This window comes from Aythya fuligula, chromosome 11, assembly GCF_009819795.1.
Source record: "Aythya fuligula isolate bAytFul2 chromosome 11, bAytFul2.pri, whole genome shotgun sequence".
NCBI lineage: Eukaryota > Metazoa > Chordata > Aves > Anseriformes > Anatidae > Aythya > Aythya fuligula.
The window spans coordinates 20,926,241-20,987,188 of record NC_045569.1 but is presented as its reverse complement, the minus strand read 5'-3'; the positions used below and the strand labels follow the sequence as shown (position 1 = coordinate 20,987,188).

Sequence of the window (60,948 nt, the reverse complement as noted above, 5' to 3'; positions counted from 1 at the left end):
AAGTCCCTCCCCTCTCCCCGCCTCCCCATTGGCCACAGCGCCCGCGCGGGTGGGTCCCGATTGGCCGCGACGCCCTGGGGGGGCGGGGCGAAGGGGTAGGGGTGGTGCGGCGGGGGGCGGGGGGGGCGCGATCCTGTCCCGGCCGCGGCGGCGGCGGCGGGGGGGGGGGGGCAGGAGCCGGGACCGGGGCTGGGGGCGCGGAGCGGGGCCGGGGGTCGCCGCCCGCCGGGGGCCTCGCCATGAAGAGCCTCAAGTCCCGGCTGAGGAAGCACGAGGCCGTCATCGCGGGCAGCACGGTGCGTGGGGGCACCCAGCGGGGCGGGGGGGGCACGGGCTGCGAGCGGGGCTGGCGATTTGCTTTAGATTTTCTCTATTTTATTTCATTTCCCCCTATTTTATTTATTTTACCCCTTATTTTATTTAATTTCCCCCTATTTTATTTATTTTACCCCCTATTTTATTTAATTTTCCCCTATTGTATTTATTTTACCTCTTATTTTATTTAATTTCCCCCTATTTTATTTAATTTACCCCCTATTTTATTAATTTCCCCCCATTTTATTTCATTTCTCACCTATTTTATTTAATTTCCCCCCCTTTTATTTCATTTCTCCCCCTTTTATTTCATTTCCTTCCCCCTTACTATTCAATTTCCCCCCCATTTCATTTAATTTCCCCCCTTTACTATTTAACTTTCCCCTTTATCGTTTCCTTTTCCCCCATTTTTTTTTATTTCTCCCCACGGCCATACCCTATATGCAGGCTCTGCCCGGTGCAGGGCACCCTCAGCCCCCTGCCCCCCCCCCATGTGCCTGCACCTCCCCAAACCCCATTTGGGGTCATCCCACCCCATGCCCTGCCTGTGCCTGGCTCATCCCTTCAGGTGCCCTCAATTTTGGGGTGCCCACCTCGTGCCCCTTCACCCACTGGGTACCCCCCCATGCATCGTGACCCCCCCCTTGTTGCTGCCTGGGCCCTGTCCCCAGCCCGCTGCTGGGCAGGGGGGGTGGCGTGAGGGCTCCTTGGGATGCTGGCAGTCCCCAAAATGCTGCTTCTCTGAGTTTGTCTCAGTTTGTCGGCGTGACTGGGAAACACCAGCCTGCCTGGGCACCTATGGGTGCTGGGGGGGTAACCTGTGGGTGCTGGGGGGGACCTGGCGGCTCCGACAGCTCTGCGTCCAGGAATCTGGCTGTGCCGGGGGTGATTCAGGAGTCTGTGATGATAATTGGCGATGCGTGGGCTGCCCCTGGTTCCTGCTGCTCGTTAGTGCTTCAGGACTGCTTGGTAGCTCGGAGTAAGCCCACGGTAATTAGGCGGCAGCAGCCCCCGCGGAGGTGATGCAGGATCACCTGAAATAGGTGCGGAGATGCTTCACCTCGTGGGTGAGGGCTCCACAGGCCTCCGTTTCACAGCGGGTTTGGTCAGGCTCAGCTCCTCCGAGATCTGAAATTATTCCCCAATGTGTCATCGGAAGCTGCTTTCACCGAGGTCCTTGAGGAGCTGCGTTCTGTACCCACGATGTACTGCACTTATCTATCTGGGACGTGTTTTGGCTGCACAGCTATCCACCAGGCACTCGGGATGGGAAAATAATTCCCATCCCGATGTGTGGGTGCTGGAGGGGGTGTGTGGATAGACCCCGGCCCTGCTGCTGGCACTGGGAGGGGGTGGGAGCGCTGCTGGGTGGGTGGGAACTGCTGGAAGTTTCTGGGGAAAGAATTGTCCGTTTTGGGAACTTCATCCCTCTCTGTCCCCACCCAGGGCTGTTTCCTGGGGATGTAGGGAGAAGCTCAGTCCCTTCATCACGCTTCTGAGCGCTTCCTTCCAGGTTAAGGTAACAATTCCTTGCCCTGCGGTTTTCTGATGGTGATCTTTTGGGAGAGGCTCTGTGTCCTGCCTCGTGATGGAGGAAAGCCATGAAAAGCGGCAGGGAAATTGCCGGTCCCACCGTTATCCAGGCTGAAAGAGGAATTACCTGGTTTTGCCAGCTCCAGTTTGGCTGATGGTGCCTGGGAGATGATCAGAGCAGCCTGCTCAGTGCTCTGCATGGTGAGACAGATGCTGCTGGTCCCTGGCACCACTGTGGGCTGGGAGCTTTATGGCAGATCCCATATAAAGCCCACAAAGGCCTGAGGGCACGGTCCTTGCTCGTGGTCGGGGGTAATGCTGCATTCACCGGTAGCTACATGTGCAAGGAGCGTGCTGGAAATGCCTGCAGCTGGGCACTCCTGGAGGTTTCCTGGGGAAGGTGCCTGGGGAAGGACGTGTTTATTGTTCGGGGCAGCCCCTGCTGCCCCACACCTTCACTGCTCAGCTTTCCCTGGCGAGTTCCAGTCGCTGGGCGCTGCGGAGGAGGGTTGCCTGCTTCTTTCTTTGAAGTTTTTCTTGTTAAACCCACTTAGGAAGCAGCCACAAAGGGCTTCTGCTGGGCTCTGCGGGTGGCTGCGGAGCTGAATCCACACCACGAGCAGCTCCCCTGGGAGTGCTGCGCTCGGACACGGCGTGAGGCGGGTGCCTGGGATGCACCTCGGGTAGTGTCAGTGCTGCATGGAGCCCTGCACGTGATGAGAACGAGCAGATTAAAACCATGCGGAAACTCCTATCAGTCCTTTCTCCTCCAGGAGAAGCGATTTATTTATTTTTTTTTTAAATATATCCATAAAAGCTGAAGGTAGCGTGTAATTAGTGGAAGCTGTTTTGGAAAAAAAAAAAAAAAATGAGGTAGGCTTCTGAGCGCCTGTCTGGTGTGATGATGTCTGATGGTTAAATTAACGCCTGGCCAGCTCGTGTGGTTACAGCTGGACTTGTGTCAGTGCCTTGGTGCCCGTGGAGCTGCTGGGCTGGTAAATGGGTGATGTCCTTTGTGTCGAGGGGGCTCCTGCTCTGCCCCCAGGGGGTGAGGTCCCACCGCCTGCCCTCCTATGGGTGATATCCTCTGTGGTGGAACTGCAGCTCACCTCAGCTTCCCGATTAATTGGCAGCACTCCGTGTGTACAGCAGAAAATATTTGTTAAAAACAGCTTGTAGCACCGAAGTGCTGGAGAATGCACATTCTGAAGGACTGAAGGGAAAAATTGGGGTGTTAAAGGACCTGTTTTTAACCCAAGCCCAGATGACTTCTCTGTTCAGCTTGTTACCTGAAATAAAGGCAGCTGCTGCTGCTGGCACACATTGGCCTGAAAACGAATGAGACTGATGGCTTTGTGTCACTGCTCTGCCCCGTGCACAGACTGAGCAGCTCTCACCAGCCACGCTGGTGACAGTGCTGGGGCTGGTCAGCAGAATTTTTCCAGCGTGGCTGCTGCTGGCCAGAGCAAAGTTATTCCTCCCTGCTGCCCTGACCCCTGCGTGCAGCCTCGCATGGCTTTACAGTGCCGTCCTCGGGCAACGCGGCCAAGAATCAGCAGCGTTGTAATATTCAAATGTCAGCTCCTAGGCTGAATGCGGTTATTCTGTAGGGGATGTTTGGGTTCCGGGAAGCTTTATTAAGGCTCGTGCTAACGTGTGCATTCCTTGGAAAAACTTTGTGCTTCATTTGCATTTAGTTAAATAGAGCCATGTGCTCGCCTCTGTGATGTTTGCGGTCGGCGTGGAGAAACGCGAGCAGGGGGAGGAATGGCAATTTGTGGTTCAGCAAAAGCTGTGTGCTGCAGCCTGCGTACAGGTGCATTGTCATTTTCAGGCTGCTTTAGAAAGGAGTGTTCGTCAGTGCTTTATCACTTTGGAATGCAGTAATTAAAAAGAAAAGCTAAAAAACTGGATGCTCAGGGAGTTCCTGCATGAATGTCCTCGTCTGACCTGCAGACAAAATTCCTCAAACAAGGCCGAGGTCACCTTTTGACGAATCCATTTCGAGTTCATCTGACCTGCTGCTCAGATAGATATCATTAAATATTGATATTTTTTAGCAGGCTGATGGCACCTGATTGACCGGTACCATCCCAGCCTTCCATCACTGGGTGGTGACCGAACAGGGCCGAGTCAGTGGCGTGGTGTTCTTGGTGTTGTCTGATGCTTTGTTACAGGTGGGATTGTGCTCTCAAACCAGGGCTTTGCCACGAGTCCCGAGGAGAGCAGTGCCCAGCTGGCCTCCGACCTGGCCTCTGCCGTTTCGGAAGGGACGACCCCGCTCCCCAGCCTCCTGTGACCCAGGCCACCAGGGCTCCCCGGCTCCCGTCCCCTTTGTGGGGACAGCTTTGGTGCTCTCCTTGGCCCCGGGGAGCAGCTCCTGGATGTAAGTGCAGGAGGCAGGGCCCTGTTGTGCTGTGAGCTGCTCTTACCAGGCTGTTTTGAGATGCAGCTGCTGAACCCCTGGCTTTTCTGGTTGCTTTTAGCAGTGCCCAAGCTGCTCTGTATCTCGGGGTGCAGAGATTGAGGGTGTATTATTGACAAAGTTATGTTAGGGTATGTGTTGTGGGCAATGAGACGCCAGGAAGTTGCATTATTTAAAAAAATATATATATATTTATTTTATTGTTATTTTAGCAGACTTAGCATCCTTCTGGAGTTGTGTGCAGAGTCCTTTGATGCTTCCACTGCAGCTCGCGTGCTGCTGTGCTCGATGCTGGTGGTTTTTCCCCCTACCCCAGAAGCCTCATGGAAAGGAGAGAAGGTGGTTCTGCTGTTAGGGACCTAGTACCTGGCACAGCTTTAGAGCCCTTACAGCGTTTTTGAGAAGAGTTTTTGACATGTTGCATGTCTTGGTAGAAGTAGGTTCAAATAATTGCTTGACCTGGGACATGTGAACTTGTAGTGGGAATGAAAATGCCTTCAGAATTGGGTAAAATGTTTACGTTAAGGTTTTAGATAGCCACTATTTGTTTTCCATTAAGCTGCTCTGTTAGATGACTTTGCTACCTTAATTACAGGATGCAGTTATATTTAAACAAGTCATAAAACAACACAGCTGTTAATAAAAGATCTCAACATGAGCATTTTGAGGGAAGCGTGCAAACGGAGCGGTACTGGGAATGCTGTTGGGTTTGATCGCTATTTAGGCTAAGCCTCACCCATTTTGTAGCACTCAATAATTCTTCCATAGATGGAGAAATTGCAGCAAACGAGGTGATAACATAACGTGCTGCGTGTGGGAACCTGCTGGGTGAGACGAGCTCCGTGCTCAGGCTGGGTCCGTTCCTCCCCTCATGCAGACTGAACAGCACATCTTCCTCCCGCAGTCCTAAACTCCAGAAGGCTTTTATATGAAAACACACGTGCTGATAAGCAAGATGGGCTTATAAAGTGCCGTGTTTTCCATTTTCCATTCCAGCTACACCTGGTGAACGTCCCCCTCAAAGGCAGAGGGGAAGGTTAGGCTGTTAAAACTATTTTTAGGCTCTGTGGTTTTCAAATAAATCAACTTACTTCAAAGGCAATAGTCCTTTTGTGCCATGTGAAATCACAGGGCGTGTCTGTCTCAATGTTAATTTTAATCACAAATGTACTCTGACCTCTGTAAAATGAGCAGGAAGATGAAGTGTGCGTGCTGATAGGCGTGCTGTGCCAGCCCTGCTCTCCTCTCTGACGGGTGTGCATCTTCCGAGTAACTCTCCTGTATCAGCGGGCGCCTTCCTTTCCCTGCAGGAAAACTGCCTAGAGCCTCGACTGGGGAAGTGATTCTCTTGTGACAGAGGGCCCTAAAACTGATCATTTTTAGGTTATTATTATTTTTTTTAATTTCTTGTAATTGCTATTTCTAAACAGTCTTCAGAGACATCAAAAATTGCAGTTTTAGTTTCATAACTATTCGTGTAAAAGTATGATCTCTGTATTTTCTCTAGGGAGCTTATGGGAACGTTCGTGTACGTGTGACCACTGGCTGTAAATAGTGGTGGCCGTGTTTTTGCCAGAGCTCTTTGCTCCTCGGGGCGTTATGCGCTTAAGTCAAGCGCTAATGGCATTAGAGGATGTGCTCCCTCCCTATTTTTTTTTTTTCGTTAATAGGATTATCTGCCTAGCTCGGTGGTGACGGGAAGCTGTGTTCGCTTTCATAGGTTTATGTCAGCTTTCAGGCTGAAAGGTTTAAGAAGGGCTGTGAATTACAGCTGGTGTTTCGGAAGCAGTTATGTGGCTGCTGCGCAGTCTGCGTGCTGTCTTTAAATGAGCTGTGCATTTACACAGTCGGTTTGTGCAGCTCCATGGGCAGAGGAGACTCAGGATGAGCAATTCCCGTTCCAGGTGGAAGTTTCCTGAGCAGTACTGCTGTCTCAGCAGCCAGTTAACTTGTCGTGCATCTGTTAGCTTTGTGGTAAGACTGTAATGTGCTGTGATGCACAAAGGGAAGGGAGCAGTATTGCATCTGCCTCGCTTTCCAGCAGCTCACAGTTGGGACTTCTCATTTTGTTAGCATGCTGCCATCACCTATGTTCTTGAATGCTGTGAATGGTTTTTAAACAAGGGCTTGAACAGATCAGGGCTTTCATGGCCTGGCCTAGCTGATCAAAGGCTGCTAAAGGAAGCAAATTAAATCTTTCTCCTCCCGGCTTCGAGGTCCTAATGGTTTCCTTGTGCTGGGATGAGACATGATCAGCTCTGCTCCTGCCCACCCAGCCCAGTAATTCTGCGTTTTTCCTATTTAAAAAAAAAAAAAAAAAAGCCCACCACCACAACAGGAAAAAACAAACAAACAAAAAAACAACCAATATTTACTTCACACGGTTAAGGTGAGTGAAATGCAGTCTTAGTGTTTTTAAGTTGGTGGTGGCAACTGGCTGTCTTAGTGGTCTTACACACTCATAAATGTTTGTTATGCTATCATTAATCTACTATCTAAATAATTGAAAAAGTGAAAAATGCATGCTGTGGTCTTTGAGGGTCTATGGTCTTATTCCTTGACCTTTCTATAGGGGGGAAATAACCCCAGTAAGAGTATGGCCAGAGAACAAGCCAGCTGCCAGCGTTGTGTGCTCAAATATTTTTTAGCCTCTTTCAGACCCAATTCAGTTTTCAGCTCAAGTTGTGTGGGGCTGGTTGTAATGTTGGTCTGCGATGGGGCAGCACTGTTGGTAATCTTGCTCGAGGTTTAGTTGGGGAAGGGACTGTTGGCCTTGTGCTAACATCACACGCAGGATGGGGATGGAGGGGACAAGCAGTGAAGTTTAGATGGATGCTGTTAGTTATTTCATAGCGTAGCAAAACATTTCACTACAGAGAAGCTTTTTTAAAGGTATCTAAAAGATGATATTGGGGAAGCTTAGAAGTACGATCTCATTTACATGCACGGAATAATTAGGGTGCTGCAGCTGTGCAAGGTGCCTGTAGCCCAGTGTTGCTCTCTCCTCTTGTGTATCAGGATCGCTAACAAAGCAATTTCTTTGCTCCAGATTCCTCAGTGGGGTTGCTTGGGTAACAGTGGGTGAAGTAATAGCGTGCATCAGGGCCTCTTCCTGCTTTTTTTCCTTTTTTTTTCCTTTTTTTTTTTTTTTTTTTTTTAAGAGGGAGATGTCCAGTATCAGCAAGCTCATATTTGCTAAGTATTCTGCTATTTATGTAACGATAAATATAGATTCTATTACAATTAACAGTTCTTAAATATTAGCTTTGCTGGTCGACAGCCGTGTACAAATATATATATATATATTTTAGCCTATCACTGCTGATAGTACCCTGTGCCCTTTCCTCTACCCTCGTTAGCATGGGAAGGCCAGCGTGGCTTCACGCAGACCCAACCTGGGGTGCCCGAGCACAAGTCCCTTTAGTGGCTGTTGTTCAGGCTCTCGCTGCTTTCTCGTGTTTAAATGCTTAATTGCAATGACAGGGCGAGGAACAGGCTCGTTTCTGAAGGCTGCGATCTCACAGCCTCACAGACTTTGGCTCTGTGCTGTGCCTTGTGCACTGTGTCATAAATAGTGGAGATGGGCGATGCTCGGGCTGGGGCTCTGCGGTGTGCCATGCGGGGTGGTGCTGTGGGATGCTCCAGGTACTGCAGGACAAGGGCTGTGGAGAGGGAAAGTGGCTGGGTTTGTGAGCTGCTGAATGTCCCGTGAGATAAGGGACATTATTAGCTAGGCCCCGGTGGTGCGTCGGGCAGCTCGGCACCTCTGGAGCCCTGTGCTGGTGGTGTCTGGTGGGGCAAAACCGGGTCTGCCTTACCACACGTTGGTCACACTGACAGCACAATGTGAGTGCTTGTTAAGTGATGATTTAGTCTTTCTTTGCAATTAGCAGCATTGTCGCTTTAATAGATGCTTGTTTGCTGTATAAGCTCTTCAGGAATGAAAAGCAAAAAATTCCTGTGTCGAACTGCCACTGATAAAAGGCGAGCGAGGAAGCAAAGCCAGTGAGTGTTTTGGGAATCAGTCCCTGCTCAGCACAAATCTTCACGAAAACTAAGAGCTTTAAGTGTGGTGTGTGTGGGGGTTTGTAGTCTCTGACCCCACGCTTGGATTTTCATTATTTTGCACCGTTCAAGCTCTCTGAGATGGAGCTGCCTCGGACAAAAATCCTGTCAGCATGGGTCTGGAGCCGGACTGGTTGCTGGGCCTGCTCGGTGCTGGTGGTGTGGTGGAAGTGAGTGGCACTTCCCCAGAGCAGGATGTGCTTCGACAATCCTGGGTGGTGTGGACGAGGCCCTGGTGGGACGATCTTCAGCATCAAGGGGCCACAGGACAGGCACAGCCCTCAGGTCACCGGGAATGGCTGCAGGCAGGCAGAGAAACCTTTGGCTTGGGTACACCTGAGACAAGAGGTTCACCTGGGAGGCGCAGTCCTCCGTGTGGTTTCTCACCACACTCTGACTTCAGATTTTATTTTTATTTTTTGCTATTGCTGTCAGTTGTAAAGTGTGTGTATTTTTTTCCCCAAGATGCTGCTTTTAGGCGAGGAGACAGACTTGGTTCTGGTCAGAAGACAACTTGTGAGAGGATGTGGTCATTGTGATGGTCACTCAGTATTTTTGGAGCACTTTTATCACACAGACACCAATTGCAGAGAAGTCTTGGGATGCTCTCATGAAACACATCAGAGTGATAAGGCAAAGGGCCATTGCTCACAGCAAATAACATAGAATAGCTTAAACATTGCTGGGAGGGGGTGAATTTGTGCAAATACGAATAGATGTGACTTACCTGTAACAGCTTTTCTCAGAAGAGTCATTTATTTTAAGTTGCTTGCAGTCTTTCAAGCGTCCTACAGGGTGTGTGTGTGCGTGCGGTTTTTCTCGCTGTGCACCGTGTTTGTCTCCTGCAGACTAAACAGTGCATCGCTTGTAATGCTGACCTAGTCCTCTAAAAACGGCACTTGGGAGATCTCCTTTTAAATTTAAAACTTGTGAAAGGAGACTCGACATCTTCCCCGCTGTTAATCATGATGCTGTCTATTTAATGTTTTGACAGCCTCTGTGACTCTTCTCGTTTAACAAGTCGGGAGACAGGCTGGCAGCAGCAGTAAGCCGAAACCAGGTCCTGTTCAGAATGGTTCCATCGCTGTAAAAGGAGATTTTCTTTAAAGCACAGGCATGTGTGTTTTCTAATTTAAAATCGGTTACATTTCTGTCAAAATAGGATCACGCATTCCATCTGCTCCGCAGTTGTAGCTGTCTGAAGTCTGATCGCGGCTCTGGTTTTGGCGTTGTGGTGGAATGGGAAAAAATTACTCCTGCTAGTATTTCAGTCCTTCTGTGTTATTAGCGGGGGATAAGTATGGCTTTCCTTGATGTCAGTTGACGGTTAATTTGACTAACGTGTTTGTTATTTTAAAGTGAGTGTTTGTGTGTCTGCGAGCATAACACAGTAGTGAGCTCCGTGCGTGCTTGTCTCGTTTGTTAGCGTTGAACCCAACACGCATTACTCACGGCACGAGCACGCGGAGAATGTATTAATAGCGATTGCTTTCTATCGCCCGGCTATCAAGTAGTGGATTATCAGAAAATAGATCTGGGCTGATGAGACTGGCTGCGTATCGCTTACAAGATATTCCGGAGCCGGGCAGTATTTACTGGTGAGCCTTGCGGCCGGTGGAGCGCTGCGGGCTTGCTGGCAGGCGGCGGGACGCGCGTCCTCCTGAGGGATGAAGGCTGAGGAGGATCCTGAAGACGGAGAAAACATGCTGGGGGACCCAAGCTAAGAGAAGGATGACGGAACAAAATGAGCTCGGGGCGGCGGAGAGAATCCGTTCCTGAAAGTGGGAACCCGCTTGGCTCGCTGCTTTGAGCTGCGGCAGTTTGTAACTCGATGCGAGATAAATCGGTTGCTTTTGGCAGCAAGGAGCCGCGAGGTCTATGATGACTTGTTGGTTTTCTTGTGCAGCTAAAGACACGGTAGGTTTCTTAGGTTTCATATCACCGGCCGTGGTTTACAGCTGCAGAAATGCAGAAGCCTGAATTTTGTAGCCAGTCCTTTTTAATTAATATGTCTTTAACAACACTAACTGCGGGGAAATTTCCTGAAATACAAAGTGCCCAGCTGGTACTCTTTGACTTTGTCAGGTTCCTATGATGTTATTTAGATGTTATAATGAAAGAAAAAGTGTTTCTATTGAGATGATAGTAATTTAAAAACAAAACAACAAAAAAAAGTCTTGTTAATCAGAAGACTCATGAAATGGGAAGAAAGAATTTATGGTAAGGGGTTGTGTGTACATCTGAGTGAGCTTGTGCTAGCGGGCATGAGCTGTAAGTCTGCAGCTCGGAAATCTAAACCCAGCTGCAGACATGCAAGGCATCATCACTTTCCTCTGAGGATGTGAAATTGTATAGTTTAAGGTATTTAAATAAAACATATAAAGTGGATAATAAAGTAGCTTATAGAGGAAACCTTGTCAGGCCTCTGAGGACAACTGCTCTGCCCCCTGGCAGTGCCTGTGGCTTTTACCCTGGCCAGCAGTGTCACCGCTGCGGTGGCGTTGTCACGCTGGGCAGGCTTGGCTTTTAGACTAATGGGTGTGTGAATCGATTGGCAGTCGGGACTGCACGCCTTGGTGAGGAAACACCAGCGCGTGTGACTTCAGTAGCTGCCTGTCTTTATTACTTCACGTCACTTAGTAAGCATTGCACTGAGTGAATTATTGCTGAGGCTTCGTGATTTCTCAGAATGTAAACGTGATTGCAGTACGGGAAACAAAGATAACTGCAGCTACAGCTCCATCATACGAACCATTCTACAGATGCAGAGCAGTGGCTGCGGTTGTTTTTTTTTTGTTCTTTATCAGTATTTTCTCCTTTACCCAGGTAAACCTGGCTTAGATGCAAGGGGAGAGACCTGGCCAGCTGGCACTGGCTCTCCCTGCTGTGGATCTTCCAGATTCTGTTATATTAAACCTTGAAAAATCCTGTTTTCTGCTAATATAGGGCAGTTGTAAGGAGAGGGTGGTTCTGTCTGGAACGTTTGTCCCTTTTTCTTCTATCAAAAGCTTTTTCAAAGCTGAGTCCTCGGCATCCAGCTTGGCTCTGAGGCTTGTCACAGACCTTCCTGAGCAGTGCAAAGCAATCGGAGAGGTTGGTTTGGTGTGGGGCAGCCCCAGCTTAGCGCTGCGGGGCAGATCCTAGCCTGGGGCCTGGAATTCCAAACTCGAAGTAAACAAGGAATAAGTGGGGGGTGACAGATGTCTGAGTTGGTGGTTATTTATAACTGACTGGCGCTTCCTTTGCGCGCTGCATAGCTTGGGGAATTGCAGGCAATTGGAAGCTGTGCACTTTGAATTTTTCGTGCACAGCCCCCTAGGCGTCCATCCCTGGAACATCGCATGCTGAGCTAAACTGGCTCTGAACAACCCAGAGGAGTCAGAGAGCACTCAGCCCGCTTGCATATTTTTGGTGCATCTGTTTGGTGTTAGAGTCGGGACCCAGCGGAGCTAGCTGGGATCTGATTTTAGGAATGGCCAGATGCAGCCAGTGGCACCAGTGAGGGCACTTCGGTGCCTGCATCAGCGGGCACGGATGCTGCCCGTGGGCAGCACTCAGCGCTCACTTCTGCCCGGTGCAGGGTTTGGTAAATGTGAACTTGGTTGAGAGAGGGCTAAACTTAGTGCGTGCCTTGCGTGTTGCTGAGTTCGTGAAAACTGAAGTCTGCTGCTGATTATGGTGTCGTAATCGTTGTTCTATTCAAGTGTCCCACAAAGTTTACGCTTGTCTGTTGTTCTTTGTGCTACCTTTACTATATAAGGGTTGACAGAGGGGGGGAAAAATCATAGCAGCTGTGTTTTATCTGCCCACTTCCTTATGAAATCATTTTTTTGTGAATTCTGAGAAGCTTACGCTGAAGATGGTTATTTAGATTGGGAGCTGTTAGCAGCAGGATTTCTGGCTCTGTTACTGCGGTTCCTGGCCTGTCCGTTCCTGTATGGTGCATCTTGTTTATTGACTTGTGAGCTCTGAGACACAGGCAGGTATTAAATACATAGAAATGGAACAGTTGGCTGCTTTATTTGACTATCACAACTTAAATGACTGACGGTAAAGATGAACAAGAAACCCTTCCAGTTTTCCTTTAGCCAGTGGAGTTAATTGCTTTGTTGGCACAAGAGAAGCGATGCCTCTTCCCCAAAGGGTGTGTGACAGCAGCATCCGTGAGGAGAGAGGGGAAAGCAGAGCTGCAGTGAAAAGGTAGCTGGTCTGTGCAGGGCAAACAGCTGATGGCTATCAGCAGATACAACAGAACGGAAGGAAGTGTCTGAAAGCTGCTTAATATGAGAAACTGAAAACTGTGAGATTGCTTTAAATGTATAGGAAACTCCTGTGTGCGACTTTAGTTTTCGACCTGTTAGATGGAAGCCAGCAGGATGAGGAAAAGCAAAGTGCTTTTGTCCCCCAGTGTTCTGCTGTAAGGGTCAGAGAGACTTAACCAGGCTGGCTCGGAGCAGCGTGCTAACAGCCTGATTGAGATGCTGCAGTATGATTGCCTGTAAATAACTAAAGGTCTTGAGAGGCACAACCTGATATGTAAACAAAGATCCCTCTTCTTATTCCCTCCCCATCCCCACTGATAATATGAGATTCAGCCTCTTATTGATGTTCCTTTAGCAGATCGATGCTGTGCCACGGGCTGACCTGCTTTTCTAATTCTCTTTTATACAGCTGAATACAGACTGGAACAAGTACGATGACAGGTTAATGAAAGCAGCTGAAAGGGGTGATGTGGAAAAGGTTTCATCAATCCTTGCCAAAAAAGGAGTCTGTCCTACTAAGCTGGATGTCGAAGGGAGGTCTGCGTAAGTAACTTCCAGTTCTGCAGTGGTGGTGGGAAGCTGGTGGAAGTAGCTCCATTCCCAGGTCTTGCTGCTGCTGTAAAAACTGCTAGGTCTATAAATCTATGCGACACACACTAGGAGATTCTAGCCTCATCTAGGCTAGTCTTGCATAAGTTTTTAATCAGGAATTGAACAAAGAAAATTACATAGCTCTTACGCTGAAGTGGAGAATGGAAAAAAAGGAAGCCTTTTTGAGCAGAAATCTGAACTGAGGGTTGATCTGGGAATATAAAGGTCTAGCAGTGGGGATGGGCTTGAAGTATGTAATCTAGCCATCTTTGGCAGAGGTGTGTGGTTAAATTCCTGATCTTTTTCTGTGTAGATGACTTATTCATGCAAATCAACAGGGATTGCCCCCAATTAATAGAAAGAAATATCGCCAAGCACTCCTACTTTGTTTATTTGAAGCATTCTGAAATGCTAAGTTTTGCCAATCTGTAGTTGATATTTTTAGAGCAATTAAAACTCAATTTAAGAAGGCTACTGTAGGCAGTGTTCTTTAACAGACTAGCTTGATTAATATCTAAAATAAGCACAGTCAAGAGTAAAGATAAATAAATTCACTAGATGATGAACTCAGCCATAATCTATAGTAGTGTTCAAATGCTTTGAATGAAGTGTTATTAGAGCTACCAGATGTAATGAGAGTTGTGTGGCAGGCTAAATTTCACCTTCCCAAGCTCCTGGTTCTTTAGAACATATTACATTAGTTACCCCTAATGCTTCTGTAAAACAGACTCAAGCTATTGACTTCTGACCTGCCTTTCTTCTCATCTTTTCTGCTGCGATGTTTAATGTTCTGACAGTTACTTTGAAATGACACATATAGGAATACTTGGCAGGGTGGCATATGTCTTGCAAACTGCTGACGACTTAGCTGATTTGCATTTTCAGCACTGGGGATCTATTCTTGTCTCTTCTAAATCCAGAGATAGCTTGGCATAAAATAAATGTTTTAGAGCTTGGTGTTACGTTTGTCTGGTTCTTGAAGTTAAGAGTGACTCTGAGTACTGACAGGTACAGCTTGCAATGACAGGGGTACAGGGAAGATGAACTTTCCTTTTTCCTTCATTACTTAAAAGCTCAATAGCCACCTGGATTACAGTGGTTCTGAAAATGTTTGGTGTGATCCCGCTCATCATAGCTAGTTTCTGAAAGGTGCTTTTTTTGAGGTGCTGCACCCATCCCCAGCCGCCATGGAATGCCAGATAGCTCAAATGGCAATTTCTCACAAAGAGCCTTTACTTCGGCAAGAGCATACATTTAAATACTCACGCCCAAATGGGGGGAAAGAAAGGCAAGTGTAGGTATTCTACTTGAGTCAATGATTCCAGGTAAATATTGACTACTTCTCAGGAAAGTTGTATTGTTCCTTAAAGTGAAATTTGCAGAACCGGATTTGGACATTGTACAAAGTTGAGTTTGTACAGTATAATGCTTTGAAAATACAATTATTTGCTTTGACTTTCCTGGTTAATACCGCTATTTTTGTGTACGAAACAGTTGTGCTTAAAGTTTTTTTTTCTGTGTTTAGATTCCATGTTGTAGCGTCAAAGGGAAACCTAGACTGTTTGAACACCATCCTTATTCACGGAGTTGATATCACAGCCACCGATGCTGCAGGTATGCTTCATCTCGTCAAATGTTCAGGTGCAATTTGCAGAAATTCCCAGCTCAGTTTTCACTTTGGTTTAGGGTTAAGCTAAGCTGCAGGGTAGATCTCCTTCCTTTCTTTAGTGTTTCCTGGGGTTGGCAAAACAAAACAAACACACTTAAAGTATGGTCTATTTCAGCCAGGCTATATCTGCTTGAGAAGAACAGTATGAGAACTGTTTTAAATGAATGTGTTAATTTGAATAGCAAGTGTGTTACACTGAGTGTTGGTAAGTACTGCACACAATGAGGCTATGACTTCAGTGGCATGGAAGGTGTTTGCGCACCTGTGTTGAGCCCTCAAAACTTCAGAGCACCTCTCTGCTACCTTCTTAGTTTGCATACGTGATATCAAAGTTTATGCAAAGATGTTGTGAAACAGGCAGTTAAAATGGGTGCTAATTTTGCCTCAGATTGTTCATCTCACAATTTAACTTGGTAAATGAATATTCTCTTGTTTTCAGCTTCATTACAGAAATATTCTAGCCGCCTTTCATATGACAGATTTCTTTTTTAAAACTCTTATACCATTTCTCACTATTCATGAATTCTTGGATGCAGTTTCCCTTAAATAAAATAAGTAAAACTCACCGTTTAGCAAATAGCAAAGTGTATGCAAGAGAGATGACAGTTACAAAACTGCCAGAAATGTCCCTCCTCACCTCCCCCCAAAAAATGCATGTTCAAAATAGATCCCGAATTGACGTTGATATTTCTTTTTAGGTAGAAACGCATTGCACCTAGCTGCAAAATATGGACACGCTTTATGTCTGCAAAAGCTGTTGCAGGTACTGAAAGATATAACTTGTCCTTTGTTACGGGTTTTTATTCTTTGGGTGGAGTGTGGGGGAAGGTGCTCTTAAATATACTGGTTTGAAATTGGGATACTTTAAATGCAATCTGAAGCCTATTTGATAACCCAGGTTACTTATTTTAACAGTACAATTGTCCAACAGAAAATGTGGATCTTCAAGGAAGAACTGCTCTTCATGATGCAGGTAGAAGGTTTTGCTTTTCTGGTGACTGTAATATGAAGTCTTTAATGATAACTCTCAGATGTGCCTAATTATTTTTAACTTCCACTGCTATATGTTGTAATGCCACTTGTCCTCAATAACAAGCTTGTTAACAGACTTAGAGGATGTAGGTCTATAATTCTCTTCCGATGCCTGTGAATTGTCTAGTAAAATCTTAAGTATCATGAAAAGTGTTCTAGAGCAATGATGTTAATAAGTTAACTTCACTCTGTGGATTTTGTGAATCTTCATTATGCTGTGCAGTGTCTTAAAGCAGTGTCTGAGTTTACGTGTGCCTTCGGGACTGCTGTAAGAGAGCAAGCCACGTAGCCTTCTCATGCTTTAACTTGCATGAATTTTTGTGAAGCCATTGCAGTGCTTAGTTTCATGAAGGCGTTGTTCAGCAATATAACCTGCTTTTTCCTCCTTCTCTTGAAAGCTATGTCAGACTGTTCCTCCAGCATACAGCTCCTGTGTGATCATGGGGCCTCAGTGAATGCAAAAGATGGAGTAAGTTGTTGCTTAGACCTCTCTCCCATACAAGCCCTACTGGAGTTCTTGTGCTTTCTTTGCTTCCCTTGCCTTTCCTTATTTCCTGCCCCCTTTCCCTTTTCAGGATGGGAGGACACCGCTGGTGCTGGCCACTCAGATGTGTCGTCCCACAGTTTGTCAGCTTCTAATAGACAGAGGAGCAGATGTTAATGCCAGGGACAAACAAAACAGGTAAGGCATGCAGAGGGTTGTCAGAACACTTGCTCACAGTTAAAGGGTAGAAGGCTGTCCATTAGCTTTCAGGCTACAGAAAAATGTTAAATTCAGCAGGAAAAAACTCTGACCTGGGACTTAGTCCAGAAGTAATGTTCCAATTCAATAATTCAAACAAAATTGGCTTTTCTTATTGCTTGTTCTTGCACCTAAAATACCTGTAGACTTGTGTGGAAAGTATTGCATGCTGCTGCCAGCAGGGAAATGGTGGTTGGCTGCTTTAAAGATTTCTGTGCACAGCTGCAACTTGCTCTCTTTGGGATCCATACGTAAAATGGGTCATGACAGAAGTGGTACCTGAGTCTCACTGGGGCTTCCAAGGGACCTGAGGGTCCAGAACTGTTTTATTCATTATACATGGAGGAGTGGGTGGGGGGACTTTCTAACTGAGCTACTCCTGCCTGTTATTTCTTGGAGGACGGCTGCCTGGTGGTCAGTGGACATGAGGCTGCTGTGAGACAGAGCACAGGCGCTTGCATTGCATGTCCTGAAGCTGGCAAGTGTGTGTTTGGGAGGCAGTGCCAGGGCTCCCAAGCACTCACTCAAACTTTGTCTTTATTTTTGTCTTGTGTGTGTTGTGTCTATTGATGTTTGTATGTAAATAGAGTAAGCCAAAAATCGCATGAGATTTCTAAACAGCTGGGTGGTGCTCTCAAAGGCAGCGGGCTTATGCTGGGCTTCAGGGAAGTGCTGCTGTTAGTGTTGTTTTGCTTTTTGACAAATATTTAAATGTTGGCTAAATGACTTTTAAAATGTAGTCTCCTCTCTTGAGAGAGGAAATGTTCCTTCACTCAGCTTTCCATGATCAGAGATAAGTGTACAAAGGATTTATATCTGTGAGTGCTCCTTTGAAAGCACACGATCCCAGCGTCTCTGAATGCAATCTTTCTCCCCATCCTCAGGACTGCCCTAATGTTAGGCTGTGAATATGGCTGCAAGGACGCGGTAGAAGTTTTGCTCAAAAATGGTGCAGATGTTAGTTTGGTCGATGGCCTTGGTCATGACTGTGCTTACTATGCCAGAATCGGTGACAATATTGACATTTTGACTTTAATAAAAGCTGCCATTGAGGATTCCGGCAAAGGTATGAAGAACACGCTGTTACTGCTTGCTATTACTCCTTCATTTGGGTTGTGTCTTCCCCAAGTTATGTCTTTGTGTGGCTGTGGGATGGCTGTAGTGCTTTAAACCAAAAGGTGATACCCACCCTGCATAGGAGGGTAAAGAAGGGTTATGCTTCTTTGGTTGCTTGTGTTTAGTAAAACTTAAAGTTAATGCAGGCTGTGACATCATGAGATAAAGGGTATTAGTGTTGATGAATCTTTTGTATTGCAGTATTGATCATAGGAGTGATTCAGCCTCATTTATGGGAGAAGCTTTGTACTTGTGAAATGCTTCCTGTTTTGGATTAATGGGGTGCGGGGTGGGAAGGAAGGAGAGAACGACTATTTCTTGAAACGTCCTTCCAAGAAAGAAACATAAGTAGATTAACTAGGTATGCCTTGCATGAATCTGAATGAAATGCATTTTTTTTTTTTAACCTTCCTGTTTCATGTTGCTTTTTATTTTTAGGAAGAGATACCATGAAGAAAGGGCAGTCTGAACAAAAGGTAAGTCTTATTGAGTTGTGTTTTAACTGACCCAACAACGTTTTTCAAGGTGTTCTTAACTCAAATGTTTGGTGTATGTTGCAGAAAGGTTGCAGATTTGTGGTGTAAATCTTACTGACTTATTTTTTTTTTGATCTTTGGTACTGTGAAATAATCAGCTTTGTTTGCTGGCGTGTAAAGGTGATTCATGAGTAAAACTGTCTTTTGTGAGCTACGTCCCTAGGAAATTTGTGCTTGTTTCCCATCCCTAGGAAACTTGTACTCTCTCTATGTTGCAGTTGTATGAAACTGAAAGAGGTGAGGTGTAAGCTGTTCACTCTCGACTGCCAAAATTCAGCACACAGCTGGTACTGTTGAGAGAGTGGCTAATACTGCACAGGGATGCAGAACTGATTCAGTATTTTTGAGTTGACTTCAAACGTAGCATGGAGAAGATTCCATCTATAATTAGATGGTGTTTGTATTTCTATATGAAAAATATTTTATTTGCATATTTGGGGTTTGAGCTTTGACAAGCATCCTGTTTTCTGTCTGGACGAGGTTGTGGGTGGTCTACTTATTGAGAAGCGGTCTGTCAAAGTTTGAACGCTCAGTGGTATTGCCCCCCAGTGGAAGCTGAAAAGGGAGTTGTGAGAGCAGCCTACTGTCCCCAGAAATGGATGTTGTCAGGCTGCAACAGGAATAAAAATTAACGCTTTGAATGTTGCAATAACAGATGTCTAATATGTCACAAAAGTGGAATCGGCTGCATGCACAGGAAGAGGTGAATGTCAGGCTGTATCAGAAGGAACATAACGCTCAGGTAAGCAAGAAGGATTTCTACAACTACATATTCCCATGTGCATAATGAACCAGGCATATTAAAGACAAGATGTGATTGTGAATAATCATTAGCAATTCCACGAAGAAAGGTCATAGATATTGCTGTTTACTTAAAACTTAATTGTGTGAGTATGTAAAGTGGCAATTATGCAGATAAGCTATAAAGTTTTGCAAGAAAATAAAAATTTATATAATGAATACTTGGGAGCCTCTTCACGTCACCCCTTCCCATCTCTTAATCTTGTGTCTACTGCTTTCACCTGCAGTAAGATCACAGTGTCACGAAACACAAAGGTGTAACATTCTCAGGAGATATGTGCTTGTATTCCTTAAAAATAACTTGTGTCATAATTGTTCTATTAACTGATATTCATTTTTTTGTTATCTTACTGTGTCAATACAGTTCTCAAAAAGGTAAGTAAAACTTCAAGCTGTGGGGAACAAACCATGGAGAAATTGAGACTTTCATTTTGAAATCCTTTGTCTTAAAAGAATAAGGATCTCTAAATGAAACCTGTCTGCTTTGAGCTAAAGTGGTTACCTCAGGTGGTTATCTAGCAGTGGTTACACAGCCTTTGTTTGGATGTAAACACTGGACTGATTGAAGGCCCAAGACCCATAGTATAGTTCTCATGCGTTGGATTCATATGCATTATCAGGGTGAGTCTTGGGGTTGCTGGAACACTTGTCCATTTAAAGGTTGCTGCGCTTCATGCCAGTGAGGTTTTTTCATTACAGCTTTGGCTGTGGTGGTTGGGTTTCAGGGACTGTTTTAGTACTAGTTACTTTTACGTGTTAGCAGACAGTAGGTAAGCAGCCTCTTTAGTGCTGTCAGCACTGAAAGTAATCTTACCCTGCAAATACTCCCAAAACCTTTATTTAAACTTATGTCAGAATGGCCTATTAGAGACACAAATCTGGAAGACTTTGAGATGTGCTTTTCTAAACTCAAGAATGATGGAGACCTAAAGTGAGGCCTCAGTATCACTGGGACTTAGGCAAGGCTTGATGCGTCTTTAATGGCTGTTAAAATTGTTGGTGTAAATTCATTAGCTTTCCTCATGTGAGTGTAGTGTATTTATCGCTTTATTTTGTTGCCTTTTTTTTTTTTTTTTTAAAGGAATTGGAGTTAGAAAATCAAGATTTGAAGGATAGAATGAGAGAAGTACAAGAGGAGCAAAGGATGTTGCTGGATAGAATTAGTGGGCTACAACTACAATTAAATGAGGTAAACTCGGTATTCACTGCTTTACTGTAAATATTTCTGTATGTGTTGCTGTCATTTTGTTCTGCAATGGCCTGCAGTCTGTAGAAATACTCAACATGTGAGGAGATATTACAGCTTCATCCACTGATCCTCATAAAGTTGAGCAATAGCATTTATAGCTATACTTAATGTAATTGGAACCATGAGGTATTCTGGTATATTGTAATTTGGAAAGTAAACTCAATCTGCCATTTAAATGTAGGTGTTGTGTACAGGTACTTACAGCCACTGCTTATTTTCCAGTTGTTAGTTTAAATGGAAAATGAGTGAAAACTCTTCAGTTGGCAAAAGTGGGTGGGGAAAGCGTTTTCAATATAGGATCACTCTCTGAAATTTGAATTCCCATTTCATACCAGCCCCCTCCCACACCCTGAACAAACCACCTCCCCTCAACCAAACCATTCCTCCTGTTTACTATTCACACTCAAAAATCAGCATTTTTTAACTGAAAAACTCTACTCTTCCTCCTCAATGGCATAAGGTCTAGATAACTGAAAAGGTATTCTATTTGCTTAGTATGTATGTCATGAGATACTGTTCTGACAAACATCCTTATTTTTTTCCTGTTGGCAGAGGTTAGGTGGTAAATGTGAGGGGAACAGTGTATCGGAAGCATGTAGTATTAGAAACTGGGATAGACTCATCAGCTAATGAACTGTGTATAAGCCCCTTGAAAATATTATTTTAAAAATGATTTGTGGGGGGATTTTTGTTATTTTTGCAGGAGCAAATGTTTGCAGATGATCTTGAAATTGAGGTATGATTATATCGCCTTAAAGTGTAAGAGAACTGTGAAATAGGGGAAATGTATATTGCATTTAAGAAATAGTATTTAAAACTATAGAGAAAAGCAATGTATAAATGCTAAACAAAATATCTAGTAATATGTTCTCAGTTCATACAGCTGTATAGCATTTGTAATACTGCAACTAATATATTCTAATTTCTATCTCACCTCTAAAACAGACTTAATGTTGTAAGTATCTGTTTAAGTAGTGACTTTCATCAACGCAAGGCTAATAAACGTGCAATCTAGTTTATTCTCATGGTGTTGGTACATGTTCCCTTGACTCTTTCTTTGAGACTGTCCTTGTAGATGAGCAGCTTTGTAGAAGAATTTTAAAGTGAAGAATTCAAGGATTTTTTCAATGCTGATTTTGGTTGAAGTTCTCCCTAAACTACTTTTTTAAAGTTGCTTGAGATTTTATGAATCTGGTCATTCCTGTGGCCTTGGCTATTTGGCACTTTTTATTCTCTTTCAGAAAGATGAATTGAAGAAAATCCTAGCTACCAAGGAAAAACAGCAGGAAGAAAGCTTAAGAACTATCGAAGCTCTGAAAGCTAAACTCAAATATTATGAAGTACGTTAACTGATTTGAAATGTAGTAAGATGCTTGATATTTACTGTAATAAATACTTAAAGAACTTAGAATTGTTGAAAGGGTTATCTAATTTGAAAAGCTTTCTCTGTTCTTTGATCCATAGCTTAAATATGGAAAAAAATTGATGTAAGCTTTATTTTTTTGTATTTCCCACTGTTTGCTTTTAGGTTGACTTTGTGACATCTGGAAGTAACTTTGGAAATAGTAAGTATAGTTCTTAAATGTGCTATGCATGATGCAGTGTTAGAAAACAAAGTGTGTGTGTTTGTTTTTTTTTCCCTTTTCCTGTTGTTTTAACTATAGACAAACATAATGTGATTTTCCACGCTGTAGACCTCAGAAGGCAGGCAGCTGGGCCCAGTTGTGTTTGTACCTGAGTTCTAGGGCATTATTGATCACTCTTACTCACAAGTGATTGTGGTCTCGTGAAATCTGGGTTGTAACTCTGGTATGTCTTCTAAGAGCATGAAAAACAAGCTAAGCAAGGTCTCTGCTCCAGAGTCTTCCCGTTCTTCATTAACAGTGCTCTGGCTCAAGTCTGTGAATTGCTTCTGCTGAACACGAAAGCTATGGTCATCATGAGGGCTTGCTGTAGGCAAGTTGAAGCACAACTTTAAATGCAGTACCTCAGCCTACACTTCTGCTAGAAATAATTCCATTTCCAGAAACTGAAGTCTTTTACATTTAACTCTGAATACTTAAATCCTACCTACATAGCACAGTTGCCTTGAAGAGAATAAAATGAGGAAGGAAAAACATAGCTCTTGTGATTTGTGTTATTTTTAAACAGACTAAATGCTATTTGCTTTGAAAATACAGGAAAAGAAGATTTATTACTTAAGCAAGGTCAAGTGTTTGCTGTGGAGTCACAGGTAATAAATATTTTCTCTAAGCAAAGTTCTAAGGTAGTTATGCTTGGGAAGGCTAAATATGCTCATAAATGTATGTATATTAACCTGTTTCTGACAACAAAATTTTATATACTAGGCTTGCTATGTTTTTTTAACTGGTGGTGCCCTCTAGAGTTATGTTTGTGAAATGGCTTTAAATACTGTGAGGATATCAGTATTGCATGGCTTGTAATGGGCATTTTTAAACTGAATCAGCACATTGCTGGGTTAGCAGTCACACTTCCAAGTATAACTGGTTTTTCATCTCCATAACTTTTTCCTGCTTTAAATTCAGTTACAATTCATAAGACTTTATTTTCCAGCCAACTTAACAATTTCCTGCCAATTTTGTTTGCTGATAGCTAGCAGCCTTCAAAAATCACCCAGCCAAAGACCCAAACCCTGTCCACAATAAGTGGCTTTAAGCTAATCGTGTCAGGAAGTGACCTGAAAGTAGTAAGTACTTGCAGCACAACTGAGTTCCCCAGAGCAGGTCTGTGCCATGTAATGAGCATAGTGCCTGGTAGCAAAGTGATGGTTGGCAGAGAAGACCTCATATCAGAACAGCAAAATTTCTTATTTTTTTTTAGATATCCTTTATTGGACAGAGAATAAAATGGCTGTTTTCTTCAGTCATTTCTGAGAGGAGGTCCTGTTAACCATGACATACTCAGTCTCTTCCAATTCCTTTTTAATGTTGTTTTCATGTGCTTGAGGGAGGGGGCACTCTTACTAAATTCAATTTCTTTGAGCAGAAGTATGATTAAATATGAATAATGAGGGAAAATAATGAATGTACTGTAGCTGCATTTTAATGTCAGTAGTGTCTGACTGGGAAAAAAGAACGAGAATTATAATCAATTTTTATTGTTGAAAGCTGAAATATGTATTTTATAGTATGGGCAGGAATATAATAGTGTATTTAAAAAGAAGCTCTGAAAATTTTATGCTCATATCAGCATAGATATAAAGTAGTTATGAATTTGACAATGCACATGTGCATGACTTGGGAAAAAGTGTGTATCTACTTTTGTGCCAATTTATCTTCAGTCTAGGTCTATGCTGAGACCCCTGGAGCTGTCCCTGCCTAACCAATCATCCAGTTCAGAGAAGGAAACTTTAAAGAAAGAACTTGACAACATGAGGACCTGCTATGGTGCAGCAAAAGAAGAAATAAACAAATTGCAGAGAGAACTGTCTCACAAGGTATCTGAATGTAAAGCGTTGGCATCAGAATGTGAAAGAACCAAGGAAGAATCTGACGGACAGATAAAACAACTGGAAGATGCTTTAAAAGATGTACAGAAGAGAATGTTTGACTCGGAAGGCAAAGTTAAGCAAATGCAGACCCACTTTCTTGCTCTGAAGGATCACTTGACTAACGAAGCTGCTTCGGGAAACAGTAAGGTAACAGAGGAGCTGAAGGATCAGTTGAAGGAAATGAAAACAAAGTATGAAGGAGCCTCTGCTGAAGTGGGTAAACTAAGGAACCAGATTAAGCAGAATGAATTGCTAGTGGCAGAATTTAAGAGAGATGAAGGAAGGCTGGTGGAAGAGAATAAAAGGTTGCAGAAGGAACTTGTTAAGTTGGAGATGGAGCGAGATAAAAAGGGAAAAAATGTCATGGAGTTAGAAGGACAGCTCAAAGAAACAGCAGCAAAGTTAGCCCACTCTGTAACTTCAGAGAAATTTGAAAACATGAAGAGTTTGTTATCAAATGAAGTAAATGAGAAAGCAAGGAAGTTAGCAGAGATGGAAGGAGAGCATGAAAAACTGCAGGCAGAGATTCGCCTTCTAAAGAAGGAATCTGAGACTCAGAAAGCTAAACTTGCTCAGCATATAAAGCCAGAAGACCATGAGCAAATGAGGAGTGGATTTGAGCAAAAAAGCAAGGAACTTGGGAAAACAATTTCTGAATTATCACAGAAGAATCAAGCGCTGCAGAAGGAACTTGAAAGTTTTCAGGTTGATAACAAGATGCTTAAGCAACAAATCCAAGTGTTAAAAACTGAAATAAAAAGCCAGAATGTGCCTTTAAAAATCCATGAAGAATTGAAAAAAACAAGTGATGTGACTGTTGGTGATCTGACCAAAAAGCTTTTTGAAATAACTAAAAAGTACAATGAAAGCAAAGCAGAAGCTGAAAAGTTACTGGTGGAGAAGAACAACTTAAGTGAGAACATCAGCCACTTCCAAGCTGTGTACCTGTCTCCAGAGCAGCACAAAAAAGAAGTGGAAGCTCTAAAATCTAGTGGTATTGAACTTGAACGTCAGCTTGCTGAGCTTCAGAAAAAATACGATGATGAACAAGAAAAAATGTGCAAACTAGTGTCTGAAAACACAGTCATAAGAGAGACTCTCAGGGATCAGTACGTTTTAGCTACAACACATGAAGAGATTAAAACAGTTTTGAATAACACACTAGAAGAGACTCATAGGGAGCTGTCAGATCTGAAGGAAAAAACTGAAGAGATAAAGCGAGAATTTGTGAGGGTAAATGAAGAAAATGGAACCTTGAAAAATCAGGTGAAACTTGTACAGAATCAATTACAAACGGAGTATATAAGCTTAAAAGATCATGAAGCCAAAGTGGCTACTTTAAATAAAAGCATGCAGGAACTTCAGGAAAACAATGCTGCAATAATGGCTGAATATAAGAGGGGTCAAGAAGAAATCTTACAGTTACATGCAGAAATTGAAGCCCAGAAGAAGGAACTTGACACAATTCAGGAATGCATTAAATCGAGATATGCCCCAGTTGCCTCCTTTGAAGACCGAGAACAGAGCTTTGAAGCTACAGTGAAAGAATTAAAAGCGCAGTTGCAGGAACAGGCACAGAAGTGCAGAGAAAGCGAGGAGGAAAACATGAAGTACAAACAGGAGAACGAAAAGCTCAAAAATGGCATTTTGTCCATCCAAAATGACTTGCAACAGAACTATATCCTTGCCGAGAAATCCCATGAATTGGAAAAAATGTTTGCAAGCAAAATGGAGGAGCTGAATAAGCAACTGAGGGAATTGCTGCAGAAATACACAGGCAACAAAGATGAGAAAGGTGAGCTGCAGGAGAGTGCCAAGCAGAACGCACCTCTGCAGGCTCCTCTGGAGGGTCAGCACCTTTCAGTGGAACAAATTGAAGCCTTGAAGAAGGCGCTTGGTCACACTATAGAGGATCTAAAGGAAGCCCTCAGAAGTAAGAAGGAATGTTACGACAAAGAGACACTAAAAGTAGGAGAACTACAGCAGGAATTGTTGGATCTAAAACAATCTTCGATATCTTTGGTAGAATATACACAAATGAAGGAAATGCTGGAAGAAGAAATCAAAACAGCCAAAAACAGTTTAAAAGAAAAGGAGGGTGAAAACCAAGTTAAAAATGAGGAAATCCAGAAGTTGCAGGCTGAGATTCAGCTTAATCGACAAGCTCTAACAGACCTGGAGAGCAAAGATGTGATTGACATGACAGAATACAAATCCATGAAAAGTACTCTGGAGGCCCAAATTAATAGCATAGCTGAAGACTTGTCTTGTGTAAATAAAAAGTATGAGGAAGCATGTGAAGAGGCTTTGCAAGCTAAAAAGAATGAGCTTTCTTTAAAGGATGAAAAGGAATTGCTTCAGTTACGGAGTTGCAGTATTGAGCAAGAAATTAAAGACCAGAAAGAAAGGTGTGATAAATCACTGATGACAATTATTGACTTGCAGAAGAGAATACAGGAGTCAGCAAAGCAGGTGGAAGCCAAGGATAACAAGGTAGGCTGTCAGATTGTTAACGGTCCTAACACTTTTAATGTAGTGGCAAAGAGCTAGGTTGCAGATGCAGTTATGTAGCTGTTCATGTATGACGGTGTATGGGGCATTAGGTATGTAGGACTGGCCCAAATCTGCAAAGCTGAAGTCTTGGTTTTGGTAGCATTATGCTAAGCTTTTCTAATTCCTTGTTAGCTTTTGGTATCATATGTTGTGGTCAACCCGATAAAACTACCAACCTGAGTTCCAGACTCTTGGGGTATAAGCTCATTCTTCCATCAGTTTGGTGGCTTGAATGTTTACGGTTGTCTTTTAAATACAAGAAGTATTCCTGTCTTGGTTTCCAAGTGTTAATACACGTGTTATACATGTTAATGTCTGTTCTGTACAAAAGATGTCTCTCCCCTCACCCCCCATCTCTTAGCCAGTATGATGGCATGCCAGGACAGCAACTCTTCAGTGGTTGCCACTCTTCACCAGACTTTTTCTAAGTTAATATCATTTTTTCAATGAGGCATCCTTATGAGTTTTTTTTAAATGTGCTTCTTTTAAAGATTACAGAACTGCTTAATGATGTGGAGCGGTTAAAACAAGCTCTTAATGGCTTGTCTCAGCTTACGTACACCAGTGGGATTCCTTCCAAGAGGCAGAACCAGCAGGTTGAAATGCTTCAGAACCAAGTAAAAACACTGCAACAACAGCTAGCTGTAAGTAATTCTGCAAGGTGTTGTCCGACACACAATTACGCTGCTTACAGTGATTCTTCTGTAGTATGTGGTCAGCAGAGCACGGTGGGTGTAGGCTTTGAGGAACAGCAGAGTATTCATAAATGTGCTTTTGTTTTTTTCTCTAACCACTTCTGTCTGTAAATCTGTTTGCTTCTTTGTGCATGCTAGAGTTGCAACATTTAGGAACTCTTCCAGATGAAATGGGCACAGAGAACTTGTGCTTAGGAGATATGGAAAGATGCTGCTCTAGTTCATGCCAAGACCATTTCTGTGTGCTAGTTCCATGCTAATATTTCTTACCCAAAAAAGACGAACCACTTATTTTCTCACTCTGAAAGAAAGTAAGATGGTCCTTTCTTAATGGATTTGGTTATTGTCTGTTCTCTTGTCTGCAAATGTTGTGAAGTGTATTACTTACCATTAAGCACTAACAGCGGAGGGGAACACTTTGTGCTAAGTGCTGTGGTTTTGTGCACAAATGCGTACATTTTTGGCTCCTGTGACTTAAGTAGCGCTCATAATTAAAGCTACGTATGTGAGCAAAGTCAGGTATTAGTATATCTGTTCAGAAATAGGATGCATCTTCAATAATATTTGCAAGGTTGGCCCTTGTAAGGCAAAGCATGCTTGAATTGTTTTTTTTAAACAGATGGCTAATGCTGTTGGTGAACAGGTTTTCTGTTTTAGCACCTGGGCTGGTACACTAGGTCAGCCTGTCTCTGACAGCCTTTCAGCAAAATTACTCTGCTGCAAATAACCAATAAAAAAGGTGAAAAAGTGACTTTCCCTGATTAGTGGAGGGGATATAGCTAACTTTAACCTTGAAATTTTTCTTTGTCTAGTGTGCAGAACCAAGGCAGCAAAGCTGGAAATGGGAAGAATAGGTATTGATTTAATGACTTCATTTCTTTTCCTTGTCTTCCTTTTATAGGATGCTAAAAGGCAGCATCAAGAGGTAGTTTCAGTTTATCGGACACATCTTCTTAGTGCTGTACAGGTATGATAGTCCCAAGTTCAGATTGTTTTTACTGTGTCATCTGGATGTAGAGATTCTTAAAACATTTCCACCTGTCACGCTAGAAGACGTCAAACTTGAAAGTAGTATCTGTTAATTAGCTCTTTAAATTAGTAACCTGTTTTGAAGGTGAGTTTTAATTTTGAAGTTGAGAGAATGGACTGATCCCTCAAAAAAGCACAAGTAAAAAAAAAAAAAAGCACTGTAGTCTTACCATTCTGTGTTCTTATGGCCATTTGTCTACAGTGTGATTATCATCCTCAAAGCAGGTTCCTGCTACATATAATGTCTGATGTGAGCATATTAATTCTGCGTTATCCCACGTAATGTGGGAGAGAAGTCAAGTAGGAGCTGGAAATCTTAATGCAGGCCTGTTGAGTGGCTCTCGCTGAGTGAAGAGCTGAGCAACTAACTTGTGTTGTGCCTTCAGATACTTAAGTGTGCAAAAGAAGGACCGCTGCTACAGCAGCAAGCTGTTGCTTCCAGAGAACACGAACAGTATGTTTTTTTTTTTTTTTTTCCCCAAATCATATTTTTGTACAAGACTCTACTGGGCCAGAAAGGCAGACCATTCTTTCTCAAATGAGAAAACTGTAACAGGGTTCCTACAACATTTCAGATTTATCTAGAAAATGATGAAAATACAGCAATGAGTTAAGACTTCTGAGCAATTTTGAAGAATCTCCTAATATGAGCTTATGAAGGGCTGACATTTTATGGGACTTTTTCCTATTTTACTTTTTAACTAAGTGTTTGCTTGCTCTAGGGTCACATGGATGAAGATGTCCAGGCTGCTTTACTACAGATCATTCGAATGAGACAGGGACTTGTTTGCTGACGTGTTTAGTGCCGTTGTTCTTGAAGGCTGCTGCAGCTTGTAGGAATGCTGTGATTATGGTAGTGATAATCTTCATGAGATTTGTGTAATTGTGATAATACAGCTACAATTAGAACCCCAGAAAGTTACTTCATATAAGAAACAACTTTAAAAAATGAAATATTTTCTTCCAAAACAGTAAAATAGAGCTACTAAGTTTCAGAGCTGACACTTTTTTCAAGAGATTAATAAAGGATGTAGAACATTTTAAAATTGGTATGCAAATTGACTGTCAAAATGATGACATAGTAGTTAAATTATTTCAATGTCTGATTGACCACTTCTTAAAATGAGGCCTATACCTAGAAATTCCAGTTTGTCCTATAACTTGAACTCTCATGGTGTGGTTGAAAATAAATTATGTTCAAATGAGCTTGGATAAGTATTGTAGCTGTATAACTCCTTCAATTAAGAAAGTGACTATTTTATTTGTAACTTAAGCTGATCGACACTTATTGCAATGTGTTTAGAAAGTCAGCTGCAAAGCTCGATGGAGGGTATTTAGGTATACGCTGTAACTTGGCTGGCCAAGTTACAGACTTTATTTAAATAAACTTTAAGATGTAGTGCCTTTGCTTTTTACAAGACACAAAAATCAAATTTTCCATCAGAACACTAACTTTGTTTATCCCCTGACCCAAGAAATTTTTCATGAATGCTTTGTAATATTGATTACTGTAGGCTAAAGTAGTAGGACTGGAGTGTCATAGTTGGTAGAGCAGCATTTTGAAATAAATGCAATAGTTCTACTTGTGTATAATTTCATTCTTCATTAGGCATAATATGGATGTAGACTGAGCAGCTCATTTAGCTGTGGACTAGATAATTTAGTTGCTGGATTTTCAAACACTATCTCATGGAATTTTAAGGTATTTTCCTCCTAACTGTAAATTATGTACTATAATCTGATTATTTATGGGGAAAGATGCAAATAGTAAGATTAATGAAATGAGAATTTTTATTTGCTTGGAATCTACCTATTAAAGCAGGGCTTCATTTTTAACTGAAGGATGATATTCCCATAAGTAAGTTTTATGGCAGAAAATAATTTGGGACTATTCAAAGAAAGTAATTCAGAAGTGAGCCTAATAACATATGTTGGTGTTCTAATAGTGCAAACAGCATGAGTGCTGTCGGTAGCCCTGTTAACTTCAAGCTACTTGGCTGAAAGCATTTGCTTATAACTAGCAAGTAGGAACCTGGCATCCTGATGCAGAGAAGATGAGCTGCCTTTTCCATGTTCCAGAAAAATAAAGACTTAAGAAAGAACGCTGAATTCTTTGCTTCACGTTAATTGGGCTTCCCAACAAGCTGTCTCTTGCAGGCTTAGGTCTCTTTTTCTTTTTTTTCCAGTGATGTTATATTTATTTCCTTTTGTGTCCCTTTTTGGGCAGAGTCATGTCATAGAATTGAAGAGATGACTGCCACGTAGAGGGGGATACAGAAAGTGATAAATGTGCAGGACAGTTTTTATTATATAAATACATTTAATATATTTACTAAATACGTCTGTAGTACAACAGATCTAGTGCTGCTTTCCTTTAATTTCTTAGAGGACTATTACAGAAAACATCTCAGTATATATACATTACTTTTAGCCAAATTCTTTTATGATTGCGTTACTTGAAACTCTTATTAGAGAGAAATTGTTTTAATATACTAACTAACTCTGGCATATTTTGATATTGTATGTTTCTTTATTGAGGGAGTTCTATGTATGTTTTTCTAATATTTTCCCATATTACATTATTAATAAAATATTTTCTTCTTTTTTTATTGTAGTGGTCAATTCTGTAAAAGGTAAAGCAATGTAAATAGTTTTGGCAAAGTAGTGGGTCATGAAGGATATTGAAGTCATTTCAATGCTCTCAAATACCAGGTAACACATTTATTTTTAGATGTCTGCTGGGATTGGTGTTTTTTGGGATTGGTGTTTTTCCATCTAATTTCAGAATTTGTGGTTGGTAAAAATTCTGACGATATTAATCAAGAATCAAAGATGAAGCTTCACCAGTTAGCTCTTCAGAGTAAATCTGCCCTGGCCACCTCTACATCAAACAGGGCATGCTGCCTGTTATACCAGTCCCTAGGTTTTGGGGGTGACACAGTGAAGTTTTACTACTACTTTTAATGAAAACATGTTCATGTAACATGTTACACTGCTGCCTGACTTGCTAAGCAGTCTTTGCAGGGTAATTCCTTGGCACACTATTCAAGTTGGCTTATTGGCTACGAATTGAAAGAGAGGGGCTCCCTACTTTTACAATTAACTTGATTTTTAGTTACTTGGTGTAACTATTGTTGCACGTGGGATGTGAAAATGAGTAAGGTGGTCAGTTGTTAGGGTATGAACAGTGCAAGTGAAACTTTACTGTATTTAAACAGTGACTGGAACAATGATATCTTCATTGGACCTTGAAGGCTTTACAGGAGCTGCTTCTTTTCTGAGTCAGTAAGCAGATCCTTTCTTCAGGGTTCTTGTAAGTCTCTTCTTTGACCTTTAAGTGTGTGTGTGCTTCTGTGTGTAAAAGAATAAATGTTTGAGGTTTTCTAAAGAGGAAATGACACTTAAGTAGAACTGTTTTTTGATGTGTCTGTGATTTGATGTGTCTAAATATCCCCTTAGCCAGTAGATGTATTCTGTCAACTTCACAGAGTCAGTTAACGTACAGGGTACCATTGAAGTGATTTCCACTGATAATTTCCCCATAACTGTATATACTCTCACATGTACTATATGGGTCTTGTAATCTCCAACAATTTTTTTTTTTTTTTTTACTGCAGAGTAAGGCTAACTATTTAAAAGCTTTTTGAATAGTATTTGTATCTTTTTATTTTGTTAGTAAGCAGAGTGATTTCCTTCTGCTGAAATAATTGACTTTTGTCCTCTCTTTTTAATTGATTAACGTGCCTCTTAAACACCAGCTCAAAACATCGAGTGTAAGCTGCTAGTGGAAAATACTTACTGTTCTTCCACAACTTGACCAGTGCCAGAACAGATGCTGGAAGTGTACAACCTCAGCGTTTCCAGGTTTCTTCTTGAGTGAAGGCTTGACTGTTGTAACTGCTGTTCCAGCAGTGACACAAATAGGTTTGACTCTTAGATGACTTCAAGATCACTTTAGCAACTTTAACTCCGTCATGTTACTAGAAGCCTGAATGTGACTGCTGGCTTGGTTCACTGAAGTCCACATAGGAACTGTATATATAAAGCATGTGAGAGAATAAGTAAGTTTTGTATTTCTATGAAACATGAATTGGTAGCTGGGAATAGAGAACCTACTTTCTTGATTCGTTTAAAAATGTTTCTTTAACTGGAGACAGAGGAATATTTATATGAGAGGGAAAAAATAAAGGTGAGAAGTTGGTGCTTGTCTGGAAACAAAATCAAACGCAACAAAAATTACCAAGCCTGAATGTCTTGATCTCAATAGTTGCAATAGCGTTCCTACAGATTTACTTCAGCTTGGTACGGGTTATTAGTAGTTTCTTGTCACTCTTTAATTCAGGACAAGTAATCACTTGAATATAGGCTCTAAGAAATCTGGGTGCTTGTCTGACACTAGCTGTTGTGTGTGCTGAGAGTTTCAGAGCACTCTGTTATGTCTCCTCCTCAAAACCATCATGCTAAACCCATTTGATCTGCTGGAGTTCAACATTTATTTTTTGAACAGTGCTTTCATGTGTTGAACTGTGCCTTGTTTGCTCTAGGAGCATTTCTGTCTTGGCATGGATTATTTTTTCTTTCTCAGTTCATTATCAAAAGAGTTAGTGGAGCTGAAATTAAAATGATGTAGTAACAGCTCAATTGCACATCAGAAAGTTGCTTTCTTCTGGAGGAGTGGTACCCAGAGCTGCTGCCAGCGTGGCGTCAGTAGGCAGCTGTGGAGCTCTTAGCTGTGGTTACGTTTCCCTGGGCATGAAGCTGTTCTTAAAAGCAGGATTGTGTTTGGATGCAGTGGTTAACTGCGAAGAATTCTTACTTCGGGGTGGGGGAAATGCAAGACAAAGAGTGCCCTAGAAGTGAGAAACTAAATCTCAATTTCCTTGGGAACACTAACTCAACACAGCATGTAATTCCTGCTAGCTGAGACTTTTTTTTTTTTTTGCCTGCTAGTTCACCCTCTTGTTACCTTGGTGTTGATGATGCTGTGAAGTCCTAGCATGTAAGAAACTAAGCTTAATGTTTTGGGGTTTACTAGGTGTGGATTATTTAAATACTGGATGAATGGGGAGATCTGTGGGCTCAAACCAAAAGAACAACTAACTCTCTTGGCAGTGCTCTGTATGAGGTTTTTGGCTCAACTGAATCATGAAGGTGAAGGTAAAATCTGGGCTGTGTTTGCTCATCAGCAAAATTCCCATGGCAGTGATAATCCATGTGTTTGGTATAATCAAGCATGAGGAATCACCTGTGTAGTAAAGGAAGCTTTCAATTTTTATGCTTTCATGGACAAACATTGCTGATAAATGAAGGGGGAAAATGGGAGGTCACAAAAATGCCAGATGTAAATGAAATGCATTGAAGAGGTTTCAGGGGTACTTCATGAGACATGTATGGTGATCTGTTACGTGAAAAGGGAAAGCAATATTATAAGGTAATGCTGCTTATAATTGATTGTTGGCACAATGTTGCTATTATTCGGCAGCCCTGTTTTAAGTGGGTATATGACTTCTAAGTAGCTGACTTGGAAATATGTCTGAGTCCTGGAAAGTTTGTAGAGATTACTGCTTTCTTAATCTAATGTGTGTATTGCTCTGCCAACTCAGAAAATTAACTTTTAATAGAAAAAAACATACATATAACTCAATCACAGCTATTAGATCAGATGGATTTTACATTAAGTGAAAAAGATGCTAAGCATTAAGGGATATTAAATTGTGAAGCTTTTTACTGTTGGACTCAGCTTTCAAGCCAGCACTCTACTGTGAAGAATATTTATTTGTGCATTTACCAAGTATCTTAGATGACAGGAAAGGAATGCACATGAAAGGAAAACAGGACATGAAAATATGACTTCTTTCCAGTGTGAACAGCTAGCTTTATTTCATAATAATTAGTTTTACACTTCATTAAATGCTGTTTTTTTGTTTTTCTTTCCTGCTTATGTGCTCTTAGGATACAACAGAGATGACTTCAAAAATTCTCTGCAGGGCATCAAGCCAGAGTTTTGTAATCTAGTGGGAGTATTCCAAAGTAAGAGAGGATCTCTTGAAGCTTCTTCATGTGTTGGGAGTCAAGTGTGGTGTAAGAGTTATTTTGGGTGCAAGGACGCTTGTTGTGTCTTGCCATACTACTTGCTGCAGTTTAGCAATTGGAACACATTGCTCTAATTACCAGTGGACAAACCTAAAAACAATTAGTGTAGATCAAGTAAATCTATAATATGATCTGGTCACGAGGGACTTTGACACACAACTCTTAGTTTTCAAGAAATTCTAGCACTTGATGATAGGGATACTTATGCTGTTGAGTTGAGAAAAAAAAAAAAAAAAAAGTCTAAACATCACTGGTGAAAAATGGTGATCTCCTGACCATGTAGGCATACTTCAACTTGAAAGCTCCTCTGAAAGAAGTGATAAAGGAATGTTTTGAGAGAAGGGAGAAGTTAAACAGATCGTTTTGTCAGTGATAAGGAATTCCCTAGGAAAAAAGTAGGAAGAGGAAAATTAAGAAAAATATGCCAGTTGTGGCATAGCAGAATTAAAACGTTTTCAAAATACGAAATTGGCTAGAGCTTCAGGAGAACAGCAAAAGCTGCTGTGCCTGTATAGGAAGCAAAGGAATTAGAAGTATGGTAGGTGCTGCAAGCGAGAACAACAGACAGGTTTTTAAAAGTGTGTTGAGAAATACCCATTCAGTGCTATGGGCCTGACTTCAAATTGCGAAACTGGAGAATGTTCTAGCAGGGGAGCTGCTACAGGGATGTACAAGAAACGGCAGAATAGGTGGCGAGGTGTGATACCAAAGCGACCAGTTCATGGGCTAAAAGCAGTGAGAACATTGTTCTCCAGGCTTGAAAGCTGCAGCGAGAAGGCAGCTGACTGTGGGTGGACTCCTGCGAGTTATATCACATTTTGAAAAGCTTTAATTTTAGCTCAAGCATGAATTAAAAGGCATCAGGCCTTTCCTGCTCTGACTGCTGCCATGCAGTCTCAGCTGAGATGAACCCATGAAGATGCAGACTTCTGTTGGTAGTGCTTGGGCTGGGAGGTATCAGTAGACCTGTCAAGCAGTGTTTAAGAAGTTGGCATCCTACATCTCTTGGAGCAGGGTGCGGTGCTGGCTTGCCTGATGGGGAAAAGGCAACGTTGCTTCTAGCGTGGTAAAGCTGGGAAAACGCGGAAATTTGTCAGTGAAGTCTCACAGCGTAACGTATGAAGAAATGCTGAACTCTTCCATCCCTTTCAGCAAAAGTAGTACTTCTTCTTACCTCCTACATCTCAAATATGAAGTGAAAATTACTCCAGATTACTGCTTCTGCTCCAAGGAGGCTGCTGAGATGGTGTATGCATGAGTACTTTCTAATGCTGCCATTTGACACGTTGCAATCAGCTACAGAAGTAATAAGCCTGAACAGCACGGTGCACTTGAACGAGGCACAAAACTGGCAAGCTGACTTGCTTGGAGATGTTTGTGACTGGCTGTGGTGCCTGGGTAAGCACAGGGCTGCCCTCTGCCAGCAGCTCAGAGCACTTTGGCCAAGCCTGCAGCATCCTGCAGCAGTGTCTCAGCTTCTAATGAGGGAGAAGTTTGAAGAGCTGATCCCACTTTGAAAGGGACTGGGGGGAAAGCGCACTCATGAAGAGTGTTGCTTTCTGCTCTTGTGTGCCCCTGGAGAGACCGGGTATCCAGGACAGCAGTTGGTGGCTGCTGGATGAACAGGGGACTTGGAGCATTTCTAATGGGTTGTGACAGGAAGAATTTGGCTGTGGAAGAGCAGACTTGAAGTGTAGCTGATGGGCGCTCTTAAATGCGGATCTCACAGGAGCTAACAGTTCCAGCAGGGGCTGCGGTAGGGCCTGGATTTTCAAGTGATGTATTTGTTGTCTTTTGCCTAGGAAAAAAAAAAAAAAACAAAACTGACCTTGTCTTCATTTAGGCTTCTTGGGCTGTTAGTGGCTTGCTCTGATCTGAAGCTCAGAGTTGTCAAGTATCTTAAAAAAAAAAAATTAAAAAATAAATGACAAGTGTGTGTACATATCTCAGCTCTTAAGTCTGACACTCTCAAGCTGTTGGACTTTCTCTGGAGGTGCTGTGTTACCATCTACACATACAAGGAGTGGGTGTGATGCACTCAGAAAATATGGGACCTCTGGCACTCGCGCATATTTCTGTACAAGAAATCTGAGGCAGAAATGTGGCAGCCCTATTCAAGCAGCTTCCTCCAGCGCTGGGTAGTTAAAGCGTCTGGCATGTCCTACTGTTGCTGAAATGTAAAGAAAACCAGTGGGGCATTTAACTAATGCTCACTGCGATAAAGGGAGCTCTTTGGTAAAAAGCAAAACCCTGTGGGAGGTTAGGGTGCAGGAGGAGCAGGGCCCTAAAAGGGTAACAGTCCTCTTAGGATTTCAGGTTTGCTTGGGGAGAGCGAGGGAGGTACAAAACTACATGAATCTGGGGAGCTGTGAAGAATCCTGGCAGGAGATTTTTTCTCTTTCCTTAATGAGGTTCTTAATGAAGGTGTAAAATGAGCTGAGCGGGGAGGAGGGGACGATTCCTCTGCAGACTGGAGAGGGCTCTCAGAATTCCCTGGTTATTCCTCTGGGTACGTATGGGGAAAGGATGAGAGGGCTGCTGACAGGAGGAGGATGGACAAAGGCTCACCCCTCTGAAAGGGACAAGGAATACTTTGCTGCACTTGGGGTCTTTAAAAGATTTATCCTGGGTGAGTGGATGCAGATTTGTTTCTTGGGCCTACTGGACTTCCCTGCTTGTGTTTCTCCAGGTTTCGTGGAGCAGGACCAGAGGCAGGGTCCCAGCAGACAGTGCAGGAGCTGGCCCTTTCCAGGAGCTTCAGAAATGCCTCATGGGCTGAGAGCTTTCTATCTGCAGCAGAAGAGCTTTCCCATGCTTGTTTCTTAGCAAAACTAAAACCAAACGCTATGGGAGGTACCGGTAGCAAAGGGCTGTTCTTTAGCTGTGGCTGATGGAAGCTGTGCCATCCCAAGAGGAGGCTGTGTCGGCTCACCAGTGACGTGGAGGTGAGGTGCTCCATGTCGTGGCTCGGCCCTGATGGAGGGGAGCCGTGTGCTGCTCACGAGCCCCTGCCCGAGGGATGTCACGGTGCATCGGGCTGGAGAGCTAGGGGAGAGGACAAAGAAGTGACATTGCATGGCAGCACTTAGCTGCATATTAATTTCTCAGCAAATGTTATGAGTGTTTAATCTGCTTATTCTCTTGAGCTGTTCTAGAGCAAAGAGCTCTGCTGGTGATAAAGGAAGAGTGATTTACAGCTTTAAAATTATCGGTGCCTCAACAGATCACCAGCCTCAGATTGCATGCCTTTCTTGTTCTGCTTTATAGATGCTTCCTCTGAAGCTCAGTCAAGGCTGTGTGCAGGCATTTGGTTTTGTCCTTCCAGAAACATGACCTTGGACAGCCAAAAGTGAGGTTATTTAAACACCACCCCCTACACACCCGTCAGCACAGCCCCTATGCCCCCAGTCCGCTCACTAAACTCCGGCTGAGTTGCTTGTGGCATCCTATAGAGCGTATGATTTAAAAACTTCCCAGGTCACCTTTGCAGTATCTCAGATGCAATTGATGGGGAATCCAGGGACGCATTTTAAAGTAAATTACATGGAACAAATAAACCAATCTGCTTCTAAAGCATTTGTGCCTTTGAAAACACTGGCACTGCTGCTGTTTTTTTTTAAAGGGTACTTGTATTCATTCTAATTGAGTTGACCTTAAAAAAATAAATTAAAAAAAAATAACCCAAGTGATGTGGGTGGTGTTTTAGGATACGTCTGTTCTTAATCTATGCCAGCCTGCTCAGACAGCCACAAGGGTAAGGACAAAGCAGTAACTCTTGTGCAAAATGCTGCCTGTTGTACCCTGGGCTGTGAGCTCTGGCAGCAGCCAGCATTGATGTTGCCGTCCACGGGGCTCGTGGCCATGTGCCTGGCCAGCAGCAAGCACGGCGCTGACCCTTCACTGCTCCTTTGGGCACTTAGCCCTTTGCAGGAGGAGAAGCCTGCAAGTGTCTTTCTGCTCAGGATGACTTGGTCTCCTGCTCTGTCTTCCCTGTATCAATTTAACTGTCCTCTCAGGCTCCGTGCTGTGGGGCGGAGAGCTCCTCGTGCGGTGAGCGTTATTGATGTTCTCTGGGGATTAGGCAGAGCTCACAGCAATCGCTTTGCACCGCGGGCCATGTTCCAAGCGCTTTCAGCTGGGTTAGTGATCATTAACAACCTGTCTGTGTTCCATCAGATCACCTGGCAGTACAAATTTGTCTACCTCGAGCATGATCCTGTCATTGTATTTGTCAGACTAGCTAGAACTGGCAGTCCTGAGCTCGTGCTGGCTTTGTGGTTTTTGTGCCAGCTGTGGATAACAGATGGTACCTGCTCTGCCATAACCTCTTTTCTGCAATCTGATAAAGCTAGGCTGAGGACAGAGGTTGCCTGATCTGGCACAGAGCCTGTCAGGACAAAGTTAACGTGCCTGCCAGCACCTCTGGAATGTGTTTGAACTGGCTCAGGGAGTTTGCATGGGGTCAGCACTTCTGGGCTACCCGCTTACAGCATGTTTTCGTCCTGCGTCACACACCTCAGACCTGAAAAGCAATCCTCCAGGGGAGGGCAACAAAGCTGGGGAAAGGGCTGGAAGGCACATCCTCTGAGGAGAGGCTGAGGACAGCCCGGCTGCCTGGTCTGGAGGCCAAGAGGTGCCTCCCTGCCCTCTGCAGCTTCGTGAGGGGAGATGGAGAGGGGGGTGCGGGCCTCTGCTCCTTAGTCACTCATGTCAGAGCTGCCCCGGGACGTTCAGACTGGACATCAGGAAAAAATCTCCTAACCATGAAGGTGGTCAAGCACTGGAACAGGCTTCCTGGAGAGGTGGTTGATGCCCCGTGCCTGCTCAAGAAGCGTTTGAGCAAGGCCCTCAGTAACACGCTTGATTTTTGGTTAGCCTGCAATGGTCAGGCAGCTGGACTAGGTGATCATTGAAGGTGCCTTCCAACTGAACTATGCATTTCTCTTAAAGAGTGTCAAAAGAGGGTCCCCAGTGAGCCCACCACTGTCTGTTTTGTTGCAAGCTGGTTTTATCCCTTTTCTCTTGAAAGAAAAGGATCTCATCCCTCAAGGCTGGGTGAGATTTGGAGGTGATGTTTCCCGTTATGCGTGTTTGTTCTGCTGTGCTATTCCACGATGCTGCTCATAGAAAAGTGCTGCTGACTCGAGTATTTTCTGGAGGATGTGACAAAAGCCTACTTAGACACATGGTGATTCAGATGAGCCTTTCTTTCGGTAACAAAACCTAGCCTCTCAGCCTCCTTCCTGGGACCAGGAGGAGGCTGGGGAGTGAGGGAGAAGGCTCTGTGGTTTTCTAGTCAAATCAAGGAACCAGGAAGGGCTCTAGATCCTGGCTAGCAAGCCTTCTGCTCCTTCAGCCAGTGACCCCTGGGCTGCTGTGGAAGAGGTAAGGCATCTTGCCTGCCATGCCAAGTTCTTAGTGCATTTGTCTCTGTAAGATGCGTACTTCCCCTGTTAGTTTCAAATGCATTTAATTGAAATGTGCTTACAGAGCTTCTGCCTGTAGGCTCTGGCAGAGATGTTCTGCCCTGTGGCTCTGAGTTTTTTTGTGCCAGCTTATTTCCTAATTGACAGCACACACTCTGCACTAACACAGCAAGCTGTAAACTGCAGCAAGCGTCACAGGGAGGGAAGGCTGGCAAGAGGTTTCTGACTACCTTGATACAAGAACACGTTCCTGGGTAAGCGTTATCAGGTGTATTCCCATCTTGGTCTGGGGATGCTCTGGTATTTCTGTTGAAATAGAGATGCCTGTGAGAGGCTACAAATGCTGCAGATGGGTTTTCCTTGGGCTACAGAAGGTGTGTGCTCTATGCCAGCTGGCTTGTCTCATCAGGACAGAATATATATGTGACTCTCATAGCTGTCCCGTTCTCCTGGGAGTATATTATAGGGGGATAGGTGAGGGAGAAATGAACACCACAGAGGGGCTGGAGCTGGACAGCAAGACACAGGGCTTTAAACTATTAGGTGGGCTGATGCTTGAAGTATTAATGGACATGAATGTGGAATCCCCTGGGGCTCGGTGTGAGGGAACCGATGGGTTTTGAATTACATAGCACCTTGCCCTGTGTTGTTCCCCATGCAAACCAGGATCTGGCCCAGCTGCAGCTTGTTTGCAGGACTGTGCCTCATGCACGCTCCTGGAACAGTTTAATGTCTGAAACATTCACCGATAGCAAGGTGGGAGATGTCCTGACTTAGCAGCATCCAGGATGAATGAATTAATGCTGTTGAGCAGAAGCATTTACGTAGGAAGAAAGATGCCTGCTGTTTGGCATGTTCTGTACAGCTGGCCAAAAGGTATTGTGAAGAGGTGTTTCTTTGAGCGTTTGTGTGGGCAGTTCTTTCAAACCTTCCAATATTTGCTGTGGAAATGTTGTGTGTCATGAAGAGATGTATGCTTTCAAAACAAATAGGTAGTCCTAAAACTTATGTTAAAATGAAAATTTCCATAAATAATTTCAGGAGAAGAGGACTCTTGAAGATCGTGCTTAGTGGAAAACATTGCAAATAATTCTAATTTAAAGGTAACTTGTCTTTTCCTGATACGATTGGATTTCATGGAAGAAGTGGGGGTGGCTGTGCACCGACTTAGCAGAAGCAGAGCTGCCCAGGCTCTGAAACCCAGTGCTTTGGGATTACTCATGGCTTTTAACGCTTGGCACGTACTTGACAGCTGAATTGTACACGCTCTGACACGCTCCCTGAGACAGGGATTTGGCCTCCCGCAGCCCCTCGATGCAGCTGGGAGGAGCTCGATGCTGCAGGCCCGAGCTCTGTTTGTTCCCTGAACTCCTTTAAGGCTCTAGTGGAGCCTCCCCAGTCCTGCTCCATGTACAGCTTCACCTGAATGCCTCACGCGGGCCCTTCGCCTTCATGGGGAGGCCTGTGGGCAGCTGCCTGCACGAGCTGTTCCTAGCAGGCCTGCCGGTGCAAGTTGTTTTGTCCATGGTGCTCATCGCTTCTGCCCTGGTTCACGGCCTGCTTTGTGACTGCTTCGTTCTCCCACAAGACACCATCCCTTTACATAGACACCTTCCTTTGTTGATATTTACTGCCGGTATACCTCTGTGCCCTCAAGTATACCATCTGGCCCCATGCTGGCTGGGTGCTGAGGCTTCTCCATGCTCCTGAAGCTTTGTTCCCCCTGGGTGCTGGCAGCAACCCACCTTCAGCTCCTCAGTGGCTAGAGTGTGCTCTGAACAACTTGCTCTGTTAACCTGTGTTGGTCCCCACATCGATCCATGAAGGACTCCGGTGTGTGCTAGAAGTGAGTTGATGCAGTGACTGTACTGCCTGTGCTTGCTCTCTTACTGCTTCTTTACCCTGCCCTTTCCATCAAAGCTAGCTTGTTCACAGGGCATGGCTGGGCATGGCTTCTGGAAGTACAGCTGAGCCTTGCTGTTGTCCTTTGTTGCAGGAATTAGTGCTCTGATTTTAAAACAAACAACCCTAAAAAAAAATCCTTCCCCTGCTCCCATCCCAATCAAAAACTACAGCCCTCTGGGGGTAGCCTCGAGCAGTCGGCTGGGCACAAAGGTCTCTGCAAGGTTTTACTCCACTTCCCATTTACCTCCATCATGTCAACCCTTCTTTGAAACTGGATCCTAAGTCTCACATGGGGGTTGCCCTAACTTAAATGCTCTTTCTCATGCTGTCACTTGTGGGTTTTGCTGTGTAGACTGGGCAACAAATTAAAGTGATTAAAAAAAAAAAAAGCAACAAAAAAAAAACCTCCCACAAAAACCAACAAAACACGCAGATTCTGTAATTGCTTTGGAATCTGATGAGCAGCAGATGGCTCTGTGCTCTTTGCAAGCACCCATCCTCTGCACATCAAGGAATAACTACGTCATGTTGTTCAACAAGCCACAGAAAATTATATTTTAATCCAACCTTGCTTCCCCCTTCTTCTTCCCACCCGCTCGCCCCCCCTGTGGTTTGTTGTTTCACTCAGTAGCTTGCCATAATGCATTTAGTCCTGCCTGCCTGTGATTGGAAACACAAGACATGGCTTCATTACAAGCTCTATGGCTTCCCCCTACACTTAACATACCGTACAAATTGTTTGCTCAACTTTGGCATCTTGCCTCAGAGGAATTTTTGTCATTTGAAGGTTTTAAATCAGCTATTTGAGCCACTCACAATTGTAAATAATAGGCTATTAGTTTATAAGAGACATGCTTGCTGGCATTTCAAACCTCTCGGAGGGATCACACTGTCTTGGAAACCCTGTAATGCCTATGGAACCGAACACTCTTAAAAAGAAACCCCCAAACACTGCCCTGGGAAAATTCATTTATAGAAAATAAGTGAAATGAATAGATGTTTTTAGCCACATGTTACTCATTTTCTTTTTATTGCTTTAACATGCCTTCACTGGAACATGTTACCATCGGAGGCTGCTGATGCCAGCTGTACACCTGGCTCAAGCTGGAAAAAAATGGAGTTTGGCCTTTCATCTTCTCTGTTTTCTGTTATGATTGGAACCAAGGGTTGGCCCCAGATCAGACAAAGGGTGAACTGAAAACCATCCTCAGAGCCGGTTTCTAGAGGAAGCCTTATAGGGCTGTGTGTGGGGGGTTTGGTTTTTTTTTTCCCACTTTTTGGAGCTCTTGTATCAAGTTTATATACTGGCAGAGGCAGGAAACCATTGTGTACAATATGGCAAACAGAGCTAACAGGCAGCCAGGCCAAAGGCTATAAATTATTATTTTAATTTCTTGGTTTATGGTTTCTTGTTGACTCCAGATCAATAGGAAAAAGGTGCATTGAGCCACCTCTTTTAATTAAAAAGGCTGCTGTGATTAGGTTCTAGTGAGGGATGGAGAGATGTGTGAAGAGGATGTGCCTGGAAGCAGATGCTGGTTTCCAGCGCGAGGAATGCTGCTTTCCCCTGTGCTGCATTAGTTGCTCGTGGCTTCTACTGGCCAAGTTTCTATGGGAGAAACCCAACTGCAGTGCTGCTTTATGAAGTTTTCTTCTAGCCTGTTTTGCGTTTGCATTCTCACATCCTAAGCCAGTGGACCTTGTTTCCCATAGAATAAAAAGGCCATGTATTTTAGTGGAATCTTCTGCTTATTATAAAATAGCTCCAGATTCATTTCACCCTAAACTCAGGACACTTGGCCCCATAGTGCTGAGAAATCATTAGCGTTTTGTGCTTAACAGGTGCAGCAAACTTTTTCTTTCCAAAGATTTTCCAGAGTGAAACGCACATCTGTAACAAAGGCTGTATTTTTCTGCTCATCACCTTCAGACATGGCCATAATTAAACACAGATACCAAGATGGAGGACGAGTTTGTGTTCCATAATCCGTAGAATGACCCATCACATGATGCTTGTTTGAAGTCTTAGTTAACCTTTAATCATGCGATGCTGAGTCTGGCTTTGATTTTCCGCAGAAAAAGTATATTTTGCAAAATCTTCAGGAAGGAAATATGCCAATTCTGCAGTGTTTCTCATTGCGCTGGAAATGTTACTTTCAAAACCTCCCGGGAGATACAGTGTAAAATGAATGCTCTTCCATTTCCTTGCCTGGGCTCTGGCTCTTGTAAAGCTGGTATCCAGGATCAGAATAGTAACTTAAATGTTGTTAAAGCTTGTTTTCCTGAAGGAGACCGAGGACGACCGAAGGGGATGTCTTGGTGCAGGTCTCAGATGTGGAATTTCCTCAGTGCTAAGGCATGCTGAATAGGTACTTGAGGGAACACTTACAGGTGTTCAGAAAAAGCAGAACTAGCAATGTTAAATCTTCAGTGCATTCCATGATAAAATCGGAGCCAAAGCTCTTTAGAAGCATGTCAGCTTGTTTGTTTTTGTCTTATGGGAGGTGCTGTTTAACTGGCAGTGAGCTGGTAGGTGAGCCAGCCGCTGCCATGCCAAAGAGCGCGGTGAAGAATTCCCCTTGCCCACTCCCACCCAATGTGTTGTGTGCGAGCTTGAACCGACGCCTGTTCAAGTTGCTGTAATAAAAAATCTGCCTTCCACAGAGGATTTGGCTCGGAGCCTGGGGAGCTGGGAACTGCGCTTCCCATCAGATGTGGAAACCCGTAGGCTGCTTCACCGCTTGTGCAAGGCGGTGCCTTGGATCAGAGCAGCTTGCCGCACCGACCTCTCTTCAGCAAACCACGGTTTCTAGCACTCCTGACCTCCTGAATTCCTCATCTACATGCCAGCGCTTCCTTTTCACCACCATTCCTTCCCCATAACTATCACAGCTGATTCCTTCCCCAAAGAATGGGAAATAAGCTCCCTTACCTCCAGCCAAAACCTGATAACCGCCGATAAGCGGCTTGTCAGCAGGGGCTGTGACAGGCGATGGTGTGAGCGAAATGGCAGCTCCTGGAGGCAGGGACACGTGCTTCCAGCCACTGCTGGAGAGCTCATCTCCTCCTCATCTGGGGTGCTCAGCCTCGCATCTGCACTGGGGCAGGTACTGCTGCCAGGCACAGGAGAGCGTGGGGTGGACCCGGGGCTCTCGGTGGTGCTGTGCCCGGAGGCTTGGCAGCGGGGCGTGCGGCTGATGTGCTGAGCAAAGGGAGGGTCGTAGGGGGCACGCACTCCCCAGGTGTCATCTTCATCCTGAGTATAAATATTTAGCCTATCTAGCAATTTAAGCATGAGGCTAGGGAGTTGTATTGGGCCAAAAAATAAAAAATAAATCTGGTCTTGACTTGGGGGCTTTGTGCTTTATAAGTCGGTGTGTGCCCTCCTCGTGGTTCTGGCTGAACCTCTTGGTTCAGGGCTCTTTCAGCCCTGCCTTGTAAGTGCTGTTGTGGGCTTGTGAACCCTGCTGGGAGGTGGGCTTGTGCCTGACAGCCCGGGGGTTCAGATCTGCAGCCCTGTAAAGCTCCAGGAAGTCATCTTAAGCTCACGGGCTTTAAAAATATTTTCTTACCTTGTGCTGAAAGGTCTGTAGGGACAGTCGTGGTTCTCTTATGGCAAAAGACCTCTCAGGGGTAAGTGGAGAAGCTGGGAGAGGCTCAACTTTTGGGACTCGCTGAGGGCAGGTTTTGGTATGGTCGCCAAATCCCTCTTTGCTTCAGCTTTCCATCTGTGCACTGATGATAAAAGCAGCAGTGTGCCTCTCCAGGAGCTTGGGAGGATAAACACACTAGAGGCTTGTGAAACCCTGAATGTAATAGAAATTGGGGCTGGCTAATGCCAAGAGAGAGCTCTCTGCTGACATCTAAGCACCACGCTGCCCATCTCATATATAGATTATACTCTTATTATTTGGCTTCTCTGAATGAACTCCGTGGAGTGATTCTCATGTTAATAGGAGAGACTGTTCCATTGCATATTGTAGCATCCTTCCACGCAGGCTGGGCTTTGACTTCTCAGGCATGTGCTGTTCCGTGGGTATACAAATAACGATTTTCAAGATCTTTCTGCCTCCCATGCGCCTTTTGCTCGTCGCCCCACTGGGGAGGAGCAGGAGCCCCGTGCTGTGGATGGCACCGCAGCCTGCAGATGGTGCCAGAGACGTGGCCAAATGCAAGCTGGTTGCTGCTGCACAGCTCTCATCCCTACACTGGTTTAGGAAAATACTGTGCTCAGCAGCACAGAAGTAATAGGAAGATAATACAGGCAAGTTGGTGGAAATTGAGAGGAAATCTGTACCAAATGCATTCCGGAGTTTGGAGAAGATTGTTATAGAAACCTATTGCTTTAGGTGGCTGAGAATATTGCTTTGAAGCAGGGGAAGCGCTGAAAACAAGACACACGTGGAAAAGGCCCTCGCTTTGTACAGATCCCTTATGGCTTCATGGTCCTCGTGCATTGTTGGCTGCAACACTGGTGGGGCCTGGTCCTGGACCCTTCCTGCAAAACAAAAGGTGACGATGCCAGGAAAGCAGAAAGCTTTGCTTGTTGAGTGCCCTGTGAAGAAGGATACCTAAAAGAGGTGTTCATCCACCATCAGCCTCATGTGCTGGAGGTTTCCTGCCATCTTGCTGCTCTGTCCCGTCTGTTGTTTCAGTTGTTCCGTGAGCATGACCCCTGGTTCTGAATATCTCCAAGGCATTTTCATTAATCTCTCAATCTGAGTGTTTAACACCTTTCGTAGCATCAGCTGCCTCAGTTTGCAGCAGTCAAGCAGGCTGTCTCAAAATTGTTTCACTGAGCAAAGAGGGATGTCTGGAGCAGAGGTGTGTCTGCCGTGGTTCTCAGCTATCACAGAGCTGAAATGCTTGATCTCTTAATTTCCAAAGACTTCAGATTGACTGCTTGTCTCCCTGTTTAAAAGTGCTTGTGGTCAGTGAGAGCTGGGTGCAGGATCTGACAGATGTCCCTGGTCCATCCTGCTGCAGCAGATGCCTGCTTCGAGCACCAGCCTGGTACAAGAGCTCCGTTCTCACTGGAACTGGGGGACCTGCTCAGCAAAGCACAGTCTCATTGACTGCATAGTCAAAATGTATGTTTTTCTCTTCTGAAAAAGGTGAATCCTCCTCCTCCAGTGTCCCCAGGACCAGGGTCTCTTCCTGTTGATATCCATGGACAGCACCCTTGGAGGATGTGGGGACCAAATGGCTGCTGCACTGGGTGAGCTGGTTGGTGGTGGTGCCCACCCAGCCTCTGCAAACCTGGCTTTCCGAATCAAACGTGCTTGTTGGCAGTGCTGCTGCCCTGCCCCGCGTACCCACCGTGCAAATTCCTCTGCCGACTCCTTGCTGATCAGGCGACGTGTGAGAGGGCTGGTGGTTAAAGAGAAGGGATGAATCTGGCTTTGCACTGGGCTGTGGACGTAATTTATGTGCTGTGGACTATCCAGCTGGTTGCCGAATGGGGTAGCATGGATGGCATTTTCCTTTTCAAGTTTGGTTTCTGTGGAGACTGGTTTCTTCATAGGTGATAACTTTACAGAGGAGACTAATGACCACATGTTGATGAAATACTGCTGCGAGCCCATCTGGAACTGACATGTGTCTTTGGGTAACAGCTGGTGAGCAAAGACAGCAGAGGGAGCTGCCCTAGCAAAAGTGGAAGAGGTTGACCCCTTTTCTCTCTGACAGGGCTGTTAGCTTTTTAGGATCAAAGCTTTTCACATTTGGTCCCTGTTCTTGAAGAAGCACAAGTGTTTCCACTGCAGACATTAGTGATTCTGGCTCTGCTCCCTGCCACCCATCCCCAGATCCACTTTGCAAGCATTCTCCTTGAAACTGTAGTTTACAAAAATAAAACCTAGATTAAAGCCAGTACAGCTGCCCTGAGGTTTGAATCAATGCTGGTATGATGTGTTGCCAAAGAGAGAATTACTCAGGAGTGTGGATTAGAGCTGTTTGTCTCCAGGAAGACCTGGTCTTCAAAGCCAGGGAATTTTCACAGCTAGAGCTGGTGCATCTCCAGCTACGAGGCTCTGGTGCCCTTCTCCGTGGGCACTGGGCTGTCAGCTATCTTGTTTTTATCTTGTCTTCGTCATCTCCCTTCTTCATATCTGGCTCCTGTGCTTTTACTTTGGCTGGAATTTGCTGACCGGGACTGCCCTGCAGCCTTCCCCGTTGCTGTCTCTCACCAGCTGTAAAAACTTCAGTGCTTTAAAAAATATTTTTCTTCCTGTTGGGAGAGAGGTTAGACTTTTTTTTTTTGCTTTGTTTTAAACAATGCACACTTCTGCAGCACTGCTGAGGGTCCGAGCGTTCAAGGAAGGTTTAGAAACTCCAGTTTTTAGCAGCTGCTGGGTCTGGAGAGAGAGGCACTGCTGCTGAGCCCTTGCAGGAGTTGTCTGTGCGGGGCTCGTGCCATATGGCAGCATCTCAAAGCAGCAGTGCACGAGCTCATGTGCTGGCCTGCGTGGAGGGAAGGCTGAGGGTTCGGGAGGGCTCGAGTCAAGGCTGATGTTCAGCAGAGCCCTTAGGGCCAAGTTTTTCTGCACTCGCTGCCCTGGCGCTGCCACAGGGAAGGGCTGCAGCAAGTGGTTGGTGCCATCTCCCAGCTGCGGCAGAAAGGCAGCCTTGGTGGGAGATGTGCCTGAGCAGGGTGTGAGCTCCAAATATCAACCCTCTGGAATTACCAGGGGGATAGCCTGTGGTGCCCTGCCTTGTGTTGGGGTGGAACTGTCTGAATGTGTGCAGGAGATGCATCCCCAGGGTGCTCAGCGCTGGGTGCTCACTCTACAAGCTCAGCTCCTGTGCACAGAGCCCCGATGGATGGGTGCTCACGTTCCACGTCCAGTGGAGGAGGCCAGGCTCGTTGCTTCCAAGGCCGAGCCCAAACCTCGCTGATGCCAGGCGTGCTGCGGAGCCTCGCCTCTGTCTCGGCAGCGTTTGTTCTCCAGGGACTCTGCCTCCTCCATCCCTGGAGCCAAAACTCCTTCGCTGTGATTGCTGCCTTTGAAGCAAGCTAAGCCTTCCAAGTGCAGGCTTGAGCCAAGCTTGGGCTCTGGCTCAGCACTTCTGACACGAAGCCTTCTCCAGCTCTGGGATGTGTCATCTGCGACCTCCTGAGGGCTCACGGGGCAGGTGCTGTTGGCACCGTGACGTCTGTAGACGTTACCTGGCTGTCAGTAGCCAGGGCCTGACTTAACCTCTCCCATCCTCTGCAGGCTCCTCTCTCTTGTCCCCTGTTTATTGCTGTGTTTTTCCTAGCAGGGGCATCCTTTGTGCTCCAGGGCAGGCCAGATGCTGGCACCACTCCTTCTTCTTTTGATCCACCTCCTGTTGTGTCTCACTGTCTCTGCCAGGTCTTTTGGGGCCAGGGGATGGCTGGCACCTCGAGCTCCCTGCTCCTTTTTCTTTCTGCTCTCCCCTTGCGAGCTCCAGGCCTTCTCACCAGGAACACGGATGGACCTCGAGGAGCCCGTTAGTTTGGGTAGCCAGTGACCCCAGGCCTGACAGCACAGCTGGGAAGGGAGTGATGTTCTCTTATGCCGACCTGCTGCAGTGCAGCACGTGGACGTGGCACGAAATGGGGGCCTGTTGGCACAGCCTCTAACCCCTTCTCCGCTGTGCTGCTGGTGAGAAAGATGAGGAGCAGGGAGGAGGCAGAGGCAGCAGCAGGACAGACCTCTCCCGGGTTGGAGACATGGTGTGACGCAAGCCTTGCTGCCACGGGACAGACCGATGTCTTTTGGGGGCCCTGCAGTGTGCACGTTGGCATGCTCTGGGGGGCGCATCCCGTCGGACTGTCCATGGGTAGCACAGAGCCAAGGCCGAGGAATGTGCCTGGTGCTGGGGGTGGCAGGAGAAGGGGTTTAGGAAGGGGAACCATCAGCATGCTTTTGGAGAAGAAACGCTCGAGATGCTGGTAGTTGTCTTTTGATGGATTCAGGCTGTATTTATTAGTGTTCCGTTTTTGGCTTCGTTTGTCCAAATCCTTAATGAGGTCACGGCCGTAAAACAAAAATAGCATCCATGCTAGATCTCAATCTTGCCTATTAAATCTCTTTTAAAAATGCACTCTGGATCTTTAAAAGCAAAAACCCCGACTGGCACAGAGCAAGGGTGAGCCACCAGCTTCCCCCCGAACAGAGGATTTCTTCCAGCAAACGAGGACCTGCTTCCCTATGTGTCGAGACCCCAGGATGGTTTAATTTCTGTGTCAGTGCTAATTGATTGGAAGCAACAATTTTGCCAGACAAAGCTGTAAATTAGTTTCAAATGGGGGAAACAGGCCACCCACTGCCCAAATATCATATTGCAGTAACAACATTAAACATAGAGCAAACCATAACCCAGGGAAGGAAAACCCAAGTGAAACCAGATTTCCACTCATTCCCTTTCCCTCGGAAAGTGGAACCAGATGGCTTGTGGCTTTGATAATAAGAGAGCCTGATTCTTTCAGATACCGCTTAAACTAAGTATCACACAAAGGGATGGGCTGAGAAGCAAAACCTCACAGGCATGAATTCTGCCTCTCGAGACCATCGGCATGCGAAACACTCCCAATAAAAACATTACAGAAAATTGTCCTCCTAATTGCAACTGGGCCCTTCTTGCTGGGCCGGCCCCTCTCAGCGCCTCGTGCGAAAGAGCAGCGCTGCTCCCAGCAGTTTCGGCCACAAACGCAAATCCCTCCCCGCATCTCCCGAGGCAGCGGGTGCCCGCCCAGGCTGGGAGCGTTTGCAAAATGCCTGTGCATGCTGAGAGGTTCGCCGTGCGCCCGGAGGCAGCGGTGGGGTACCAAGCGGTGCCTGCGCCTTACCTCTGCAGCCAAGCTCCTGCTGGATCCAGGCCTGCCGGGGCTGAGTGCTGAGCAGCTCTGAGGCTGTGCCGCAGCTTCCCAGCGCAGCTCGGGCTGACTCACGGTCTGTGCTAACAGGGAGCGGTGCAGGAGCCCTCTCGGAGGTTTCCCACATCGTTTTTTGGGTCTCGGTGCTAGCAGCCCCGTCCATGTGGTGGGCAGCTGGGTTGTGCTGTACTCGGGGAGTTATCCACGTGTTCCTGTAGCACCTCATGCCCTGCTGTGGGGCAGCACGTTGGAGAGCTGGGGGTGGATGGATGTGTGGGGTCTGCCCTAGGAAAGCTGGTAGAAATTCCTTCCTATTTCTGTGGATTTGGGTCTAGGCAGGGAAATCTTTGTCTCGTCTGGGGAGTCCTTCCCCCAGGCTGGTGCCGCCTCACTGTCGCAGTGGCTGTGGAGGTACCAGAGGGAAAAGCTTTCTGCTTTTTTCCTTTTTTTTTTTTTGGTTTTGAAATACATTTTTTTTTTTCATCTTTTTCTTTTTTTCAAGCCAAGTCTTCCCGCAGCAGCCCTGGGACTTGGCTTGGCAGGGGTGTTTCCCTGCGCGGGGAGAAGCAGGTAGGTGGTGATGTGAGCAGTGGCGGAGCAGAGACAACGAGCTCCTGTTGGCAGCTCTTGGGAAGTTTATGGGCTGTGTGGTGATGGTGTCAGGGGAGCTGCGTGTATGTTGTGCTTGGATGAGGGCTCTGAAAAACCATCAACAAATAATTGCAATTTCCTCTTTGCCTTGTGGTAAGGCTAGATCCAAGCCTGAGAAACCACTGTTGCTTGCTGTAACGATGCACAAAATAGAAATCTCCACCTAACCCAGCACAAAATGCTGTGCAATCACTTTTAAATCACTGTGGGTTGCTTTAGCCACAGATGCAAAGTCTGACATCCAAATGCACAACAGAAGGTGGGTAGGAAGTGCTACACAGACCTACATATGTGTGTATGCTGGTCTCTCCTGCTCGTGGAGGGATTTTCTTTCTCTTCATCACCCAGAGTAATTCGGGAGGAGCAGAGCTGTGTCGGTGCGTGGATCTGCCGGGTTTCCCACTGCACGTGGAAGTGCTGAAGGTTGGCTGGGGCTGGAGGCTGGGTGGCTGCCTGTCCGGGGGTCTCATCTGTCCAGGACAGAGCTGCTGCTGCCTCGTGAAGTGGCAAGTGCCCCGGGGAGCAGCCGCCTACAAACGCTTCCACTCCTGGCAGCCGGGCCCAGGTTGTGCCTGACAAGCGGCAAAGCTGTTTCTCTGTTCCTTTGGCAAAGTGCTTGTGAAACACAGGATGACACAGCCTCGGAGACTGATAAGAAATTCCCATCGCAAGCGGAGAACACCCCCGTGGTCCTTGAACTTGTGAGGACTGGCAGCTATCATTATGCATGCAGCATCTTCCCCCCGGGTGCCTGCAGCATTACAATGCCGGGTTCTCCCAAGCTAATCGCTGTTTTGAACAACAAGATTGATTGCTTTCTCCTTTAATTATTTGCAGATCACTGAGACTTTGCAAAATGCTCTAGGTGACATAAACCACAGTTTAGTGTGTTAGCATTTGCCCGTCTTGGGGATTTTTCAAGCTCAGCCACCAGCGGGGCTGTGGGAAAGGAGCGCAGACAGCGATGTCCTCTAATGACCTGGCTCGTGCACATGCATTATTGACAGCCTTAATACGGAGCTTTGGGGAGAAGACTGGGTGTCTCGTCACTGTCCTCGTTCCCTTTCTCATTAATGTGGATGAATTCAAGCACTTAACAGCTTTTGGCTGCTAATTTGGAGCTCAGAACCGCTGGTAACAACCTGCACGGTGCTGTTGGTGCGGCACTGCCAACCTGGCCTCGCTGTTGGACGTGCTGCTCCCAGGCTGCTGCACCTCGGGTGCCATCTGCATCTCCTCCGTGCTCCCCATCACCCCCAGAGGAGGGTCACCCCTCTTCCTTCGTGTCTGCTGACCTGGAAATTGTTCCTGCGAGTGCTTTGTGTAAGAGTTGCCCGGCGTAAGGCTCTGCCGGGGAGCCTCTGTGGCGTGCTATTTAAACCCCGCAGATCTGTGCCTTCCTAAAAGGTCACAATATCTGCATAGACTTTTACAGCTAAAGCTGCTGGAGGGCTGGGGAGGATATTGTGCTTGTCGAGTCACATTCGGCAGAGAGCAGCTATTCCCGTCGCCGCACAGAAATAGCTGTTCTTGTTCTGGGGAGGATGCTTCGCTCTCAGGCTCCTTCCTCTGCCGTGGGGCGCGCAGACTCCAAGCCCAAACATGGGGCTCGTTCGTGGCTTCAAAGTCACAGCGATGCCATCTGAAGAGCGTGGTGCCAGCCCCTGGTTATCCACCCAGCCGAGTCCCTGCAGCATCTCACCCCAATTCCTGCCTCTGAGGAGCACAGCGAGGCACACGTGGGGACCGGGCTGTCCCCAGCAGGGGTAGAAGGGCCCCTCCCAGGACGCCGAGCGCCTCCCTGTCTGCTCGGCCAACGTTTTTTTGTGATAAAAAAACAAATGAGCTGTAGGGAAATGCGCGTCTGCTATATATTTCCAATTAAAGCACAGCTTGGTGCTGATTAGATCTCGAAGTTACACCAAGAAAGGGGAAAAATGTAAATAAGTGGTATTATATTTTTTTTTTTTCCCCTCGTCCTTTCGACAGATGGAGCCGCGCTGATTAGATTATCTGATCTCTTTCTAAAGAACAAATTGTTGATGGGAAGCTCTCTCTGCGGGCCCGATGTGGCTGCAGGATGACGCCGGGTTTGTTCCCCACGCCGCTTCCACCAGCCCGGCCGGCACAGCCCCCGTGCCGTCCCCGCACTGCTCCTGCCACCGGCTCTGCCTGCTCCGGGAGCGAGGTTTGTCTTAAATGAAATCACTTCCTCGGAGTAATTACATCAGCTAATTAGGGACCTAATTGGCTAATTAGAGCAAAGTGACAGTTCCTTCGCTCCACGGGGAAGGAACACGGTGTAATGGCAGGAAATCTGCACAGCTCCTCGTGCCAGCACCCGTGGTGGTGGAAGCGGGTGGTGGAGGAGATGCTGGGTGGACCTCTCAGCCCGGGCTGCCCTTCAGCTGATCACCAGCCGTGTTGGAGGGATGTGAGCCCCTCTCCCACTGGTGCCATTGCAAGAATGCAGCCCACTCTGCCCAGTGCCAGGGATGTGGGGATGAGGGTGGTAGCGGTGCCGGATCAGTGCAGGAGGTTCCCACAGGGACGCGGGACGTGGGGTGCCAGCAGCATCCAGAGGCGTTGGAGGCAGCAACCAGAGCATGGCACGGTGCTGGTTTCACTGCTGGTCAGAAGGGTTGGGGAGCAACTGAACGGAGGGAGAGGGTTTTCCCTTCACCATCTCTTTGTTCGTGTCAGCCGCCGAGCTGCGAGCGCTGCCCGGGTCTGTGGTTTGGTTTGGCTGCCTCCCGGGGAGCCCTTGGATGTGGTTGTGTTGGTGAGGGCCTGGGGTGGGAGCTGGAGACCTGGATGCTGTTCTCGGCGCTGGCACCGGTTCCGTGTGGCCTCCAGCAAATTTCTGCACAGCTCTAGGACACTTTTTCTACTCTTTTGCCAGCCGTGCCTTGTGAGGGATTTCTCTGCAGCACAAACACGTCTGCGTGTACCCACAGCGATGCTCTCATCTTGCGCGGTGCCACGTTCTCAATCTCAAAGTGACTTAGGCATCAAAAAACTGCCTTACTATTTCTGTGAGCATCCCGATCTGAAACTTAGGGCCTTGCTCACATGTGATCTAACCCTAGGGGACCATAAAATCTGTTAGGCATGTATGGTTCTGGCAGCAGAGGTCCCTAGGTACCATGCTGTCCATTACCTACTGTTCCCAGCACGTCTGAGTCCCACGTATTGGAGGCCCAGCAGGAGCCAGAGGTGCTCCTGGTGTCCCTCCCCAGTCCCCTAATTTCTTAGAAGCAGCCTGAGCCCACGTCAGTGCCAGGCCTTGCTGAGCAGAGGTGAGCCCGGCCAGCAAAGTGGTTGCAGGGAGCAGGAGCCCGGTTCCTGGCAAGCCCAAAGCCCCGAGCAAACTCACTTGTAGCGGCTGAATTTCACGTGAAAACTCTGCAAAGGGGAATTTCCCATGAACTTTGTACAACAAAGGGGAAACGGCAGCCTGGGCTCGCTCAGCAGCTGGCCCCCGCGCATCCCAGGATGGATATAACCTGAAGACCGGCGTCTGGACTGAGGGCCAAAACCCCGTGAATTTTGTATGTTTTAAAGTTTATTGTGAACACTTCACCAGGTTCTAACATATAGTTGCTTGTTCTGGTAACTGCTTATTCGGTATTTAAATTGCAGCAAGGGATACTCCCTCCGACACCGTAACGCAGCCTGCAATCTTCCTCTGGCTTTATCCGTTTGCCACGAGGTGCAGCGCCGCGCTGCCACAGCCCTCTCGGGGGAAAAGTTCAACCTGTTCCGAGATGTTTTTGCAGCTGGAAGAGAAGGGCCTTGTAGCGCTTAAGGATAAATTGGTTTCAAAGTATTTTTGTAGCGTATAAAATAATATTTTATATATACAGAACGAAACAGGCACGGCAAAGACGTTAAATTCCTCCAGCAAATTGCTCAGGGAATTTTTGTGCGGCTCTGTTTCTACTGGAGGGGAAATCTTCTGACCACGATCGCGGCGTTGAGTGCCAAGCAAACACCTCGAGGAAGAGCCGAGGCTGCCCAGTATCACCAGCAGCCTGAGGGTGAAATCCAGCCCAGGACTGGGGCTGGGGCTGGGCGCTGGGTGCAGGCTGCGTGCCCAAGGCTGGGCTGAGCCCTGTGGGGTCATGGCTGGGGGCTGGAGATGAGCTGGCTGTTGGAAAGCAGTGCTCCTATCCAGCAGAGGATGTCTGGGGTTTGAAATGTTTTTTGTTCAGAGCTTTGGCCTCAGGCTGAGCCCACCTCTGTGGTTCATCCAGACAAGGATGTCCCTGCAGTGGGTTTTGGTTTGTCAAGCGGTGTTTTCCAACAGAAGCAAGCGTAGCTGAAAGTGCCCGGGCACTGAGGAGCAGGGGACACATCCCAGAACAGCACCCGCACCGTGATCACACCCCGGGACACTGCTCTGCTCCTGCACGGCATCTCTGCGTGGCACAGACCTGGCGGAGACACCACGAATCCCCCGGCTGCAGCTTTCCATCCCGGTCTTGTTTGCCTTGCTCACCAAGCCACACTCCTGCTCTGGGGCAGGGTCAGGAAGGAAAAGCTTCCAGGACCACGGGAGCAGGCACCGAGCCCTCCAGGACACCTCTCGGGAGCCAGCTTGCTCCTGGCAGAGAAGTTTTGAATGAAACATCTTTCTTAGAACTGCCTGTTCGCAGAATTTGGGTTTCCTGATGAATTTGCTCATCTAACCTACAAGAAAGCAGCACTCCGGAACAAGCCCTTCTCTTGTCTTCCCGACTTGAAATATAATTTTGGTTTCTAAAATAAAACAAAAAAAAAAAAATCAGTTTCGAATTGACGTTTTGACTTGAAATGTCATTTTGTTTTTAATTGCAGAACCAGAGTGAAATGACATTTTAAGTCAAAATGTTAATGTTTTGTTTAGACATCTCCCATGGGAAAATTCAGATGTTTCATTGGAGCTGACATTTGCCTGCAAAAAAAAAAATCCCAAAACGTGTTTTTTTTTTTTTTTTTTTTTCTTTTTTTCCTCCAAGCAGGGGTGAGGAGGTTTCCTGCGCTGGGCGTTTGAAGAGGCAGCGTGGGGCTGCCCAGATGCTCTGCTCGTTAGCGCGGGCAGGAGGGGAGGCCCCCGGCGTGTCGTTAACCGCCCGCGCCGCCGCTGCCGCACGGAGCGGAGGAGGAGAGGCTTCGGTGCTGCTTTGGCAGAGGTGAGCGGGTCACCAGCCTAATGCCGTGCTATTAAGCTGCTGCATCTCTTCAGCGAAATCCTCTGGCACTTGAAATAATGAGCGCTGATAATTCCGTGCGGTTATGGTGCCCTTGCTTAAAGGGCGAGATCCTGCCTTTCCCTCCGCTCATCAGGCGGAGCGGCCCATCCCGAAACCTGCGGGTTTCGCTAATTCTGTTCAAAGGAAACGCTCAATTACAGCAAAGTAAAGGTTTGCTTTGCTGGAGAGCCCAATCTGCAGAAGCACCCACTTGTGCAGAGGAGGAACACCCCTCCTGCAGCGCCGCAGCCTGCCTCTGTGGCCGTTCCAGGGGAGGAAGGGAGACGGGAGCGGAAAATCAAATGCACTGGAGAGGATTTCTCACCTGCATCACCAGACCTGTGTCAGTGGCAAGGCTTTCTCCTGACAAAGGGCAGGCTTTGCTCTTGCTCAGGGCACTGTCTGTGGCCAGGCTGCAACGCCTGGAGCGTAAGCCCATTTTTTAATCCTCTGCATTGGACGGGGGCAGCTCAAAGTCAGGCAGAAGCCACAGGACAGGAGTGCTGCACGAGATGGCTAAGGGAGATGTTGAGGATGCAGATCATCTTGGTGGCATGATTGATGAACTGGAAATGTTTGAGGACGCTCTCAGGGAAGGGGCTCCTGCGGGCTGACAGTGACGGTGCCTCCGGCAGAGTTGGGGCCAGGCAGCTCTGGGTATGGCTCGGGGCAGGAAGGGTGAGGATGTGACAGCACCGTGCTGATGGCCACCAGCATGAGCTAGCCCATTGCCGGTCCATGGGCACAAGGCCACATCTCCCTTCCTTCCGTCTCACCCCTCTGTGCAGTGATGTGCTCCTGCAGCTGCAGTGCTGCCAGGGGGCTGCTTCCTGGCACTGAATGTTAGCAGGGAGCTGGTGGGAGAGCAAGATTTACACTGGACTGGACATCTAAAACCACCAGCTCCAGGTAACTTCTGTCCTCACACCTCCATTTTGATGTACGCCTCCGTTCTGTTATCTGTGTCAAATGAAAAACAAAACAAAACAAAAGAGGAACCTTCCCTGCTGCCTACTTTTCCGTATGGGCAAATTTGAGGAAATGCCACAAGTCTCCGAAGGCGCTAAGGAAAACTCCAGCAGCCGCAGAAGCAGCTGACAGACTTGCCCAAATCTCCCAAAACACCCAAATCCAGGCTGGTTTGGGTGCTTTGGGCATCCAGGCGCAAACAGGCAGCTCGGCGGCTCCCAGGCCCAGGGGCGGTGCTCTGTCCCTTGGGAGGAAATTAAAAATACATTGATTCTAATTCTCAGACATCTTGCCCGGGGGTTAGCACAGTTTCTGCTTTTTCCCCCTCAACCAGAAAGAAAATAACTTCCCAAAAGCTTTGGTGTTTGCTTCAGCCTTGTTAGCATCTCCGCCGAGGCAGGGTGCTGGAGGGACGGGTGCGCTGTGCCAGCGGGAGGCACCAGGCAGCCGAGCTCTTCCAGGCTGTCCTGAGAGCTGGAGGGGATCCGGCCCTGGGGGTGCTCCCATGGGGTGAAGTGGCCAGAGCCAGGCTCTCCATCCAGCCCTGCCTGACCCCAGCAGGGTGTGGGGAACAAGGAATTATGGCATGGGAATCATTTCAGGCCGTTCAGCACGTGTCTTCTGCGCTAAGACACTTGGAGATTCCAGTTTGGAGCTAACAAATGCGGTGAGCACAGAAAAATACCATTTCCCAGCTGGGCTTTACAGCCTTCCCCTGGTGGCACCTGCACCGGGCCTGGGTGCTCCCTGGCACAGTGGGAGCACCAGGACCCAGGGTACAGGTTTCCTCTGTTTTTTCTGCTTTTGTCTTGTGACAATGAAATCCCTGCACCCGCACATCGCTCCGCAAGCAGTCCCTGCTGCTAGAACGCATCAATCTGCAGAGCATCCACCGAGATCCAGGGAGCTGTTACTGCACTTGCTCCTCATTGTTTAGTTTTGAGGTGTTTGCAAATACTAGAATTATCTTTAATTATTGCTCAAAACCAAACAGACAACATCCCCTGTGCGCACCAACCCCGCCGCGGCTGAGCCAAGGCGCAGAGCAGCCAGGCTGGCAGCGGGAGCAGGGCCCTGGAGGGGCGATTACAGAGAGCCCTTCGGCTTGTCATTCTGCTCCCATGGGTTGCCAGGCTGCTTTGGCTGTCTGTCTGCTTTGCTGGGGTTTCCCCTCACCGTCCCCTTTCGTTTAAGCTCGAGGAAGGCGCTGCTGTGACAGCACGGCGGCGGCGAGCCCTGGGCACCGGGGGACAGCGGGGGCTGGCGATCTGGGGTTGGAGCTGAGCTCTTGGACCTCGTGGCCACAGCAGGCGGCTCCTAATCTCACTTGAAGGTCCCTGGGAGTGTGTGCTCGCTCTGGCTGCCAGCATGCGGCCGTCACCTCGTGTTAACGGCGTGCCGAGCTCGCTGCTCCACGGCTTGGCTCTCTCCATGCGCAGCGGCACGGAGCATCCTCCCTTCGCCCCGCTGGGGCTGCCCATGAGGGCTGCAGGGCACAGCTCCCAGCCTCAGCTGGGCCTTCCCAGCTCCCCCTCACCCAGACAAAACCACAGACCCGTCTGTACTTTGGTTTTAATTGCTGCTTTTCTGCAACACTTCAAAGAATGTTTCTAACCGCAGTATGTGGCACATATTATTAGATTTGTTTTTGGAATATAATGATAAACTGTTGCTATTATGGAGGTAGACATAATTATCTGAAATCTATTTTAATCTATTCTGCCTTTTAAATATTCTATGTTCCCTTTTAATAAGAGGTAGCATCCACCCTTTGATGTTATAGCGGAGGTGTAGAAAGCTCTCCTCTCCTTGCTGCAAATGTTAATTGAATAGCCTCCCTTTCTCTTCATTAGCTGCATTAGCTTGCATTAACACCTTTTAATATCTCTTTAAAATCTTGTTCAATTTACTTTCTTTAATCTTTTCCTTTCCCAGAGTGTTGCATCACTTTGATCCTCATCTTCTTCTTTTCTTTGATGACAACTTTGAGTTTAATTTGTATTTGAATTGAAAGGGAAATTTCCTAATTCCCCAGAATTCAGCAAGCGTTTTACACAGTTTTGGCATCTGCATTAACGCTCGGTGCTGCCCATTTAAGGAGGGAGAGCAAGAGGGGAGGGAAGACTGTAAAAATCTAGACTGCTGCCCTAAACGCAGCCTCTGCCCTGAGGGTCCCTCCTTGTGCACAAACACGGGCAAGCTGTTTTGCTGTCAGATGCCCTGAGGATCACAGGCGAGGTCAATAAAGACTTCCCACGGTCCTCAGGAGCCTGGCTCCTTGGCCCTATGTGTCCTCTGTCCTGGTGTGCCGTGCCCTGCCAGCCCTCAGCACATGCAGCACGCTTCCCCTCGGGGTGCAAACCTCGGCTCCTTCCCCTCCTTGCCTGCCTTGTGCAGCGGGGCAAGTGCTGGAGCCTGTTCATCGGGCACAGGCGTTTTGGTGTTTGCTCGTTAGTGGCCTGGAGGCAAACAGCACGATGGAGGGTGCTGGCTTCCCCCCGACTGCTTCTTGCAGGTGAAATATCATGGGGCAGGACCAGGGTCTGCACTCTCAGCCTTGCCTTACACCACGAGCTGAGCGAGTAATAGCTCAGCTTGTCTTTTGGTAGCTCAGCTTGTCTTTTGGTCTCACGCTGGGCAAAAAGAAACAGCAACTTGTATGGCAGCGCTCGGGGACCTTCCCTACTGCTCTCCTGGGGATCGGCTCGCGGCCCCGCTGTGCCCTGCCCCGTTCTGCAGGGCTGGAGCTGTTTGTTCTGGTTACCTCGCAGGCCTTTAATAGAGGCGTTGGCATCCTCTCCGTACGTCACCTTAGCATCACCTTAACCTCAGTTCTCCCCAAACTGTCGGGCCTTTTAATTACAAACTCTCTGATGTTGGTGCGCAGCCTTCAACCTGCGCCTAACGACGCGGTGATTGCCCACTTGTTAAGTGTTGTGGGCACCCTGGGGAGCTCAGCACCCGCGAGCCTCCTGCTGCTGGGGGTCAGCAGCTGACGAGCTGTGCAAACAGAGCGTGCCAGGGCTGCTGGGGAGTCACAGGCAAGCTCGTTAGCAGTGGCTTGAGAGCGCACGTTCCTGCCTGTCATCTGTTTCTTGCTGGTTTTCCTTCTTGCTTTTCGCATGGACAGCGATCAGGCTGGTGGCGCTGACTGTAATGAGAACTGAATGCCTGCACTGCAAAGCCAGCAAGGTTTATTGCTCTCTCTGCAATTAAATTAAGCTTCGGCGATGGATGCTCAGGGTGCGTATGGGTGGTTAATTGAGTTCTCCATGCCTTCTGCCCCCGCCGTGCTTGCGCCTCTCAGGTACCACCTGCGCAATCCCCCGGGCCTGGGGCTGACTCCATCCCCTACAGCTCTGTTTCTGCCTCCTCCGAGGAAGGTCCCCTCCCATTAAGCAGGGCAGGTACTTGCAAAAACTCTTGTTAATGGCACGTGCAGATTGTGTGTCTCCCTGGTGAGTCTCCTCCTTGCTGCGCTCCCTCCTGGACCTGCGCTGTCTCCAAAGGCAGCCCAACCCTCGCCACTGCAGCTGATGGTGCCCGTGGGTCTCCTGCAGGAGCACTGTGCCCCTAACAGGCTGATGGGGTGAGATGCTCAGCACCACAGGACATCACAGGAGGCTCAGCAGGGAACAGCCACCCAGGCGGAGATGCCCTGCCAGCAGGGAGGGCACGACAACGTGCGATAGAAGCTGCTCATG

At 46.3% G+C, this 60,948-nt stretch overlaps 1 protein-coding gene across 2 annotated transcripts; it reads left to right on the top strand.

Annotated features, from left to right (window-relative positions):
• The first annotated feature begins 215 nt into the window (after nucleotides 1–215).
• UACA (uveal autoantigen with coiled-coil domains and ankyrin repeats) lies at nucleotides 216–28,980 on the top strand. Of its 2 annotated transcripts, none has more exons than XM_032194803.1 (19): nucleotides 216–296; nucleotides 13,010–13,143; nucleotides 14,717–14,805; nucleotides 15,559–15,623; nucleotides 15,776–15,833; nucleotides 16,291–16,361; nucleotides 16,468–16,574; nucleotides 17,519–17,700; nucleotides 18,189–18,226; nucleotides 18,942–19,028; nucleotides 20,169–20,276; nucleotides 21,040–21,072; nucleotides 21,578–21,676; nucleotides 21,865–21,901; nucleotides 22,517–22,569; nucleotides 23,638–26,340; nucleotides 26,892–27,044; nucleotides 27,997–28,062; nucleotides 28,847–28,980. In XM_032194803.1, the coding sequence occupies exons 1-19, from the start codon at nucleotides 240–242 to the stop codon at nucleotides 28,916–28,918; spliced, it is 4,212 nt and encodes a 1,403-aa protein (XP_032050694.1). In that variant the 5' UTR covers nucleotides 216–239; the 3' UTR covers nucleotides 28,919–28,980. The 2 variants fall into 2 exon arrangements, with proteins under 2 accessions (XP_032050694.1, XP_032050695.1); XM_032194804.1 differs by lacking the exon at nucleotides 216–296 and adding an exon at nucleotides 10,185–10,255.
• The last annotated feature ends 31,968 nt before the right edge of the window (nucleotides 28,981–60,948 follow it).

Excerpts from the sequence above, each read along its gene's own strand:
- UACA (XM_032194803.1), top strand. The coding sequence starts at position 240 with ATGAAGAGCCTCAAGTCCCGGCTGAGGAAGCACGAGGCCGTCATCGCG. Across the intron at positions 20,277-21,039 it reads TACAACTACAATTAAATGAG|GAGCAAATGTTTGCAGATGA; the intron begins GTAAACTCGGTA and ends TTATTTTTGCAG. Across the intron at positions 26,341-26,891 it reads TGGAAGCCAAGGATAACAAG|ATTACAGAACTGCTTAATGA; the intron begins GTAGGCTGTCAG and ends CTTCTTTTAAAG.